The sequence below is a fragment of the Lynx canadensis genome, chromosome B2, assembly GCF_007474595.2.
Source record: "Lynx canadensis isolate LIC74 chromosome B2, mLynCan4.pri.v2, whole genome shotgun sequence".
Classification (NCBI taxonomy): Eukaryota; Metazoa; Chordata; class Mammalia; order Carnivora; family Felidae; genus Lynx; species Lynx canadensis.
In genome coordinates this window covers 105,712,990-105,785,078 of record NC_044307.1, presented here as the reverse complement: position 1 = coordinate 105,785,078, position 72,089 = coordinate 105,712,990, and the positions used below count along the sequence as shown (strand labels likewise).

The 72,089-nt window shown below is 38.8% G+C and overlaps 2 protein-coding genes across 2 annotated transcripts in view; both read right to left on the bottom strand.

Annotated features, from left to right (window-relative positions):
- LOC115514984 (amine sulfotransferase-like) overlaps positions 1–3,215 on the bottom strand; it is a 6,240-nt gene extending 3,025 nt beyond the window's left edge. The window contains exon 1 of the mRNA XM_030317103.1: positions 3,074–3,215. Within this exon, the coding sequence (XP_030172963.1) occupies positions 3,074–3,215 (142 nt within the window). The remainder of the gene's footprint in view (positions 1–3,073) is intronic.
- A 35,331-nt stretch (positions 3,216–38,546) lies between these two features.
- LOC115514330 (amine sulfotransferase-like) lies at positions 38,547–63,073 on the bottom strand. The gene is made up of 7 exons (XM_030316218.1): positions 63,034–63,073; positions 61,110–61,262; positions 49,302–49,510; positions 44,739–44,862; positions 43,669–43,763; positions 40,504–40,687; positions 38,547–38,668 (listed from the first exon to the last, which is right to left on the bottom strand). The coding sequence occupies exons 1-7, from the start codon at positions 63,071–63,073 to the stop codon at positions 38,547–38,549; spliced, it is 927 nt and encodes a 308-aa protein (XP_030172078.1).
- Positions 63,074–72,089: the final 9,016 nt, after the last annotated feature.

The following is a 72,089-nucleotide window of genomic DNA, read 5'->3' as shown; positions in this document are numbered from 1 at the left end:
TTAATGTTAGTATCTCAAATACACTTGGATTTGACTCTTGTATGTGGTCTTAGGTATCCAGTTGTGTATTCTGGATACCTATATAGTGACCCAGATTTACCAACATTAAATATACTATCCTTTCCCCATTAATAAGTAGACTATTTTTAAATTTATATATATTGAGTCCTCTTATACACATAGAGTTGTATTTTGGGTCTTTCCTCCTACCCAGGCCAATTTTTTCCTATGCAAATACAATACTATTTTTCTAACTATCACCTTGTAATAAATAAAGAAATTAAATATGAAAATATGTGGTATGTTTTAAGGTGATAAGTGCCATATTGTGGAGACAAATTAAAGCAGTAAAAAACAAAGAACAAACAAACAAACAAAAAACAAACACACACACAAAAAAACTTTGGAGTTCCCAGTGAAGCTGAACTTTAAAATATAATCACCTAAAATATTATCATTAGAATATAATTTGTAAATAAGAACCTAAAGGAAGGAAGGGAGTAATCCATGTATATATCTGGTGGAAGAATTTTACAGGAAAAAGAATCTGTGAGTACAAATGGCCTGAGGCAGACCATGTCTGTTATATAGAAAAATAAAAGAAAACAAGTGTTACTCTGGTAAAAATTTAAAAATACTTTTTCTAATAAAAAAGAAGAATTAATATCAATCCTTCACAACCTCTTCCAAAAAAAATAGAAAAGGAGAGAAAATTTCCAAACTCATTTTACAAGGCCTCCTTTACCCTGATAAAAATCAGACAAAGACACTATAAGAAAGGGATATTACAGGCCATTATTCTTGATGCACATAGATGTAAAAAAAAAAAAACCCTCAAAGTATCAGCAAACTATTGAATTCAATAATACATTGATAGGATAATATACCATTATCAAGTACTAATTATTACTGGGATACAGGAATTATTCAACACCCACATTTCAGTGTTATATAACACATTAACAAAATGAAGCATAAACACTACATTTATATCTCTATAGATGCAGAAAAAGCATTTGACAAAACTGAACATCCATTCATGATAACAAGTCTCAACAAAATGGGTATGGAAGAAAACTATATCAGCTTAAAAAATGCCATTTATGGCAAGCTCAGAGCTACCAACATACCCAATGGCAAACAACTGAAAGGTTTACATCTAAAATCACAACCAGAATAAAGATGGCCATTCTCACTAGTTTTATTGGAAATCCTAGCCAGAGAAATTAGGCAAGAAAAAGAAATAAAAGGTTTTCAAATTGGAAAGGAAGAATAAATCTGTCTATTTGTAGATGATAATGATATTATATTTAGAAAGCATTAAAGACTCTACCAAAAATACTGTTAGAACTAACAAATAAATTCAGTTAAGTTGTTAAGTTGCAGGATATGAAATCAGTATACAAATATAAGTTGCATTTCTGTACAATAAAAGTAAACTATCAGAAAGAGAAATTAAGAAACATCTAATTTATGACAGCATCAAAAAGTATAAAATATGCAAGAATAAATTTATTTAAGGAGGTAAAAGACTTGTATACTGAAAAGTAGAAGACACTGCTAGAAAACATTGAAGAAACCAAAAACAAATGATAAGACATTCCCTGCTCATGGATTAGAAGAAACAACATTGTTAAAATGCCCATAGTACATAAAGCAATCTACATATTCAATACAATCCCTATCAATGTTACAATGGCATCTGACATAGAAATAAAACAAACAATCCTAAAATTTGTAAGCATAAAAGAGCCCAAATAGCCAAAGTGGTTTTGAGAAAATAAAACAAAGCCTGATGCATCAGACTTCTTGGCTTCAAATAATACTACCAAGTTACACTAATCAAAACAGTATTGTATTGGCACAAAAAAAGACACATTGATCAATGGAACAAAATAGAGAGTCCAAAAGTAACCAACCCATGTATGGTTAATGAACTTATGGCTCCTTTGTCCTATTTTCCCAACATAGGACAGGCACATGCAAAAGAATGAAACTGAACCATTCTATTACAGCAGACATAAAAGCTACCTCAAAACACATTAACACATGAGTGTAAGGCCCAGAAGGATAAAACTGCTGGAAGAAAATTTAGGTAAAAGACTTTTATCTTAGCAATGTGGTTTTTTTGTGTGGTTTTTTTGTTTGTTTTTGTGGGAATGGGTATATGACACTGAAAACGAATACAACACAGCAAAAATGAGCAAGTGGGGGAGTATCAAACTAAAAAGCTTTTGTACAGGAAAGACAACTATCAACAAAATGAAAAGGCAACATACTAAATGGGGAAAGTATTTGTAAATCATTTATTAAACAAGGGGTTAATATTCAAAATATATCAAGAACTCCGACAACAAATAGAAAAATTAACTAAAGTGTAATTGAAACATGGACAAAGGTCTTGAATAGACATTCATGTGTATATATACACGCATATATGTTTTAGTCTGATCTGAGTGCTACAACAAAATATTACCCAGATAATTTAAGGTTTATTAAACATGAAAATTAGTGTAACCTAATTTTCTTCCTTCTCATGTACTTAGTTATTAAATACAGCTTCAACTGTATGTCCAAAGTATCTGCCTAAATGGTAAATATTTCTGCATCCTTTCCCAGCCCACTTCGGCAACTCAGTGTTTAATAGGGTGTCTTCAATTTCTACTTTAGTACTTTCTCCATTTCCTTGTCCAAATCAAAAATAACACAGCAGAGTGCCTGGGTGTATCAGTTGTTCAAGCATCCAACTCTTGATTTCGACTCAGGTGATGATCTCACAAGTGTGAGATTGGGCCCCACGTTGAGGTCCCAGCTGAGCATGGAACCCACTTAAGATTATCTCTCCCTTTCCTCTACCTTTCCCTTGCTTGTATCCTCTCTCTTTCAAAAAACAAAAACAAAACCAAAAACTTACAGCTACATTGTAAGATACCTTATATTATAGGATATTAAATTCAGTTAACTCTATAATATCCAATAGATTAACTGTATATGTCCATGTATAATACTAGTAAAAATACAGAGTTACCATATTATAAAAGTATCACATTAGCTATTGTAATACAGAACTCACCAGATTTGGAGTATGTGATTATGAAGACACCATCTTCCTTAATTTCAAAATCATTTAAATTTTCTATAAAACCAATATCAAGGGTTTCACAACCAAAATAATACCCTTTCAATTTGAATAAAAATGTGTCTATGTCTTCCATATACAAGTCATCTGCAAAAGACAGACAAAATCATTTTAAAGAAATTTAGTAAAATGTGTGGAGTGTTCCCTTATGTATCTTCAGTTGTTGGCCATATACTGAGAAAGGAAATTTATTTCTTGTTTTCTTCACAAACACTAAAAACCAGCTGTCTCTAAAAGCTACCATCTTGGACTCCAGACCTGTGGAGTTTGGCCCAATTCCCAAGCACCAGTTGTTCAGGGACTTAGTTTTATGTGCGTGTGTTCCACTTATGTAGCTACAAGAAAACCAGTTAAAAACGATTTTTGTAATTACAAAAAAAAAGACACCTTTAGTAAGAAATCATACGTATAAATGTGTGTATATATATAAATAAAGTAAAAATAAATGTACAAATTCAAAGTGAATAGGCTTCAGAAACACTTGTCTCCAACCACTCCATCAGTTTGGCTTTTTTTTCCCCCTGTAACTCAAGTACAGTGTCTTAGCTTTTAGCAGGTTTGTAGAAGCTTTCTTTATATAGCTGTGAGGAATTAAGTTGTCCATAATGACAAAATGGATACTGGTAAGCATGAAGAAAAGTCAAGTAAGTAAAGTATGAAATAAAACATTCAAATAATGTGTCATACATAGAAAGTGCAAACCAAACCCGGTGAGTCATCATTTATGTACATATTTTGTCTGTCATTATTATCTGTCACTGGCCATATGGAAATATCTATTTTGACACTCTGAACTCTGAGGTTTAGTTGACTTGGAGGTTGTTCCAGATGACTTTGAAGTGTCCTTTTTTTCTATTTCCCAAAATAGATAGTCACAGGAGTATCTCACAAATAAAAGCTTCAGAATCACAATTGGAAAGCAACTCCAGGAAGTGCAGACAGAGCATCATTATAAGAAAATGGGAAACAAGCAATTTTTAAACATATTTTGATGGTCACACTATTATGACCTCTGTTTTCAAAGGAGATTCATGAATCATAAGGATACCAGCTGGGCTTGAGAAAATCATAGAAGACATTAGAGAATCCCTACTGCAGAGATAAAAGAATAAAAACTAGTAAGGCTGAAATTTAAAAAAATCCTATAATTGAGATGCAAAACTGAATGTTGCAATGACACCGAGGTTGGATGAGGAAGAAGAACAAATCAGTAACACAGAAGAAAAAACTATAGAAAATAATGAAGCTGAGAAAAAGAATAAAAGAAAGGTACTGGATCACAAATGTAGACTGAGAACTCAGTAGCTCCTTAAATAATAATAACATTTGTATCATAGTAGTTGCAGAAGAATAAGAGAAAGGAAAAGGATCAGAAGGTTTATTTAAACAAATTATAGCAGAAAACTTCTCTAATCTGGTGGAGGAAAGAGATATCCAAATCCAAGAGGCACAGAGAATTCCCATCAAAATGAACAAAAGCAGGCCAAAATCAAGATATATCATAGTAAAATTCACAAAATACACAGACAAGGAAAGAATGCTGTAAAGGCAAGGGAAAAAGTCCATAACTTAAAAGGGAAGACAAATCAGGTTCACAGCAGATCTGTCCGCAGAAGCTTGGCAGGCCAGAAGGGAGTGGCATGATATGTTCAACATGCTGAATTAGAAAAATATGGAGTCAAGAATATCCAGCAAGACTGTGATTCAGAATAAAAAGAGAGATAGATGAAAAGTTACCAGACAAACAAAAAGTAAAGGAGATCATGATCACTAAACCAGCCCTGCAAGAAATATTAAAGTGGACACTTTGAGTGGAGAAAGAAAGATCAAAAGCAACAAGGACTAAAAAGGAACAGAGAACATCACCGGAACCACCAACTCTACAAGTACCACAATGGCACTAAATTCATAACTTTCAATATTCACTCTGAATGTAATGGACTAAATGCTTCCATCAAAAGGCATAAGGTATTAGAATGGATAAATAAACAAGACCCACCTATATGCTGCATACAAGAGACTCATTTTAAAGCTAAATACACCTCCATATTGAAAGTGAGGCAATGGAGAACCATCTATCATGCTAATGTACGTCAAAAGAAAGCCGAGTAGCCATACTTATATCAGACAAACTAGATTTTAAACAGAAGACTGTAACAAGACATGAATATATGATAATAAAGGGGGTCTATCCAACAAAAAGATCTAACAATTGTAAATATTTATGCCATGACCTTGGGAGCATCTAAATATATAAATCAATTAATAACAATTATGAAGAAACTCATCGACAACAACCCAATAATAGTAGGGAACTTTAACACCCCATTTACAACAATGGACAGACCATCTAAACAGAAAATCAACAAGGAAGCAATGACTTGGAATTACACACTGGGCCAGATGGACTTAATAGATATATTCAGAACATTTTATCCTAAGGCAGCAGACTATACATTCTTTTTTGAGAACACATGGAACATACTTCAGAATAGATCACAGGGGGTATAGCTCAGGGGGAGAGCATTTGACTACAGAATAGATCGCATACTGGGTCACAAATCAGCCCTCAACAGGTACAAAACATCGATATCATACCATGCATATTTTCAGACCACAATGCTATGTAATTTGAAATCATCCATAAGAAAAAATTTGGAAGTTAGGTCCTGGATGTGTTTTGGTCTCCTTGTTAAGAGAGGCTTGATAGAAAAAAGAGAAAAGAAACAAAAAAATTAAAAATTAAAAATATAAGAGTTAAGGGCACTTGAGTGGCTCAGTTAAGTGGCTCTTGATTTGGGCTCAGGTCATGATCTCACAGTTCGTGGGATCGAGCCCTCATCTGGCTCTGTGCTGAGAGTATGGAGCTTGCTTGGGATTCTCTCTCTACCTCTCCCTATGCCTCTCCCCTTCTCACCCTCTCTCTTTCAAGATAAAATGAATAAACTTAAAAATAAATAATTAAATAATTCAAATTCAAATTCAAAAATAATAAAATACAACAAAACAGGAATAAAAAGAATAAATATTTTGCTCCTTCTGTATGCAAGAAACAAAAGAGAAGCAACAAGAATGAAAACAGAAGCAACAACAACAGAAACAAATGAACAAACCAAAAACCCAAATGAAGCTAGATCTAGTTTCCCCTAGTGCTGAAACTGCAGCAGTCCCTATCGTCAGTAGAGTAGCTCTTGGAAGTGATTTGTGCTGGTCTTCTTGGGGTGTGGCCTGCTGCTCTGATTCTCATGCTGACTTTCTCTAGTGGAGATGTGCCTGGTAGGCACAGGGGGGTGGAGTTTGGGGTAATGGCTTTGTTCTCCGCTCGGGGGTGGTGTTTAGCTCAGTGGGGTCAATCAGTGCAGGTGGGCTATAGGTAAAATTCTCTACTCTCCAGAGAGGGAAGTTCCTGCCCTCACAGAAGAGGGATCAGTTACCTGTCCTGTGTCCTCCCTTTCGCCAGCTCCCCACCTTCCCCAGGTCTGTGTCTGAGCTGTCTGCCTACCAGGCAGCACCTCTCTCCAGAGTTTCATCTCAGGCGCAGCTGTGTTTCAAAATCCCATGCTTCAAAGACCCCCATGGTTCTGACCAGCAGTGGTTTTCTGGGGGAGGGACTCACCTTCCTGTGGCCAGGGCAGACCTGTCCCAGGCCAGCTGCAGCAGCAGCTCAGAATTTATGGTAAATCTCAACACACAGCTGGCACCAGGGTTTGCTACCCTCAGCCAGTGTCTTTATTCCTATACAGGTGAACGTGGCGGCTGGATGGAGCCTACTCAGTCTTTTCCCCCAGGAAAAACTGTAGCACCTCTACTAAATGCACTCCAACCAGGAGAACCGCTTCTCCCCATGTGACGCAGGAGATCTTCAGACGACGCTGCCAGCTCCCGGGGCTCTAGCCTGCTTCCTTGCCACAGCACTGCCAGGCACTGACCTCTGAAACTTCAGACTCTGTGCTCTGCTGGTTATGAAAAACAGGCAGTATGGAAATCCTCCCCTTTTTCCATCAGTGGTTTTGGGGAACAGTGTTTTTGTTCAGTCCTCTGTGTTTGTTTGCACTCTCTCTCTAGCTGTTTTTAAGGGAAGTGCTTTCTTACACAGGCTGGATGCACTAGTCTTTCCCCCTTTCTCTTTCTCCTATCACAAAAATGGTTCTCTACCCTCTGCACTACCAGGCCTCTTCTCTTGCCAAACTCACTTCTCCATACCACATACCTGCTGCAGTCTTTCACTGAAATTTTGCATATTATTTTGTTAATCCTCATACAGATTTCCTAGGTATCCAAAATTCTTTGATGTTGTTTGATCTAGCTGGGTTTGAAGGATGAGAAAAGCCCTGGGTTCCCTTACTTTTCTGCCATCTTATCTCATGAACTATTTTCTCACACTATACACAAAAATACATTTAAAATGAATGAAAGATCTAAATGTGAGACAGGAAATCATCAAAATTCTAGAGGAGAACACACGTAGCAAACTTTTTAATCTCAACCTTAGCAACTTCTTACTAAATACATACCTGGAGGCAAGAGAAACAAGAAAAAATGAACAATTTGGACTTCATCAAGATAAAAGGTTTGGCAGAGCTTTTGGCAGGAAAGAATCAACAAAACTAAAGGCAGTCTACAGAATGGGAGAAGATATTTGCAAATGGCATATCTGATAAGGGGTTAGTATCCAAAATCTATAAAGAATTTATCAAACTCAACACCCAAAGAACAAATAACCCAGTGGAGAAATGGGCAGAAGACATGAGTAGACATTTTTCCAAAGAACACATCCAGATGGGTAACAGACACATAAAAAGATGCTCGACATCACACATAATCAGGGAAATACAAATCATAACTACAATGAGATGTCACCTCACACCTGTCATAATAACTAAAAGTAACACCACAGGAAACAACAGATGTTGGCAAGGATGCAGATAGAGGGACCCGTCTTATACTGTTGATGGAAATGCTTACTTGTGCATTCACTCTGGAAAACAGTATGGAGGTTCCTCAAGATACTATAAATAACTACTTGTTGGCATGCAGTTGTTCACAGTAGTCTCTTATGCTCCTATATATTGATGTAGTGTAAACTGTAATGCCTCCTCTTTTATTTCTAATTTTATTTGAGTCATCTCTCTTTTGTCTTAGCTAGTCAAGTTTTGTCGATTTGGTTGATCTTTTCAAGGAACCAGATCTTAGTTTTATTTCTTTTTATTGTTTTCCTGAACTCCATTTCATTTATTTCTGTTCTGATCTTTGATTTCTATTATTTCCTTCCTTCTGCTAACTTTGCTCTTAACTTGTTCTTCTCTAGTTCCTCAAGCTGTAAAATTCAGTAGTTTATTTGATGCCTTTCTAACCTTTGATATGTGATTATTGTTATTAAATTTCCATTCAGAATGTTTTTTCCTGCACGCCACAAGATTTGATATGTTGTTTTTTTTAAAAAAAAAAAATTGATACGTTGCATTTTCATTGCACTTATTTTGAGATAATATTTTATTTTCCTTTTGATTTATTTCTGACCTATTGGTTATTCAGAGATGCATTATTCAGTTTGCACATATTTGTGGGTCTTGTCACTTTCTATTATCAGTTTCGTACATAGAGAAGATAATCTGAAATTTGCTAAGATTTGTTTTGTGTCACATTATATAATCTACCACGCAGAATAATGAGGTGAATGTGCACCTCACAGATATCAGATGGAATCTTAGATCCATTTCTCCTAAGGTATTTTCCATTGCAATGTTTCCTTGTTGATTTTTGTCTGGGTAATGTATCTATTGCTGATGGTGGGGTAAATTCTTTACTGTTACTGGATTGCTATACACTTCTCCCTTAAGATCTCTTAGTATTTGCTTATTAGATTTCAGCGCTTGAATGTTGGGAGTAAAATACTTTGGGTTTTTATATATTCTCATTGTACTGACCCTTTTATCATTATATAATGACCTTCTTATCTTTTGTTACCATTTTTTGCTTCAAATCTATTTCATTTGCTATAAAATGGCAGGCTGTGTCTACCCTTTTTTGGTTTTCAGTTGCTTAGAAAGTCATCTTCCTATCCCTTCACTTTGAGCTTATGTGTGTCTTTAGAGCTGATATAAGTCTCCTGTAGGAGATGGTCTTGTTTTTTGATCCATCCAGCCACTGTATGCCTTATGATTGGTAAGTTCATCCATTTATAATTAGGGTGATTATTAATAAGTAAGGATTAGTAGTGCTCTTTATCTTTCACTTTCTGGTTATTTACTATCTATATCATTTATTTTTCATACTGTATACCTTTCTAAACTGGTGGTTTTTACCATGATTTGCTCAATCTTCCTTTTTTTAATGTTTTGTGTCTGCTCTAGATCTTTTATAATGGTTACCTTGAGACTTACTAAAACATGCTAGGCCTTTTTCTGTTGCTAGCAGCTCATATTCATTTGTGTCAGATCTAGATTTTTGCTTTATGATTATTTTGAGGCTAACATAAAAATGCTAGTCTTTTTCTGCTGCTACCAAATCATATCCATTTACCTACAATGGTTCCACACTTTTACTTCTCCCCTTTTATGTTTTTGATTTAACAAATTGCCTTTTATTATGCCATGAATTTCTTACCCAATTGTAGCACCTATCGTTATTTTTTTTTTAATGTTTATTTATTTTGAGAGAGAGAGACAGTGTGAGTGGGGCTGGGAGGGCAGAGAGAGAGAAAGAGAGAGACAGAATCTGAGAGAGAGAGACAGAATCCAGGTTCAGTCTGAGCTGTCAGCATGGAGCCCAATATGAGGTTGGAACTCAAGAACCATGGATGATGACCTGAGCCGCAGTTAGACACTTAACTGACTGAGTCACCCCAGCACCCCTATTGTTATTTTTAATGCTCTATTCCTTTAATATTTATTCTATAATTAATTAACAGACTATTCTTAGACAGAGTTAATTTTCTAATTTTGACTATATCACCTTTATCATGTTTTGTGTGATTTTATTTTTTGTATGTCACTAGTGTCTTTTCATTTCATCTTGATAAACTCTTTCTGTATTTCTTTCAAGGCAAGTGTAGGAGTAATAAACTCCCTCATCTTCTGTGTGTCTGGGGAAGTCCTTATTTTCCTTCAGGTGTTCAAATGAACACCTTTGGCGGATACAGTATTCATGTCTGACATTTCTGTCTTTCAATACTTTGAGTATGTCACTCTATTGTCTACTGGCCTGTAGAGTTCCTGCTGAGAAATCTGGTGATATCTTAAGTTGGGGGAAGGTCCTTTGTGGGCTAATTCTTTTTTTCCCCTACCTTAAGAATTCTTTAGCATTGATTGATACTCATTGACACTGATTATAATTTGCCACTGAGAAAGTCTTTTTGCACTGACATAATAAAGCATTCTATTAGCTCTGTGGACTTGTATGTTAAGTTCCTTCCCCATTTGGGAAGATCTCAGCCATTATTTCTTTACATAGAGTCTGCTCCCATTCTTTCTTCTCCTTCTGGTATAATCATTATTCTTATATTGCCTTTTCTAATAGCTGATTACTTACACAGTGTTTCTTCACTTGTTTGAAATCTTAGTTCCCCTCCTATCACTTGAATCATTTCTAAATTCCAGTCCACAAGATAGCTTATTCCTGCTTCCATCTGACCTGCTATATTTCCAATGCTTCTTAATGAATTTTTTTCATCTCATTCACTGAGTACGTAAGCTCCATAAATTTTTTGGTTCTTTTTTTATACGTTCATTCCCTTTAGTAAAGTACTCCTTCTGTTCATTTTTTTTTTAATGCCTGAGTTGACAAAACTGCCTTCTAAATTTTCTTGTGCTCATTGAATTAATTCATAAAAGCTGTTTTGCTATGTATATCAGTAAGATTACAATATTCTTTGTCTTTGAATTTGGATGCTGGAGAATTGTCATTTTTCTGTGTGATACCATATAACTATGATTTTTCACAGTGGATGAAATGTGCCTTTCTCATCTCACTTGAAGGCTTGAATACCCTTCTTATGTAGAAAAGGCTTTGTTTACATTGACTGTAACAGTTAAACAGATTGGCAATCAGAAACTTTATTTTTGTTTCACAGAAGATCTCATGACATAACACAATATTTTCTTTCTCCTAAAGGAGCTGATTCTCCACGAAATTTAGGAGCACACCAAATAGAGCTGACATTAAAAACAAAAACAAAAAAATCTGGTAGCACAGCGGCAAGGGAATTGTGGGCTTAGCCCTTGGGTCTTTGGGTGTGCCCAAGGACTCTAGGGTGGGTGGGAGGAGTCTCAGAAGTCCCAGACCTCTTCCTGAAATACCAAGGCAGACAGCAGAACACTTCTTCCTTCAATTCTCTTTCTCTGCCTTCTTCCCTTTCCGTCCTCTGTCCCAGTCGCAGAGTTCTCTTCCGGGAAACCCAGGTGCTGCTGAAGAGCAACAGGCCCCTCCAGCTGCACCTGAGCCGTCGGGAGGACTTCACTTACCACCTGTGCTTTCCACCTCCTCTGCCTCCTCTGCTGGTCCCAGCACTGCCGCTCCTGCTGCTGCACCTCCCTTGGCCCCATAGCTTCTCTGCTTCTCAATCCACCTGCTTTTGAATGAGGATGCATGGATCACACTGTATCCTTGTATGCTGGGTAGAGACACTTTTATTCAGTCATGGATGTCCAGTTAAACGCAAACTGAAGGGGAGACAAAAATGAACAACTTACACTGCCAAAATGCCGATTTTACCCCTATTACTCTCATTTCCATAGAGTTGAATGACAGATGTTAAATGAGGACTCTTTTCTATCTGGAATTTTACCCAAAGGGGGCCTGAGATGAGGTTTAAATGCAGTACAATTGTTATCTGGAAAGAGCAGGCATAAAGGAAATGGTAAGCAATGAACCTAAGATTGGCCAGGTTCCAAGGAACAGGTGGTTGTTTTTCTCTACAACTGTATTACAAATACTGGAACAGTGAGAACCCTACCAGGGAAGTCGTGACTTCATCTGAGATCCATTGTTTCCAGAGGAGCTTAATACACATCATAGTTTGCCCAAACCCCGTTTAATACCCAGAGATCAAAACTCTATCACTCTAGTTCTTGCTCCAGGATGATGGCATAAACCCCCTTCAGCCCATCTTTCACACATCTATAAATTTGAGACAAATACAAAAAGAACCCACGAGTAGCTGAAGATACCAAAGAGTGCATGGGAGATGAAACCTGAACAAGAGGCTAGTACAGGAAATAAGGTTTACAGTTTATTTCTTTTTACACCTTTTGTTTCTGCAACAGTTTTTTTTTCTTGTGAGAAAAAAACTGGTTCTTCCCATTTGACATATTGTGACAAGGGAAAATACTCCCACATATTTCCAGCGCCCACTCGGACCCAATTCCCTCACACTCCTTGGGGTGTGTGGGCCACCAAGGGCCCTAGTCAACACCCATCCCACGAAACTCTGCCCTCCGCCGGTTCTGGTCTAGTGCTGTTCTGCCACTGGACACCAGGCTGCTTTAATTGAAATCATTTCATAAGGTGTTTTACTTTGGGTCCTCCCAGGACACACACTGAGATTTGCATGAGGACTGGGGAGTGCCCTGAGGAGCAACACCTGTGAGGGAGTGAAGGCAGGTGCTCTGGGCAGAGGGAGAAGTTGGACTGCGATGCACCAGCAACAAAACCCACGTGTGATCACAGGGAGCTGTGCTTCAAATTGTTTTAACTTGAGACAGTTTGGCTGCTACAGATGTCAATGCAGGTAACATTTGTGTAACTGCTGCTGACAGAAGTGCCGCATGCACTGCTAAATGGCTGGTTTTCTCATGGATTCGATTTTTTGCTGAATAATGTCAAAAAAAAAAAAAAGATGGGGGAGTATTTGTCTTAGTCCAGTCAGGCTGTTATCACAGTACAGTATACACTGGATGGCTTGTGAGGACACTTGTTCCTCACAGTTCTGAGGCTGGGAAGTCCAGATGATGACACCAGCAGATTCGTGTCTAGAGAGAATCCCCTTTCTTCGTGGCCTCTTCCCTGTGACCTCACATGGAAGAAGCAGCAATGGAGCTCAAGACCTCTTTTATAAGGGCGCTAATCCCAATCATCACCTCCCCAAATCCCACCTCCTAGAATCATCCCCTACAATTTCACAATATGAATTTCTGGGGGACACAAACATTCAGTCCAAGCAAGGCAGTACACTTCTTCCCTATAATTTCATTGTGTGAGGCAGGGGGAAAAGGTGGAGTGGGAAACATGGGGAGATTTGTAGACAAAGCCCCAAGGATAACTCCAGTGGTAACGCACCAATTTCAGCATGTTTATTAGTTACGCTTTTTAATAAAAACTTTTGTATTCAGGAAGTATTGTGATCCCCCATTTACAGGTGAGGAGGTTGAGGATCAGAGGTTAAGTGAGTGGAAGCTCCCAGTTAGTAGGAGATTCTGTTGTTCCAGTTCTCATGTTTCCACCAGAACCTTCTCATGTGTTTTCAACTACCCAAAACATCCAAGTTCATTGCTGAACTAAAACAGTAAGTACTAAATATTAAATCTTCACTTTTTCACCTTGTGTTCGTGCTCTCAGGTGCTGACTCAACATGTGCTGTTTCATTACCAAAAGAGCAGCAATGTCAGAGAGAAATCCCAAGCTCCTTTCATAAACCACCATAGCATAGGGATACTTTCGATCTCAAAAGAGTTCTGTAAGATTAGTTGATAATAGCAAGGAAACAGATAGACACTAATGCATATCTTTGAGGATGTGCCTAACGCTCTCCTTTAATGTCATTTTCAAGGGCAGAGCTTCAATATTTACTTTTTAAAACAAACATCTGTAGTAACAGATCCTGTTTTCAGGGCCTTTAGATAAATAGAGATGTATCTGCCTGACCTTTGAAAAGTAAATTAAATGTCAGAATACACTTCCAAATTCATTTCAAGAAGTTATTTTAAAAGCTTTATCCACCAAATGTAAGGGTTGAAAATATCCTGGATCCATACTTTCTGAATAGACTGAGTTCCACAAGAATCAATCTATTAAAGATATCACCAAATCTGGAGTATAAATTATTTTATTTTAATGATTATATCATACGTAGATATATCTGAACTGCTATGGTTCCACAAGTAAACCAAATTTTAACATTTTATGCATGTGGCACTAACCCACAAACTAGTAATTTCTAGGCCTTTAATTCCTTTAAGCTTAATTATCTTCTTGGGGAAATAATATGGCTTCATTCTCTTTTTTCCCTGAGCACCTTCATTTACACCAAGAAGCCCCCCTTACCTAAAATTCCACATGGTTCCACCTCCAACTCTTTCTTCCTAATAGTTTTAGAATGGAGGCCAGAGAACCCTGAAAGCCTTTGGGACCTAACAAGGAAAAAGCAAGATGAGTGAGCACTGATCTTGGGTGCAAAAGTTAAGGAGGCACACAATTCAGTTACTAGGGTAAATAATATTTTAATGCAGTAGTAAAAAAAAATCAAATGAGATAAAATCTCTGATAATGAAGTGTCCAAATTTTAAAATATTACCAAATTTTCTTTGACCTCACGTGTCAAGATGTCTCTGCACAGTAATGTTATTTTTTTTATTTTTTAAAATGTTTATTTATTTTTGAGACAGAGACAGAGCATGAATGGGGGAGGGTCAGAGAGAGGGAGACACAGAATCTGAAGCAGTCTCCAGGCTCCGAGCTGTCAGCACAGAGCCCGACGTGGGGCTCGAACTCACGGACTGTGAGATCATGACCTGAGCCGAAGTCGGATGCTTACCCGACTGAGCCACCCAGGCGCCCCCACAGTAATGTTATTTAAAATTTGATTTTAAATCCCTCTACCATCTTCTTGAAACTTTTCCCATTATTTTTTTATTTTCCCATTATAATGGGAAAGCATTTTCCCATTATTTTTTTATTAGAGAAAGCTTTATTTGATGGAGGGCCAGGTATCTGCTTCCCAGCAACGCAGCTTAAGTAAATGCCCAACTCATACAGTCAGCATTACTGTCTCAAAAATCTTTCATTCTGACATATTATCACACATTTTTCATTAGGGAATTGCATACTCACATATGTCCATAAATATTTGGTCTTACTAGATCCAGGTTGACCTGCTTGAGAAGCAGAACGGGGAAAAATCTTATCTCTGTCCTTGGAAAACATACAACTAAATGAAGGGAAAGTTTGGATGTGGCTCTGAGAGACTCTGTTTCCCTGAAAACAAAATCATTTTGTTCTAGTCAATCAATAACTACATGGTAAATGTGAATCTTAGGCTCAGGAAGAGGTTATTGGCCACAACATTTCCTAACACTTTCATAATGTTATCAGGAATTAAAAGGTAACATTTATCAAATATTTACAAGTTGGGTGGGACACAGCACAGTGTAAACATATGAATCTGCCAAACTGCAGTTTTAAAACAGATCCAAAAAAATCTCAAAAATGTTTGCTCTTCAATGATACATTCTCCATTACATAAATTTTTTTAATTTTAATTTTTTTTATAATTTACATCCAAGCTATTTAGCATATAGTGCAACAATGATTTCAGGAGTAAATTCCCTCATGCCCCTTACCCATTTAGCCCATCCCGCACTCCCACAACCCCTCCGGCCACCCTCTGCTTGTTTTCTATATTTAAGAGTCTCTTATGTGTTGTCCCCCTCCCTGTTTTTGTATTATTTTTGCTTCCCTTCCCTTAAGTTCATCTCTTTTGTATCTTAAATTCCTCATATGAGTGAAGTCATATGATATTTGTCTTTCTCTGACTACCCTCTACCCTGAATACACAATACTTTTCTGACTACCCTGAATACCCTCTAGTTCCATCCACATAGTTGCAAATGGCCAGATTTCATTCTTTTTGATTGCCGAGGAATACTCCATTGTGTGTGTGTGTGTGTGTGTGTATATATATATATATATATATATATATATATATACCACATCTTCTTTATCCATTCATCTGTCGGTGGACATTTGGGCTCTTTCCACACTTTGGCTATTGCTAATAGCGCTGCTATAAACATTGGGGTGCGTGTGCCCCTTCGAAACAGCACACCTGTATCGTTTGGATAGATACCTAGTAGTGCAATTGCTGGGTCATAGGGTAGTTCTATTTTTTGTTTTTTGGGGAACCTCCATACTGCTTTCCAGTGTGGCTGCACCAGTTTGCATTCCCATCAGCAGTGCCAAAGAGATCCTCTTTCTCCACATCCTCGCCAACATCTGTTGTTGCTTGAGTTGTTAATGTTAGCCATTCTGACTGGTGTGAGGTGGTATCTCATTGTGGTTTTGATCTGTATTTCCCTGATGATGAGTGAAGTTGAGCATTTTTTCATGTGTCGGTTGGCCATCTGGATGTCTTCTTTGGAGAAATGTCTATTCATGTCTTTCCCATCTCTTCACTGGATTATTTATTTTTTGGGTGCTGAGTTTGGTAAGTTCTTTATAGATCTTGGATACTAACCCTTTATCTGATATGTCGTTTGCAAAGATCTTCTCCCATTCTGTCGGTTGCCTTTTAGTTTTGCTGATTGTTTCCTTCGCTGTGCAGAAGCGTTTTATTTTGATGAGGTCCCAGTAGTTCATTTTGCTTTTGTTTCCCTTGCCTCCAGAGACGTGTTAAGTAAGAAGTTGCTGTGGGCAAGATCAAAGAGGTGTTTGCCTGCTTTCTCCTCGAGGATTTGGATGGCTTCTTGTCTTACATTGAGGTCTTTCATCCATTTTGAGTTTATTTTTGTGTCTGGTGCAAGAAAGTGGTCCAGGTTCATTCTTCTGCATGTCGCTGTCCAGTTTTCCCAGCACCACTTGCTGGAGAGACTGTTTTTATTCCATTGGATATTCTTTCCTGCGTTGTCAAAGATTAGTTGGCCATACGTCTGTGGGTCCATTTCTGGGTTCTCTATTCTGTTCCATTGATCTAAGTGTCTGTTCTTGTGCCAGCACCATACTGCCTTGATGACTACAGCTTTGTAATACAACTTGAAGTCTGGGATTGTGATGCCTCCAGCTTTGGTTTTGTTTTTCAAGATTGCTTTGGCTTTTCGGGGTCTTTTCTGGTTCCATAGAAATTTTAGAATTGCTTGTTCTAGTTATGTGAAGAATGCTGGTGTTATTTTGATAGGGATTGCATTGAATATGTAGATTGCTTGGGGTAGTATTGACATTTTAAGAATATTTGTTCTTCTTATCCAGGAGCGTGGAATCTTTTCCATTTTTTTTTTGTGTCTTCTTCAATTTCTTTCATAAGATTTCAATAGTTTTCAGTGTACAGATTTTTCACCTCTTTGGTTAGATTTATTCCTAAGTGTTTTATGGTTTTTGGTGCAATTGTAAACGGGATCGATTCCTTGATTTCTCTTTGTGTTGCTTCATTATTGGTATAAAGGAATGCAACCAATTTCTGTGCATTGATTTTATATCCTGCGACTTTGCTGAATTCATGGGTCAGTTCTAGCAGTTTTTGGTGGAATCTTTTGGGTTTTCCATATAGAGTATCATGTCATCTGTGAGGAGTGAAAGTTTAACTTCCTCCTAGCCAATTTGGATGCCTTTTATTTCTTTGTGTTGTCTGATTGCTGAAGTTAAGACTTCCAATAGTATGTTGAGTAACAGTAGCGAGAGTTGACATCACTGTCGTGTTCCTGACTTTAGGGGGAAAGCTCTGTTTTTTTCCCATTGAAGATGATATTAGCGGTGGGTCCTTCATATATGGCTTTTATGATCTTGAGGTATGATCCTTCTATCCCTACTTTCTTAAGGGTTTTTATCAAGAAAGGATGCTGTATTTTGTCAAATGTTTTCTCTGCATCTATTGAGAGGATCATGTGATTCTTGTCCTTTCTTTTATTGACGTGATGTATCACATTGATTGTTTTGTGGATATTGAACCAGCCTTGAATGTCAGGTATAAATCACACTTGGTCATGGTGACTAATTCTTTTAATGTATTGTTGGATCCAGTTGGCTAATATCTTGTTGAAGGTTTTTGCATACTTGTTCATTAGGGAAATTGGTCTGTAGTTCTCCTTTTTAGTGGGGTCTTTGGTTTTGGAACCAAGGTAATGCTACCTTCATAGAGTTTGGAATTTTTCTTTCCATTTCTATTTTTTGGAACAGCTTCAAGAGAATAGGTGTTAACTCTTCTTGAAATGTTTGGTAGAATTCCCCTGGAAAGCCATCTGGCCCTGGACTCTTGTTTTCTGGGAGAGTTTTGATTACTAATTCAATTTCTTTACTGGATATGGGTCTGTTTAAATTTTCTATTTCTTCCTGTTTCCGTTTTGGTAGCATATATGTTTCTAGGAATTTGTACATTTCTTACAGATTGCCCATTTTATTAACATATAATTGCTCATAATATTCTCTTATTATTGTTTGTATTTCTATTGTGTTGGTTGTGATCTCTCCTCTTTCCTTCTTGATTTTATTTATTTGGGTCTTTTCCTTTTTCTTTTTGATCAAACTGGCTAGAGGTTTATCAATTATTTTAATTCTTCAAGGAAACAGTTTCTGGTTTCATTGATCCAGTCTACTGTTTTTTGGTTTAGATAGCATTGATTTCTGCTTTAATCTTTATTATTTTCTGTCTTCTGCTGGTTTTGGGTTTTATTTGCTGTTCTTTTTCTAGCTCTTTAAGGTATAAGGTTAGGTTGTGTATCTGAGAACTTACTTCCTTCTTTAGGAAGTTCTGGATTGCTATATACTTCCCTCTTACGACCATCTTTGCTGCATCCCAGAGGTTTGGGCTGTGGTGCTATAATTTTCATTGGATTCCTTGTACCTTCTTATTTCCTCTTTAGCTTTTGGTTATTCCAGTCATTCTCCAGTTGGATGCTCTTTAGTCTCCAAGTATTTGTTATTTTTCCACAATTTTTCTTGTGGTTGATTTCGAGTTTCATAGCATTGTGGTCTGAAAATATGCACAGTATGATCTCGATCTTTCTGTACTTATTGAGGGCTAATTTGTGTCCCAGTATGTGATGTATTCTGGAGAATTTTCCATGTGCACTGGGGAAGAATGTGTATTCCACTGCTTTAGGATGAAATGCTCTAAATGTACCTGTTAAGTTTATCCGGTCCACTGTGTCATTCAAATCCATTGTTTTCTTGTTGATTTTCTGTTTAGGTGATCTATCCATTGCTGTGAGTGTGGTATTGAAGTCCCCTACTAATATGGTATTATATCAATGAGTTTCTTTATGTTTGTGATTAATTGATTTATATATTTGGGTGCTCTCACTTTTGTAGCATAAATGTTTACAATTGTTAGATCCTCCTGGTCAATAGATCCCTTAATTATGATATAATGACCTTCTTGGACTCTTGTTACAGTCTGTTTTTTAAAGTCTAGACTGATAATTATGTCTACTCCAGCTTTCTTTTGGCAGCCATTAGCATTATAGATGGTTCTCCATCCCCTTATTTTCAATCTGAAGGTGTCTTTAGGTCTAAAATGGGTCTCTTGTAAACCGCATATAGATGGATCTTGTTTTCTCATCCATTCTGTTACCCTGTGCCTTTTGATTGGAACATTGAGTCCATTGACGTTTAAAGTGAGTACTGAAAGATATGAATTTATTGTCATTATGTTTCTTGTAGAGTTGGAGTTTCTGGTGGTGTTTCTGGTCCTTTCTAATCTTTGTTGCTTTTGGTATGTATGTATGTATGTATTTATTTATATTTTCATCTTTTCTCCCTTCAGAGATTTCCCCTTAAAATTTCTTGCAGGGCTGGTTTAGTGGTCACAAACTCCTTTAATTTTTGTTTGTCTGGGAAACTTTTTATCTCTTCATCTATTTTGAATGACAGCTTTGCTGGATAAAGAATTCTTGGCTGCATATTTTTCAGATTCAGCACACTGAATGTATCCTGCCACTCCTTTCTGGCCTGCCAAGTTTCTGTGGATAGGTGTGCTGCAAACCTGATCTGTCTTCTCTTGTAGGTTAGGGACTTTTTTTCCCTTGCTGCTTTCATGATTCTCTCCTTGCCTGAGTATTTGGTGAATTTTACTATGATATGCCTTGTTGATGGTCAGTTTTTGTTGAATCTAATGGGGGTCGTCTGTGCTTCCTGGATTTTGATGTCTGTGTCTTTCCCCAGGATAGGAAAGTTTTCTGCTACGATTTGCTCACATAACCCTTCTACCCCTATTTCTCTCTCTTCCTCTTCTGGGACCCCTAGGATTCTGATGTTGTTCCTTTTTAATGAGTCACTTATTTCTTTAATTCTTAAATCGTGCTCTTTTGCCTTAATCTCCCCTTTTGTCTGCTTCATTATTCTCTATAAGTTTGTCCTCTATACCGCTGTTCTGCCTCCTGCATCCTTGCCACGGTGGCATCCATCCGTGATTTCAGCTCAGTTATAGAATTTTTTATTTCATCCTGACTAGTTTTACTTCTTTTAATTCCACAGAAAGGGATTCTAGTCTATTTTCTACTCCAGCTAGTATTCTTATTATCATGATTCTAAATTCTGGTTCAGACATCTTGCTTGTATCTGTGTTGGTTAAATCCCTGGCTGTTGTTTCTACGTGCTCTTTCATTTGGGGTGAATTCCTTCATTTCATCATTTTGAAGGGAGAAAAGTAATTAATGAGGTAGAAAAATTAAAATTAAAAAATATTAAAATGAAAAAAATAAGAATACACCCACACAAAAAATCGAATAAATGAGGCACCTGGGTGGTTCAGTCGGTTGAGCGTCTGGCTTTGGCTCAGTCTGTTGAGCATCTGAATCATGAGCAGCATGATTTCATGGTCTGTGAGTTCAAGCCCCGCGTCAGGCTCGGTGCTGACAGCTCAGAGGCTGGATCCTGCTTCAGATTCTGTGTCTCCTTCTCTCTCTGCCCCTACCCTGCTCATGCTCTGTCTCTCTGTCAAAAATAAATAAACATTAAAAAAAAAATTTTAAAAATTGAATAAATGATGCTAGATCCTAGGTGTGTTTTGGTCTGAGTGTTGAAAATGGTTTGATAGATTAGAGAAAAAAGCGGGGGAAAGAAAAAAGGAAATCATTTGAGAATTTGAAAAAAATTAATACATTGAAGTAGACTAAAATGAAATCATGGAAGTAAAATAGCATATGAAAAAATTTACACAAAAGTAAAGAATAATAGAAAAATAATTAAAGAAAAATATTTTTAATAAAAATTAAAAATAAAGATGAATTTTTCTCTCTCTGTATTCAAGAAAAAGAAAAGAAACGAAAAAGAGAAAAAAAGAAACAAAAAAGGGAATCATTTGAAAATTGGAAAAAGCGAATACACTGTAGTAGACTAAAATAAAATGATGGAAGTAAAATAGAATTTGAAAAACTTTACACAAAAGTAAAAAATATAGTGAAAAATTAAAGAAAAATGTTTTTAATCAAAATTGAATATAAAACTGAGTTTTCTCTTTGTGTATTCAAGAAAAAGAAAAGAAGTGAAAAAAAGAAAAAAAAAGCAAATTGAATAGATGGAACTGCTAACAGATTGAAATATGACTGAAATTACTTCATTTTCCCCTAGAAGTCAGACTATGAAACGCTTTATAGTCCATAAACTAAGCAGGCGGTGAGACGTGTATTATTGAAAAGCGAGATTGACCCAGTTGGACGGGGCTTAGTGTAACGGCTCCGTTCTCCACTAGATGGTGATGCTTAGCTTACTGGGGTGTATTTTTGTGGCGCATGTAGGCGTGCATGTGCATGCGCAGGAGGGGTGAAAATGGCATCACCAGCTACCCAGTCTCTAGTATCAGAACTCTGTGCTCGGGGCGCCTGGGTGGCGCAGTCGGTTAAGCGTCCGACTTCAGCCAGGTCACGATCTCGCGGTCCGTGAGTTCGAGCCCCGCGTCGGGCTCTGGGCTGACGGCTCAGAGCCTGGAGCCTGTTTCCGATTCTGTGTCTCCCTCTCTCTCTGCCCCTCCCCCGTTCATGCTCTGTCTCTCTCTGTCCCAAAAATAAATAAACGTTGAAAAAAAAAATTTAAAAAAAAAAAGAACTCTGTGCTCTCCCTCACCAGCAACGAGCAACCCTCCTTTGTCTCTGGCTTCCATCCAGTCCCTGCTTTCACACTGTCCGTGACCAAGCCATCAGGCTGCCAGGCAGCACCTCCCTTCTGAGTTTTATATCAGATGCAGCTGTGTTTCCCAACCTGAGGGGCTGCAGCTTTGACCCATTTGCCCCTCTGCAGGAGGGTCTCACCAAGCAATGGCCAGGTCCCCGCCCACGCCCAGGAACATTCACAAGACCGTGCTGCTGCTGATCCCCAGAGACTGCCGCTGGGTGCCAGCCCACCCCAGAAAAAGTTCACGGGATTGTGTGGCAGCAGCGTTTCAGGGATTATGGAAAATCACAACACATATCTGGCACCAGGCTTCCCCCTTAACATCCTTGTTCAGTACCAGCAAATGTGGTTGTTCTCCAGGGTCCACTGGGACCTTTGCCTGTGGGGAGGCTGAATAGCCTCTACCAAAGGTCATCCCAGCAAGGGTACCACCTCTCCCCATGTCACCCGAGGACCCCTTGGACCTCACTCTCTGCTCCTGGGGATTCGTGCTTCCCACCAGAGCACTGCCAGGTATCGAGCTGTGGAGCTTTAGACTCTGTGCTCCCCCTGTTTATAGAGTCCTAAGTGAATTTCAACCCTCTCCTTTCTCCTTTCTCCCTTGTTTTTTCAGTCCCTTGTGTACTCTTCCTTTTCTCTCTAGTTGCTTTAGGTGGGGTGCTTTCCAGTACTCTCCCCCTGTCTCTGTCCTCTCTCCAAAAGCAAAAATAGCTCCCTGCCCTCCATGGCTTCTTTCTCCCCCAGTTCACCTCTATGCACCAGGTACCTGCCAAGTTTTGTGGTTCAAGTTGTGCAGATTTTTGTGTTAATCCTCAAATCAGTTGTCTAGGTGTGCAAGATGGTTCATTGTTGATCTGGCTGCATTTCAGGGACAAAAGATGCAAAAAAAAACTTCCATGCTGTTCCGTCATCTTGGCCCCTCTCCTCCACCTTTCATTTTATGGCTCATAGGGTTTGTATCTAAGTTAGAATGTTGCTGTCACAAATGTTTTCACATACTCATAAATCTGATCTATATTGAATCTGAATATTTATCTGATGTTGTAAGACACCTGTCTATTTCTTTTCTAGGAGAAAACAAATTGGCCCAAGATTGTTTACAGAATTCCCATCATTTTCCTACTGGTTAAAATAGACACTATATTCTTCTAAACAATTGTATGTACATCAATTGTCTTATGTAAAATGACATCTTTTCTGTTGGTATATTGTTCTTTTTTATAACCATGCCTTAATTTTTAACATAAATTAATAAACTGTCATGATGAGTTGTGTTGGAACTCTGCTAATTATTGCCTTACCTTGAAATGTCACATAAAAACTGACATCACCACTGAGAGTTCCCACTTAGAGATATTGTATACTCACCTTGTATTTGTGTTTTCTAACCAGTTATTTGGTACAAATACAAGGTGCTTATATTAGCCTCGTGCATTGCCTGTGAAGATTATTTTCAGCAGGCATAGATGGTGTCTGTCACTATTGGGAGGAGGATATTTTTGAGTTACATTTTCTAACTGCTCTCCTTTGCTTACGGATTTTTGCCTGCTCATGCATCATCTGGGTTTCTTGTAGTAAAGCTGGCTGAGTGAAAGCAGTGCAGTTAGTCTGGGCCCATAGGGGTGTAGATGCACCATCCATAATTCTGTAGACCCACTTGTGTATCTCTGTATGTTTGTGCCCAGCTGGGGGCACATGCCTGGTGTCAATGCCTTCATTCAATTTCAATTTTCTCATTGCTGTGTTCGTCTTTTCCAAGAAACACACGTAATTTCTTTCCTAAGCTGCAGCTACTCTCAAATACAACTGTGGGGCAACATTGGTCTGAAGTGAATTAAGTTGTCCTTGTGCAAGACCTTGTTCATAGCACAGGTGTTGTACCAGTGATTCCTGATGCTGGGACATTCTATGGCTTATAAACCAATCCTCTGAACCACTTTCTCCTGGAGTTATCCATTTCTCTTATTAACATAAAAGCTCTTTTGCACATTATGATTGAACCATCATATGTTCTAAGAAGAAAGATGAACATTCCAACCCCAATTCATCAGTGGGAAAACTGAGATTTTCGATAGGTAATCTGCAAACAATTCATTAGACCTCAGTGAATTACTTTAATTATTTCACAATATACTTAGATGTTTCTGTTTACATGAGTAACATCTTTCTACTGCCTTTCACGTAGATCCATCCCATTTAACTTCCCCAAGTGATCATCCCTGAGATGAGGCAAAGGATGTATTTCAAACAAGATATGCATTACCTGTGCAGTGGTTTTTGTACCTTCACTATATAGAAATTTCCTGGTTTGTTTGTGAAATATAGATTTTGTGGCCCCACTCCCTAGAAACTCTGATTTTGCAGGCTTTTAGGAAGGCCCAGAATTGTGTGATTTCTGGGTAATCTATAGTCACACTTTAGGTGATGCTCATCAATGACTTCCATGTATGGTGTAATAATTTGGTGTGTGTGTGTGTGTGTGTGTGTGTGTCACTATGCCTCTACTTTTCTATGAAATCACTCTCACAATTAATTTTAAAAATTTTAACCAATTATCTGCCAACAGCGTCTCAATTGACTACACTATAATTTTCTGAGTGTTAATGCCAGCATCCACTGAGTTTTGTTTGAAGTCCATGTGCTGGGACATGTTCAGGATCTGGCTCTTTCATGTTCTTAAGTGTTAGGGGTTGTTCTGAATAATAGAAATTCACAATAGCTGCATTATTTCATGGAGGAAAACTTTATTAATTATCAGAGAAAGGGAATATAAGGGATTAAACAATTATAATCAACATAAAGAAGGAGAGAGTATGGAGAAGAACAGGGAAGGCTTAATACATCAAATTGGGTAGTCACAACTTCCAACCTTCACTACGGGAAGCCCCGTAGTGAACAGCCAGGTTGGAGACCCTTTGAGGGCCCTGAGCCAAGCATCCTTTCCTTAGGTGAGGTTTCCAACTACCTATTTCCAACAGGGAAATATATATACTAACTGTGTGTGATTTATGGTGGGTCACTAAGTTTGCTTAAGTGGAGTCCCAAGCAAGATGTTTTTCTCTCTCTCTTTATGGTATCCTACAACAGGGTGCCTGGGCATGTGCATATTTCTCTTCCCCTCCCGATCCATTCCAGGGAGCCAGCCTGGTCTGGGTCAAGGAGATGAGGCAAGTTAATCCCTCGTGGTGTCAGGAACAGAAGGGACATTTATGATCTTGAGGCAAGTCATGAAGTTCAAGCCAACTAAGCCCTCCATATATGTGTGGCTCTGGGCAGAAATTCATGACAAGTCATACAAACATTTTCCATGCAGAACAGAGGTTAGGAAAAGACTCAGAGAATGATGTTTTTTTTTTTTTTTTTTTTTTTTTTTTCCCTGGAAGTGGGAACATAGCTTGTTTGATTTATTCAGAGGCAAAATACAGAAGATGAGTAAATGTTGCTTTAGAGAAAAACAGCACAAGATGGAGCCTTTCTAAAATGAAGTCGCTTCTTTCCCTACTACACCTCCCTGCTATGGGATTTTTATCCTCCTCATTCTTATAGGGGGTGTCAGAGAGTGAAGGCCTCATCTTTTGTAACTTCTATAAGCTGAAAATGATTGAGGACCCTGTTTATTAGGAGGCATAAAAATCCCAACCTATCTGATGAAATGAAAGGCTCCTAATTGTACATTGTCAAGAGTAGATGAAGCTTCATTAAATGGATAGGATATTTAAATTTAGAAGCCATGCAGCAAATCTGCAACCACAGAAAAAAAATATTCCTATTGTAATGATTATTACTTGTAAAAAATAACAGTGTGGAGTAGGAGCAGAACCAAAGAAACAATATTTCCAGAAGGCTAATGGTCATGGATTAAGAAACAATATTTAAAATCAGTATATATGTTGAATGTTAACTCTTTACCTAATAGTAGTGCTTAAGTTAGAGCAGTTAGTTCAGCCACTTGTGCCAAAATATGGGGAGGCACTTTTACCTGGAGCACATCCTGCAGACTGACAACAGCATATCAAGCCTTTCTTATTCTTTCATGCATACAACTACTTCTATCTGTAAACCATTCAGCCTCTGGATTAAGCAGATGTTCATCTTTAAATCAGGCCTCCTTGAATATACTTGTTTTATAGTGTCTTTACAAGAGTGAATTGGAAGAGCTTTATTGTCTTTATCACGCAGTAGAGTAACTGGGTTTAAGCCTCAACACACCCTGAGGGTTACATTAGGGGTGTCAAGGAGGAGGGCTTGTTAACTTTCGATTTTTTTTTTGAAAGAGAGAGTGAGAGTGTGAGTGGAGGAGGGCCAGAGAGAGGGAGAGAGAATTCCAGGCAGTCTACATGCTGTAAGTGCCCTATGTGGGGCTCAAACTCACAAACCATGAGATTGTGACCTGAGCCAAGATCAAGAGTTGGATGCTCAACCAACTGAGCTACCCAGGCACACTGAGGGTCTGTTACTTTAATAATCTCCCATCTGTTAGCCATTGATGTCCTTTAGCTTCTAAAACTCCTTGAACCCCATTTGAACCACATCAATGTGGAGTCATAACATCCAGATGCTGTCCCAGACCTTTGAAATGGGAGAAGATATTTGAAAATGACATGTCTGTTAAGGGTTAGTGTCCAAACTATGTAAAGAATTTATAAAACAAAACACCCAAAAAACAAATGATCCAGTTAAAAAATGGGCAATAGACATGAATAGATTTTTTTTCTAAACTCTACAGATGACTAAGGGACACATGATAAGATGCTCAACATCACTCATTATCATGGAAATAGAAATCAAAACTACACCAGTCAGAATGACTAAAATTAGCATCACAGGAAGCAACACATATTGGCAAGGATGTGGAGAAAGGAGAGCACTCTTACACTGTTGGTTGGAATAAAAAGTGGTGTAGCCACCGTGGACAACAGTATGGGGGTTCATGAGAAAGTTAAAAATAGAACTACCATATGATCCAGCTATTGCAATACTAGGTATTTACTCAAAGGAAACAAAAATATTGATTTGAAGGATATATGCATCCCCCTATTTATAGCAACATTACCAACAATAGCCAATCTATGGAAAGATCCCTAATGTCCATTGACTGATGATGGGTAAAGAAGATGTGGTATATACATAAAATGGAATATTATGCAGCCATAAAAAAGAATGAAATCTTTCCATTTGCAAGGATGTAAATGGAGCTCGAGAGCATAATGCTAATTAATTTCAGGCATACAACATAGTCATTCAACATTTCCGTGTATCACCCAGGGCTGAATGAGTTTAGACTCTAGGATGGTATGAAACTGAGAAAAACATATCTGTTCTTGTGTAAGCGTTAATAGAAGGGTAGCAGCTTTTAAGATCAATAACATAAGTATATATAGAGGGAATTTAAACAGACCATAGAATATTTACCCTTTATGGTCATTCTATTTAGATGACAAACTGGATAGAATGTGGATCCCTGAAAGAGAGGACACCAAATAGTATCTGAAGAGCCAACCCCACGACCTATCTCTCTGTGATATAGTGGTATGAAAAACTTGCAAGTAGTGGCCCATATGAGGGGAATAATGACAAGATACGTTGGTTGGTAGTTGAATGTGTATTATATTTGTGTCAAGCATATGATAATTGAATTTGGGAAAGTGTCTAATCCTTCAATGTAAATCTATTCACTACTTACAGATATGGATGTCTTCCCTCCCCTTATCATTGTTCACACCACAACTATTATAAGTTCATTTCATAAGAAACAACACAAATACCTCAAAGACTCCAAAACTAGTGCCAGTGAAGTAGAAGCAACTCTGGCCTTTGTATTAGCGATTTACAGCCTTAAGAGTATCATGAGTGGACAGCAAGCAAAACCATCTTTGTTCTCTGAAGTTATTCAGAAAAAGAGACTTTAAACCATACTCAACAACATTGAGTAACACTGATCTGGTTGAAGCACTTAGCATCCATTTTTTTGTGTGGTAAAATCATCAAGGCTTTTCACCAGTCTGTTAGATGATATACTGGTCAGCATCAGCCTAATCCCTCCCTCTTAATGAGTTATGGATTCTGGCAACTCTGTTAATTGGTGAATCATTAAATCTCTTCATGGGAAACTTAGTCTTGAACTGTGCTTTCTCCATGAGCAACAACACAATTATTCTTCCCACTGACATTGATACCAGAAGTTAACTCTTCATTTTAATGAACTCTTACTGATGAGTAGTTTCAATCTTGATTGGGGGTGAAAGTTTTTTCTATTCTCTTTTTAGGTTCTTTGGCTGATATAATAATTAAATTATATTTTTGTTACCTGCATCTTTTACCCATATCTCTGGATTTTGCATTACTTCATATTTTTGTTCCGTAAGGATGCTTTAGAAAACACATGGATAAACACAATATAAGGCAAACTCAATTAAAGCATTACATGAACATTTCCTAGTTGAGGTATAACCAGGAAAAGTGATCAAAAATATCATTACAGATGCAAGAATAAGTTCATTGATTGTACTGTCACAAACTCCAAAGATCTATGTGCCAAGAAGCAAAGAGATGCATTCTTAGATTCCAGGAGAACAAAGAACATGGGTTTCAATATTCATGTGTTGGCCCATTATTTATGTTACAACAGATAGTGAGTATACTACCTCAGGTAGTTCACAGTATTTGTCCTTCAGAAACATAATATCAGGCAAAGGTAAACATTGTATGATTATATATGAAAATGAATCAATCACACACTTCCAGGACTATAGGGGGTAGTTTTAGAGAGACAACTGAGTTCTAATGTGGTAAGGAAAGTTTTTCACTAATGACACATGACGTAACAGTCTATATAAATATGTAAATGGGAATAACATTAGCTTGGTGCTGCTTTAGGACCTATTTCAGCGTAACAAGATACAGAAAGCTGCCAAAAAGGTATATGTGCCTCAGCCGTAGCAATCTCTTACTCGACACATCCCCAAAGGCAAGGGAATTAAAAGCAAAAGTGAATTACTGGGACCTTATGAAGATAAAAAGCTTCTGCACAGCAAAGGAAACAACCAACAAAACTAAAAGGCAACCAACGGAATGGGAAAAGATATTTGCAAATGACATATCGGACAAAGGGCTAGTATCTAAAATCTATAAAGAGCTCACCAAACTCCACACCCGAAAAACAAATAACCCAGTGAAGAAATGGGCAGAAAACATGAATAGACACTTCTCTAAAGAAGACATCCAGATGGCCAACAGGCACATGAAAAGATGTTCAGCGTCGCTCCTTATCAGGGAAATACAAATCAAAACCACACTCAGGTATCACCTCACGCCAGTCAGAGTGGCCAAAATGAACAAATCAGGAGACTATAGATGCTGGAGAGGATGTGGAGAAACGGGAACCCTCTTGCACTGTTGGTGGGAATGCAAATTGGTGCAGCCGCTCTGGAAAGCAGTGTGGAGGTTCCTCAGAAAATTAAAAATAGACCTACCCTATGACCCAGCAATAGCACTGCTAGGAATTTACCCAAGGGATACAGGAGTACTAATGCATAGGGGCACTTGTACCCCAATGTTCATAGCAGCACGCTCAACAATAGCCAAATTATGGAAAGAGCCTAAATGTCCATCAACTGATGAATGGATAAAGAAATTGTGGTTTATATACACAATGGAATACTATGTGGCAATGAGAAAAAATGAAATATGGCCCTTTGTAGCAACGTGGATGGAACTGGAGAGTGTAATGCTAAGTGAAATAAGCCATACAGAGAAAGACAGATACCATATGGTTTCACTCTTATGTGGATCCTGAGAAACTTAACAGGAACCCATGGGGGAGGGGAAGAAAAAAAAAAAAAAGAGGTTAGAGTGGGAGAGAGCCAAAGCATAAGAGACTGTTAAAAACTGAGAACAAACTGAGGGTTGATGGGGGGTGGGAGGGAGGGGAGGGTGGGTGATGGGTATTGAGGAGGGCACCTTTTGGGATGAGCACTGGGTGATGTATGGAAACCAATTTGTCAATAAATTTCATAAAAAAAAAAGAAAGAAAAAAAAAAGGTATATGTGAAGTTTATAAGCTTTTCTTTCATGTCAACTTTCTGGGCAAAGCAATTAAGAAAAAAAAAAAAGCAAATGAGATGGGTGCATTCCGTATGATTTAGTGCACCCTCCACTAATAAAAAATGGGAGGAGGGAGCCAGGATGGCGGAACAGCATGGGAGTTTTTTGTGTGTCTCGTGTCCATGAAATACAGCCAGACCAACACTAAACCATCCTGCACACCTAGAAAACTGCTTTGAGGATTAACATAACAACCTGCACAACCTCAACCACAGAATTCAGCAGGTACGTGGCACGGAGAGGTAAACTTGGGGAGCAAGAAGCTGTGGCGGGCAGGGAGCTGCTTTTGCGGGTGGAGAAAGGGAGAAAGGAGAAAGGAGAAAGAGGGTTTAAATTCCATTAAGACTGTAAACAAGGGGAGTGCAGAGACTGCAACTCTGCAGCTCAATACCTGGCAGTGCTCTGGTGGGAAGGGCGATTCCCAGGAGCAGAGTGGGGTCCAGGAGGTTCTTGGGCCACACAGGGAAAAGCGGTTCCACTGCTGGAAGGACATTTGGTAGAGACTATTGAGGCCTCCTGCCCCAGCAGACCCCAGAGAATGCCTACATTCACTGGTGCTGGAACAAGGTCGTTAAGGGTGAAGCCCGGTGCCAGATGTGTGTTGTGATTTTCTGTAATCCTTGAAACGCTGCTGCTACACTGTCTCGTGAACTTTTTCTGGGGTGAGCTGGCACCTGGCTGCAGTCTCAGGGCACCCGCAGCAGCAGGGTCCAGCAAGTGTTCCTGGGTGCAGCCAACATTTGGCCATTGCTCAGTGAGACCCTCCCGCAGAGGGGAGAAATGGGTCAAAGCCACAGTCCTTCAGAAGTAACTGCTAGAACTGACCCATGAATTCAGCAAAGTCGCAGGATATAAAATCAATGCACAGAAATTGGTTGCATTCCTTTATACCAATAATGAAGCAACACAAAGAGAAATCAAGGAATCGATCCCGTTTACAATTGCACCAAAAACCATAAAACACTTAGGAATAAATCTAACCAAAGAGGTGAAAAATCTGTACACTGAAAACTATTGAAATCTTATGAAAGAAATTGAAGAAGACACAAAAAAAAAATGGAAAAGATTCCACGCTCCTGGATAAGAAGAACAAATATTCTTAAAATGTCAATACTACCCCAAGCAATCTACATATTCAATGCAATCCCTATCAAAATAACACCAGCATTCTTCACATAACTAGAACAAGCAATTCTAAAATTTCTATGGAACCAGAAAAGACCCCGAAAAGCCAAAGCAATCTTGAAAAACAAAACCAAAGCTGGAAGCATCACAATCCCAGACTTCAAGTTGTATTACAAAGCTGTAGTCATCAAGGCAGTATGGTGCTGGCACAAGAACAGACACTCAGATCAATGGAACAGAATAGAGAACCCAGAAATGGACCCACAGACGTATGGCCAACTAATCTTTGACAACGCAGGAAAGAATATCCAATGGAATAAAAACAGTCTCTCCAGCAAGTGGTGCTGGGAAAACTGGACAGCGACATGCAGAAGAATGAACCTGGACCACTTTCTTGCACCAGACACAAAAATAAACTCAAAATGGATGAAAGACCTCAATGTAAGACAAGAAGCCATCCAAATCCTCGAGGAGAAAGCAGGCAAACACCTCTTTGATCTTGCCCACAGCAACTTCTTACTTAACACGTCTCTGGAGGCAAGGGAAACAAAAGCAAAATGAACTACTGGGACCTCATCAAAATAAAACGCTTCTGCACAGCGAAGGAAACAATCAGCAAAACTAAAAGGCAACCGACAGAATGGGAGAAGATCTTTGCAAACGACATATCAGATAAAGGGTTAGTATCCAAGATCTATAAAGAACTTACCAAACTCAACACCCAAAAAATAAATAATCCAGTGAAGAGATGGGAAAGACATGAATAGACATTTCTCCAAAGAAGACATCCAGATGGCCAACCGACACATGAAAAAATGCTCAACTTCACTCATCATCAGGGAAATACAGATCAAAACCACAATGAGATACCACCTCACACCAGTCAGAATGGCTAACATTAACAACTCAAGCAACAACAGATGTTGGCGAGGATGTGGAGAAAGAGGATCTCTTTGGCACTGCTGGTGGGAATGCAAACTGGTGCAGCCACATTGGAAAGCAGTATGGAGGTTCCCCAAAAAACAAAAAATAGAACTACCCTATGACCCAGCAATTGCACTACTAGGTATCTATCCAAACGATACAGGTGTGCTGTTTCGAAGGGGCACACGCACCCCAATGTTTATAGCAGCGCTATTAGCAATAGCCGAAGTGTGGAAAGAGCCCAAATGTCCACCGACAGATGAATGGATAAAGAAGATGTGGTATATATATATATATATATATATATATACACACACACAATGGAGTATTCCTCGGCAATCAAAAAGAATGAAATCTGGCCATTTGCAACTATGTGGATGGAACTAGAGGTTATTACGTTAGGTGAAGTTAGAGAAAGACAAATATCATATGACTTCACTCATAAGAGGAATTTAAGATACAAAAGAGATGAACTTAAGGCAAGGGAAGCAAAAATAATATAAAAACAGGGAGGGGGACAAAACATAAGAGACTCTTAAATATAGAAAACAAGCAGAGGGTGGCTGGAGGGGTTGTGGGAGTGGGGGATGGGCTAAACGGGTAAGGGGTATGAGGGAATTTACTCCTGAAATCATTGTTGCACTATATGCTAACTAACTTGGATGTAAATTAAAAAATTAATAATTACATGTGTAATTTAAAAAATGAAAGTTTGACTCATTTGATTACCTAATAATTAAAATCTTAAATGTGAAGAAAAAATTCATGTAGTTTTTATAATTACCGGGCTTCTAATTTTTTTAATGTTCATTTATATTTGAGAGAGAGATGTCTGTCCCTCTAGAGAAGGGACAGACATTCCAAAGCAGGCTCTGTGCTGACAGCAGCAGCCTCACGCAGGGTTCAAACACACTATCATGACCTGAACCAAAGTCGGACACTTCACCAACTGAGCCACAAGTTTCTATTTTAAGATGCAAAATCAATCACATCTTAAGACCTCCTTGTTTGCTCAAGACTTTCGAATTTCTGAAGGTAAAATAAAAACTATTCCCTAATTATATTGCAAAACAAAAAAGGAATCCTCTTTTGCCAAGAAAATGAGGAATTCCAGCAAATGGAAAACAGGCGACATGGCAAATGATGTAAAGGAGGCATATTAATATTTATTAATCACTGAGGTTTTGCAATAATGAGCTAATGACAATGAAAGATGAAAGTATACAATTCAGCATATTTTCTTCAGAAAGTGCTTTCATAAAATAGCTTGCGTTGCTGAGAATTCTATTCTTCATTCATATCCCAGATGAACTTCAAGGGAAAATCTTTCATCTGCCTTTTGGAAAATCTTGTCAAAGCTTTCATTCTGTTCAGCAGTCATCTGATTTTTTTTTCAGTCTCCAGTGGTACCTGGGAGGAACAGCAGAGAAATTGCTTCACTGAATATTCAAGAAAGTGGGGGCGTAAAGCTCTAGTGTTGGGAGAAGCACCGGTTTTTGGACTTTTATTTTCCTCCCCTCGAAGACCTGGTTGCTCCTGCACATGACCATGAACCTTAACTCTCCCACTTTATGGCAAGGGGGAAAAACAAACTTATCATAGCAATTATGATGTAATTTAAGTAATCAGCCCTACAACTCAGCTGTCAGCCACCTGGAAAAGAAGAAACCTCCTGCAACTTGTGGACTGTCCTGTTGTAGGCTAGCATGGGCCATGGTAGTTCACGGAAGTCCTTTAAAAATTCCCCAAGTCAGATATCGTTGGGCAAATATTTGCTGATGAGGACATGGCCGCTCAGAGAGATTTTTTTAAATATAGCATGTTTTCATACAGTTTGGAATGGCATGCCTGTAATTATTCAACCTTTAGCCTCTTTAGGTTTACAAGTCTTATTTTAAAATTATAGATGCAGAGTTGGGATGACAAATAGATATTGGTGGAAGGAAAAGCAAAGAACCCTGATTGTAAAATCACTCTGGGGTATAAAAAAATAACTAAACCAAACTGAAATACTAATGAAACTGAAAGCGCAAACACAAACTGCAGGAATGGTAAAGCCAGTGTAAATTATTTTCCACTTCATAACATCTCTAAGAAAAAAGTGTGTTTATGTGCAGAAGAAACATATGGGAACGTGCTTCACTTTCACAAGGAAATTTGACCACTCCTCTGTGTCTCCTTAGCCATTTCATGTCTCATTTTCAGCTGTGTAAAAAAATGCATAAACACATAAAATTTCCTTTGTTCAAAGAAAAACCACTCTCAATAAATGAGGAAAAACTGGGCAGAACACAAGGATGGCAATAGCGACTAATTGGCCAGTTACTGCAATATCCTCAGCTCTGATCTTGTCAGTAGGTAAGAATTGAATCTTTTGTTCATTTCTTTTTTCCCAGTGTGTAAGAACAACCGGGGCACCGGGGCATTCTCTGGATCTTAGTTAACCCAATGTGATGTTTAGTTCCCCACCAGAATGTCTCGAATCCAAGTACATACAGCTTGTCTCACTCAGGAACTCATGAAAGCGAACAGTGGAGAATGGACTTGCTCCGTTCCCTGAAAGGCAGGCAGAAAACCCTGGTGCAGAAATGCCACAGACCCTGGCAGCAGAGATGGACAGAGAGTTTCAGGATTTTACTGCTGAACCTCCAGTAGATGAGAAAAATCCACCTTTGTCGCTCTACATGTTCTCTCTTGCCTTTAAAATTAATTTGATTATTTTCAAGTGAAATAAATTATCCACGTTCATGAACAATATATGTGCATCACAATTAATCTATAAGGCAGTTGCCCTTGCAACCATTCATATTTAACAACAATAATTTTTGGCATTCTGGATTTTCAATGTTGATTTATTTCACCTAGAGAATCCCACTGGTTTCTTTTAAAACTGTATATATTTAGCTACTGTTCAGATACTAAGATGCACATTATATTTAAACACAAATTTTTTATGGCCAGAAATCTAATCAGATTCTGGAAATCAGTATAAATATACAGAACACATATGCCATAGAAACAACCCACTGTTAAATTAAACCTAGTAACAGTCTTCCATTATTGGAGCTATCAAAAACGATTTCAGATTATCCAAGATAAAAAGATCAGAAAATTCCAGTGAAGTTAATTTGAAAAGCTGTTGACAGATCATTGGTTAAGTTTTAATCGTAGTAACGATTTAATAGAAAGATAGAGACAAGCGACACACACAGACACACGTACACACAAACGCACACCACATTAGTACCAGGATCAATACACGGAAGCCATCACTGGACATCACTTAAAGTTTGGTTGCAGACCACCTACAGATCTCAGACTTCTGGACCTTCCTGAAAATCCGCAAAATCTGAATTTCAATGGGGTGAGGACTTGAAATTTTTATTTTCACACACAAACCAGAATATGTCTATCTACTGATGGTCGGAAACCACTGTCACAGAGAGTGTGTGTTCTTTTTCAAGTAAATCCTTTGCCTTACCTCATTTGGGAAAGGTAAAATGAGACGGGTCTATGTAAAAAGCAGTATAAATGTGTTATTCGCGTAGGCAGAAGCATGTATGTATATTGTGAAATTATTAACCCTCTTAATGATCATTGTTTGCAGATTACCTATCAGAAATCTAAGTTTTCCCACTGATGAATTGAGGTTGGTACGTTCATCCTCTCCCTAGTACATGAGAGTTCAATGACAAAATGTGTAAAGAGGTTTTACGTTAATAAGAGAATTGAACATGCTCAGGAGAACTGGTTCAGAGGAACGGTTTATAAGCCATAGTACATCCCGGCATCAGGAATCACTGGTATAAAACCTGTGCCATGAATGAGGACTTAGAGTAGGATAACTCAATTTACTCCAGACCCTTGTGTCCTCTTAGATGCATTGGAGGGTAGAGTACAAACAGTGAAATTCCTACCACTAAGGGTCAATTGACTTTTCTGCTAACACTGAAAGACTAGAAAACCTGAACTCATCATAATTGTCAGGAGGTCAGCAGAACTGGTCAAATCATTGTGAATTCTTCTCCTAAGAATTCTCCTGAGTAGGCAGAAGGGAGTAGGTTAGGAGAGGCCAATGCACAATGGCTAAAATTAGTTAAAAAACACAACTAAAATACATAAGTTTTATTGTTAAAGACCATAGATCTCTGGAAACAGAAAGAACTAGCTCAACTAAACTTCCAGAGTGGGAAGAGCCTTTTTTTAGGTATCCTCGTGTCCTTTCCTCAGAGCATTTGCCAAGTATGGGCTCAGGTCACATTTTGAAACTAGAACAGGAGAATAAAGAACTAAAATCCACACCACTGAAGAGAAGAGCTAAAGAGAAGAGGTAAATACTCTCATTTCTAAGGGCTAAGGAGAAACACACCCCCTGGTCTCTCAGTGGAAGGGGGATGAATCAGACAGATTTGAATCTTGTTACATTGAAAACTCATTTCACCCAACTCAATCCATAATTGGACACTGAATGCTAAAAGAAGAATATTAAGGGTTTTTTATTTCTAGAGTAAGACAGAGCAAGTTTGAATGAGAGTACTAACACTGTATATTTTCTCAAGGTAAATTTCATTTCCTCTCTTCACCTCTTGTTTTCTGTTACGAAACACCACCTACCTCATAGGCATTTTTTTAAATAAAGGAAATAATGCATATGTAATTCTAAAGTCGGTATCTTGTTCACAGAAGGTGCCTATATACAAAAATATTTTTTTAAACACTATTTCCTTTCTGCTACCACACATAACCCTTTTTTGAGAAGATAAAAGAAGGGAGCAGAAAAGATATGTTTCTCTAAAGGCGAACATCACCTAAGCCACAGCTGTGGAATTTACGAACTCTTGGAAGAAAGGAGTTCAGAAAAGCAGGAGACAATGTAGCAGTAGTGGGCTCCTGGGGATGTGAAATCCTTTCCTAATAGAAGGATCAGGGACCTTTATAACTTTTCTTAAAAGTGCAGCATAGGAAAGAAATTATGTATGTTACTTAAGAAAGATGAACAGAGCAATGAGCAAATGGAAATAAAGGCACTGATGCAGCCAGCAACCCCGAGTTGGGCACAGACACACAAAGATACAAGTGGGTCTACAGAATCTGATGGACGGCAGCATCCACACCCCTACAGGCAGGCCTAGACTGACCGTACTATTTGCAATGAGCCAGCCTGACCACAAGAAACCCAGTGTATGCCTGAGCAGGCAAAAGTCCATGAGAAAAGGAGAGCAGTTAGAACACTTGACTCAAAAATATTCTCCTCCCAAAATCTACAGATACCTTCTATGCTGGCATAGGATAATCTTCACAGGAAATGAGCAAGGTTAACGTAAGGACCAGGTGTCCTTACAAAATGACTGGAAAGAAAACACAAATTAAGTGTGAGTATAAATACCTCTGAATGGGAACACTCAACTAGTGGTGATGTCAACTTTTATGTGACATTTTAGGAGTAAAGCAACACTTAGCAGAATTCCAACACAATGCATCATGATTTATTGGTTTATTAATCTGTGTTAGAAATTAGGGCATAGTTACAAAAAAGAAAATTATATCGACAGAAAATATGTCATTTTACATAAGAAAATTTACGTACATACAATATTGTAGAACAAGATAATGTCTGTTTTAATCAGTAGGAAAATGATGTGAATTCAATAAATGAGTTTGGGCCATTTGGCTATCTGTTAGGAAAAAAAATTGACAGGTATCTAACAACAAAAGATAGATATTAAGATTAAATAAAGAAATGATTTATGGATACATGGAAATACTTGTGATGGCAACACTCCTAGTCGGACACAAATCCTAGAAGCCTTAAAATGAAAGGCTGACTCATTTGATTACCTAAGAACTAAAATCTTAAATATGAAAAAAGACCATAAGTAGTTTTTTATAAATGACAAGGCTTCTATTTTAAGATGTCAAATCAATCACATGTTATGGTCTCCTTGGTGGTTCAAGACTTTGGAATTTCTGAACTTAAGGTAAAAACTATTCCATAATTATACTGCAACACAAAGAGAGGAAACCTCTTCTGATCAGAAAGTGAGGAATCCTAGCAAATTGAAACAGGCCACAGATGGCAAATGATGTAGTGTGGGCATGTTAATATTGATACATCAATGAGTTTTTTCAATAATAAGCCAATGACAATCAAAGATGAAAGTGTACAATTCAATATATTTCCTTCTGAAAGAAGTTTCGTAAAAATATTTGTGCATTGTTAAGAAATCTATTCTTCATTCATATCCCAGATGAACTTCAAGGGAAAATCTTTCATCTTCGTTTGGAAAATCATGTCAAACTTTTCATTCTGCTCAGCAGTCATGTGATTTTTCCAGTCTCCAATCGTACCTGGGAGGAACAGCAAAGAACTTGCTTCAAGGCAGATTCTGGGAGGAGGAGGCATGATGCCTTAGTGCTGGGAGAAACACCATTTTTTGGACATTAATTTTCCTCCCTAGTAAGGCCCCTGTTGCTCCTGCACATGGCAATGGCCCTTTTCTCTCCCACTTTATGGCAAGGGGAAAAGAAAACTCATCATCACAATTAGGTAATTTAAGGTAATTACCTCAAGCCCTGAGCTGTCAGCTACCTGACAAACGAGAAAACTCTTGCAACTTGTTGACTATTTTGTTTCAGGCTAACATGGGCTATTGTAGTTTACAGAAGTCCTTAAAAATTCCAAAAATCAGATATCATTAGACAAGTATTTACTGATGAGGACATGGATGCTCAGAGAGATTTTTAAAATATAGCCCAAGCTCATACAGTTTGGAATGGCCCACCTGTAATTATTCCATCTGTACCCAGTGTAGGTTTACAACAATCTTACTTTAAACTTACAGACACAGAGTTGGGATGGCACGTAGAGGTTGATAGAAGGAGAGGCAAGAAACACTGAATGTAAAATCACGCTAAAGTGTAAACAAATAAATAAACCAGCTTCAATGCTAATGAAACTGAAAACACAAACACAATTTGTGCAGGAGTGGTAAAGCCAGTATAAATGACATTACACTTCATAACATCTAAGAGAAAAGTATGTGCAGAAGAAACAAGGGAATGTGCATCATTTCCGTAAGGAAATTTGGCTTCTCCTATTTGTTGTCTTGGCCATTTCAGTCTCTCGTTTTTCAGGTGTGTTAAAGATGTGTAACCACAGAAAATTTTCTTTTTTCAAAGAAAAAAAATGCAAGTGCCATGATGATGGCATTGGAGAAGGATTGTAGTATCTACAACATGACAGGATGTGCTGAGGGTAAAGGGAAGGGCATGTCCCCACTTCAGGTTGGCTCCAGGTTACCAGTGTTTCATATTTTTTAGTTGAATGGGTGAAGATGTACAAAGTAGTTAAGTGAAGGAAATATTAATGTATTTAAGCCACTATTTATTGCGATTGGTGTAGAGGCATAAAACATTCTGATTAAGTGTAAAATTTATGTCAATAATTCTGTATTATCGATTTTCCAGGTACTAAGAAGATCATACATTTTAACTTAGAATAATTTATAAAATAATAAAAATATTCTAACATGTTCACATTTATCATTTATATGAAGGAATCATTCATTTAAAAATGCACTCACCAGAGGTATATTGAGATAAAGGAGATATTCCTATACATTTTTATGATGGAAGATTCTTTTGTTACTGGGTAGGACTATTATGTATACTATACTATTATATGTGTGTGTGTGTGTGTGTGTGTGTGTGTATACTATTATATGTATACATAATAGTCCTCCCCAGTAACAAAAGAATTGTGAATATGTGTTGTTAATTCAGTCCTGGACGAGGTTCAGACTAAATCACAGAGATGGAAGAACAGCCAGTGATGGCCAACTGTGCCACCATTAATTCATCATCATGTGCCTAGCCCATTGTACTGGGGGAAAATAGTCTAACACTAAATGAACATCCCTTTTGTGGTAGACATGGTGATAGGCATTGGTAGATTTCCAGGGGCCAAGGAGAAGGCCTTGCAACTTTAGGCTATTCATCCAGACACATTCTGGGACCAAATAATATAGTCTCTTGAAGAGCACCAAGAAGAAATCATGGAAAATCAACTGTGTAGGGAAGGGAACAGGGCCATAGCAGCTCCACATCAGGAAAGCTTAGAAGCTACACTTCGGTACGTTTGTATCACAGTGCAAGATAGCCAAGCATTTATTGTTCAACATCACCTTTGCGAAAGAAATGACCTTTTTTTTGTATCCCAAAAAAGGTCTTGAGTTTATTGTCATAATTGGCTCGTGGGTCATTCTTCATGTTTTCAAATGTGGCCTGTCTCACAACAGCATCCACGTCCTCTTCACTCAATTCTTTCCCCAAAAATTTGCATACTTTTAACACAGAGCCTCTGAGGTCCTGAAATAAATCATAATATGATAAATGATGCACATTATAAGAAAGAAGACACACACAAAAGTCACAGCTAAATATCATTATGGGAGTGAAAAATGTAGGTGCTTAGGATACTTAGAAAAGTGGAGCAGGACCATGAGAAGGTTCTTGCTTATTCCTTCTTGATAAATTAATTCCTCCCTTGTCGACTGTTTTAGAGTGCATATTAGGAACACTCATATTTCATTTTATTTGTGTTGAGTGGGCAAGTGTTTGGTGAATAGCTACTATATGTCAGATACTGCCCTAAATGATGGTGCAAGTGAACAGAGGCACAACAGGGAATCAGTTCTGGGAATTCAGTACAAGTACTTACTGGCAAAGAGTAATTATGTAACAGAATTCAGAGAAAGTTCCTCAAAGATGAGAAATTTGTTCTGGGAATTAAACCAAAACCAGGACTTTTTTGATAGACAAACTGAAGATACAGTGTTTAAATCAAAAAAAGAATATCTGCAAAATTGTGGTTGCATGGGAGGTGTGGGATCTCAGGTCACAGGAGTATGAGAATTTGAGTTTCTCTGGGGCTATATGGGAACAGGTCTGGGATGAGAAAGATGGGAGATGAGCCTGTAAGCAATAGAAGGACAATCAACAAAACTAAAAGGCAACCGACAGAATGGGAAAAGATATTTGCAAATGACATATCAGACAAAGGGCTAGTATCCAAAATCTATAAAGAATTCACCAAACTCCACACCCGAAAAACAATCCAGTGAAGAAATGGGCAGAAGACATGAATAGACACTTCTCTAAAGATATCCATGGGGCGCCTGGGTGGCGCAGTTGGTTAAGCGTCCGACTTCAGCCAGGTCACGATCTCGCGGTAAGTTCGAGCCCCGTGTCAGGCTCTGGGCTGATGGCTCAGAGCCTGGAGCCTGTTTCTGATTCTGTGTCTCCCTCTCTCTCTGCCCCTCCCCTGTTCATGCTCTGTCTCTCTCCCAAAAATAAATAAACGTTGAAAAAAAAATTTAAAAAAAAGACATCCAGATGGCCAACAGGCACATGAAAAGATGCTCAATACTACTCCTCATCAGGGAAATACAAATCAAAACCACACTCAGATATCATCTCATGCCAGTCAGTCTGGCTAAAATGAACAAATCAGGAGACTATAGATGCTAGAGAGGATGTGGAGAAACAGAAACCCTCTTGCACTGTTGGTCTTGCACTGTTGGTGGGAATGAAAACTGGTGCAGCCGCTCTGGAAAACAGTGTGGAGGCTCCACAAAAGACTAAAAATAGATCTACCCTATGACCCAACAATAGCACTGCTAGGAATTTACCCAAGGGATACAGGAGTGCTGATACATAGGGGCACATGTACCCCAATGTTTATAGCAGCAGTTTCAACAATAGCCAAATTATGGAAAGAGCCTAAGTGTCCATCAACTGACTAATGGATAAAGAAGATGTGATTTATATATACAATGGAATACTACTTGGCAATGAGAAAGAATGAAATCTGGCCTTTTGTAGCAACGTGGATGGAACTGGCGAGTGTTACGCTAAGTGAAATAAGTCATACAGAGAAAGCCAGATACCATAAGTTTTCACTCTTATGTGGATCCTGAGAAACTTAACAGAAGACCATGGGAGAGGGGAAGGGGGGAAAAATTACAGAGAGGGAAGGAGGCAAACCATAAGAGACTCTTAAAAACTGAGAATAAACTGAGGGTTGATGGGGGGTGGGAGGGAGGGGAAAGTGGGTGATGGGCATTGAAGAGGGCACCTGTTGGGATGAGCACTGGGTGTTGTACGGAAACCAATTTGCCCATAAATTTCATATAAAAAGAAAAAAAGAAGGGCCATATTGTGAAGAAGATTACAAGGCCAGCCAGACACTTGAATCTCTATTTCGTAGGTGATATGCACTCAGCCAGAGAGTCTAGATTTGGTATATGCCCTATGGCAGTGGTAACAGAAGCTAGTGACACTCAGCAGGTGGCAGCCTTTAGGGTCGCCGGCCTTTCAGCTCTTTCTCTTCTTTCCTGCTAAGAGATCCTGGTGGTGTCCTGGCAGCAGTGCCCAGCCACATTCCATAATGATCATTATTAATCCAAATTCCTCGTGGCAATCCCACTGTCTGCTACAAGAGATTAGTTTAGGATGGTCACATGGCCCAATTTGGGTATGGGTCTGAAAGAGGAAGTCAAACAGAAGTTTCTGAGAGTGAGTTTCCTCATGGAGCAAAGGTGGGAACAAAGCAAGGCAAGAATGCCACTTTTGTCCCCGTTAACACTCTGTCTGCCATGTAAGCTATCATGTGAGGACATGACTTTGGAGCTACAACTGTCCTGCTACCATGAGGGAAACATCGTCATCACACCAAATATGGTACAAAAGAAACACAGAAAACCCTGGGATATTCTTGACATGCATGAGCCAAACACCCAGCATCAGGGTAGCCTGGCTCTGGGTTTTAGTCAGTAAGCAATAGAAGTTTTCTTTTCAGGCACATATAGTTGACTGTACTGGGAGCTGAATTCTTTCCAATCATACACAGGTATTTTCATTTAATTTTCCCTGCATGATTTAATCATACACAATACAGACAAGATTAAAGTTCCCAAGAAATGTACCTGCAAGTGAGGAACACACATCTACAACATTAGTATAATTAAAAATTGAAGGAAATAGATATAACAATTCACAAAAGAGAAACCAATAATCTGACTCAAAATAATCAAATCATTCACACCAACATACATTAACAGACATCTATTGACACACAGGTAAATTTTGAAAAGAAACCTCCAGTGGTAGGTCTAAATGGAAACCTGGTAAAGAAAGCATAGAAGTGATACAGGAAAAATGTCTCCTGGTACACAATCTGGGTTCTCAAATTTGATATCATCCTTTGGGTGTTCTGGGCATAAACAATCAATTCATTCAGCCAGGCTGGCTTACAGCGTCAGTGAAGTCAGTAATGTCACATTTCTCACCTTCTTCATCTCCTCATACATCAAGAACTGAATGTTGAACAGGCTTTTGTGCTCATACCAACCTTTGATGTGGTCAAACCAAAGACTTCCTACCACTGTGGGAAGAACAGATACATCATTAAGTAAATATGTTGAACACATTGAGAAGAATCTACAGTCCTAGGAGATGCAGGAACCTTTAGTAACAAAGGAGGAAAAGGAAGTGTGCTGCTAGATTCCAGATTTCCCCTAGCATCTGGTTGTGGGAGAACCATCCAACTTCCACCAGGAAACAAACATACAGTCAAGGAGAAATTAGTCTCTTAAAAATGCATTTCATATAAATAGAAAATAATCTTGCCATGGGGTTAGAAAAACTGAAAAGGGAAAGGAGGAATGAATCCTCTCCTTACTTCTCCCACTATCCCCAAAGGCACATGGAGGTATTTCCACTCTGCAAGGAGCACGAGAGGTCTCTGAAGAGTCACTTCAGCTCTGCCACAATGCATTGGAGACAATCGTAAGTCTGTTCCAGATCGTCACGTTTACTTCTGCAAGCTTTGTTCCTGGTCAAATAGCTGCACTGGCTCCTCAGATAAGAATGTGGTGAGCACCTGTTTTGCTCAATGGATAGAACATGCAACTCTTGACCTCAGAGTTGTGAGCCCCATTCTGGGTGTAGAAATTACTTAAACAATGAATAAAAATTTACTAAAATATTTTTTAAAGGACTCTTGGGAGGAGCCCCTTGAAATATGAAGTGCAAAGCTCCAAACGTACGCTCTCACTGAGCTACTTCTCACTAAGCTAGGACAGAAATCTGTGTGCTAGTGAAATAATCTCTCCATGGTTAGATGTAATTATTCTCTGTTGGTATGACTGTAATCTTGACATTCTGTTGAGAAGGAGAGAGAGTTAGCAATATTTGTACAATGGCTGGACATGGTCACCTAAGACAACACTACCAACTGGCTTGATACGTTGATTACTGATCCCCATTCTACTCTATTTAAGCAAACTCTTTCTCTCTGCTAGAGCTTAAAAACTCACCACAGGACACCAAACTTAGTATTTTATGAAATTTTAGTTACCTTCTCCTTCTAGAAATAGTTTCATGAATTCCACAAAGTTATCTGTAGCGGATGCTGTCAGTTTCTTTAAAAAGTGAAAAAATGAGCACATAACATCCTTAGGGTTTCTGTATATGTAAATAACCTGGAAAGAAAGGAAGTATTCATTATATCTGATGCTTTCGTAATGTCATATTTGTACCCTAATGCCCTCCAACTGAATGGAGCCTGTTAGCTTAACTTTACAGTTTCTAATCATGTCTTGTATATATTCAGCCCTCTTTGTATTTTGCATTTCTCCTCTGCAATGGCTCTCCCTTAATGATTGGGAGACTTAATTATTGGTGACTATCAATTACCTCACATGGTACCTCTTCTTACTCCCCTAGACAGAAACCAACAATATTCTCCTGTCCCTACCTCAACAAGCTAACATATGTGAAAATATCTCATAGCTATACAATTATGGCAATAGGAAAAACTTACTCAGATATTTTCAAATCATCTGTGAAAGTTTAGATTGTATTTCTCTCATCCTTCAGTGCATGGTTCACATAATTCTTATATATCTTCACAGTATAAAGCACAAGTACTTGACCCGTAGTAGTTACTTCTTCAATATTTTTTGCATTGAAGGACTATGAGATTTAACTTTAAAAATGTATATTGTAACCAATCAGAAGCCATAATTTCATAAAGCAGTGAAGCAACCCAAAGACATTAAAAATACAAAGTATTGGGGTGCCTGGGTGGCTCAGTGGGTTAAGCGTCCAACTTCAGCTTAGGTATGATCTCATGGTCCAGGGGTTTGAGCCCTGCATCAGGCTCTGTGCTGACAGCTTAAAGCCTGGAGTCTGCTTTGGATTCTGTGACTCCCTCTCGCTCTGCCCCTCCCCTGACCATGCTCTCTCTATACATAATAAATAGAACAAAATATATAAGGAAACTGGGAAAAGGAGTGGTTTGAAGATAAAATCAAAACTCCTTTTGGTATTGGAGCCCATATTTGGATAATACCTATATAGAAATATATTTGACATCTCTATAGATATAGAGTTATTAAATACTTTACATCAATCTAGAATTAAAGGGAGAAATCAACTATACATACATTGTATTTAACTTACGTGATTAGATAATCTAACTGAGGGATTAACTATAGAGGGAGAATAGGAGAAGGCCAGGCCGAAAATCTGGGAATCATCAGCTCTCAGAGGTTGGACAGAGAAGGAGAAGCCAGTAAAGAGGAAGGAGCAGCGTCTCAAAATGTAATTGTATAAGTTAGAAAAGATCTCGCATAACATTTCCTAAATAGTAAAAGCATCAACTTTTCTCACAAAAAGCCAAAGCCCAAGACGAGAGTGCAACAGGTTAGGTTAACTCAGCATCTCGATGAGGTCATGGACTGAGTCTCCTACTTTTCCACTATGACATGCTAACCCTTCTTTATGTCCCACACAGCTGCCACTTTTCATCCCCATGGTCAATTAAAATAATGAAGAAACCTTCTTTCAGAGGACACGAAAGAAACTTCTTCTTTGCTTGTGTTGTTGTTCATAAGCTTGTCACTTACCTGTGCCTTAAAAATTAATGGCAAGATGCCTGGTACCAAGCCCTGCTTTTGCACCAACCAAATTTTACCACTCTAACCATCAGACCAGAAGCATATACAGGATACAAGTCCAAACAAAATGAGAGCTCTGCTGAAATGAAATATGAAGAGAGGGAAAGGTTTTTGGGTAGAATCTCCTCTAAGTGTCCACTGAGATAATATGATACCACGAATGTGGTGTCTGGAACAGCGGGAAAAGAAAATGTTTAAAGACGTAGAAAGCGATCAACTATGTCAGATGCCAGTGATAGGCCAAGTAAAGTGATCAAGAAATGATCCCCCCTTTTCTTTTTTTTTTTTTTTTTTTTTTTATTTTTTTTTTAACGTTTATTTATTTTTGGGACAGAGAGAGACAGAGCACGAACGGGGGAGGGGCAGAGAGAGAGGGAGACACAGAATCGGAAACAGGCTCCAGGCTCCGAGCCATCAGCCCGGAGCCCGACGCGGGGCTCGAACTCACGGACCACGAGATCGTGACCTGGCTGAAGTCGGACGCTCAACCGACTGCGCCACCCAGGCGCCCCCCCCCTTTTCAAAACTATAATAATAAGGGACGTTGGCATTCGGGATTCAGTGAAAGCGCGGAGAAGGAGGCTAAACGCTTTTAAGAAGTTTATCTCAAACAGAAAATGAAAGGCAGAAAATGAAAATTGAAATGGAGCAAGACAAGTTTTATTTTACTGTTAAAAAACGCCACATGAAAACTTCATTATGGGCCAAACAGAATGATCCAATCAGCATAAGGAAATTGGTAATGAATGAAAAAAAGGAAATTATATTGTTTAAGGAAAGTCTTTGAGAGTAGAACAAGTTTCTCAACAGTGGCACCATGGACATTTCCCCCAGATAACGGTCTGTGGTTGGGACTACCGTAAGCATCACGGGACACTTAACAGCATCCCAGGCCTCAACCCACTATAACTAGCAGCACCACCACCATAACCAAAAATGCCTCAAATATGCTAAATATCCTGTGGGGAATACGCAGAGCTGAGAGCTGATGATTCCCAGATGTTGGCCTGGCCCGACTCCCATTTGCGAAACAGTGGAACAGACAAAAGGGATCCAAAAAGGGATCCGGACCACGAATGGAGGGGCAGATATATAATAAGAACAAAACTGTGTACACATCCCACCTTTTCCTCTTAAGGAGGGACAGCAGTGAGGGGAGGTTTTGCATGTGGAGGGCATCTACCGTTAATGGTTTACTTGGAGTCTTTTACTGGGATAGGTGGAGCAGAATGCTGCTGAGGTTTGAGAAGATAAAGAAAGTATGAAAAGTCAGTATGGGAAGGGGGGAAAGCAAAACATTTTTAAAGAGTAAAGTGTGAGAATTGTGGCCATAAATGTAAAGAAAGACACAATTTTTAACGGTTTTGACTTTTTCTGACCACACTACCAGATTCATGAATATAGGTACCAATATAAAACAATTGTGTTTCAGCGGAATTAAGGGTTGGCAACAAATCATAACAGTTGAATTAGCAAAAGAATTTAGACAAAAAGGATTTGAATTTATTTTTTTTTTAATTTTTTTTTTCAACGTTTATTTCTTTTTGGGACAGAGAGAGACAGAGCATGAACGGGGGAGGGGCAGAGAGAGAGGGAGACACAGGATCGGAAACAGGCTCCAGGCTCCGAGCCATCAGCCCAGAGCCCGACGCGGGGCTCGAACTCACGGACCGCGAGATCGTGACCTGGCTGAAGTCGGACGTTTAACCGACTGCGCCACCCAGGCGCCCCAAGGATTTGAATTTAAAATGTAGAGTCACTGGTGGGCAAGGAGCAATGGAGGACACGCATATATATGAGAGTGAGTGTGGGGAATAGGAATGGGGAGGGGGCTGGAGAAATGAATGTGCTGACACATCACTGCACGGAACACCTGAAAAGAGCAGGAGGAAAAGGAGACAGCACTCAGATAATAAGGTGCTTGAAGTAAAGATCCGCATTAGGGCAATTACTGGTGATCCCTTTTGTCATTCATTCAACTCTAATGCCTTCTGGACAGGGTTCTACGCACTGCAAACTCCATCTGTCTCAAGGGTTTTACACTGTGGCCAGAGACATAGACAATAAATAAACAGGTAAGTATGTATTACATCAGAAAGCAAAAACAGTCATAGACAGAGGCAGGTGCATAACACGTGGGTTGCAGAAGAGGGTTACTGAGGTTGGTGGAGGAAAAGTGGCTGGAGTTTAAATCAACCGGAGAGGCCTGGCAGGGCTAGGGTCTGGGAGGCCAGTGCAGAGCCTGACGGGTCAACCTGAAGGAGGCAATCCCACACTTGTGTGGCCCTGACAGGAAGTGCCTCCTTCATGTTGATCCTTTGAGTGCAGTTGGCCTCACTCCTATCTGGCCAGCCAGAGACAATGTACATCAACTTTGAAATAATCCCGAGTCAGAGGAGTGGAGGTAGAGAGGGAGAAAATGAGTCAAGAGTTGAAATTATCAGTGGGTGGAGGTGACTGATACTGGGAGAGACAGAAAAATCACTCAGTAGATACAAATGATTCTCTCTGAGCTTCCCTCAGATTTCCAATGAACTCGGTACATTTACAGAGAAAGCGGGCAAAACAGGTTGGAAGCGTCAGAAGGAAGTGAGGAGAGCATATAGAAAAAAGAAAAAGGAATTGTTGGCAGTTTATATACACATGGTAATATAGCTAACAAATGAGAGGGTATATAATATATAATGTACATGATATTATAATATACTCTACGAAGTAAATTAAATACACTCCTATATAGTCTCATTTTCCAATGGTTGTGTTCCATATGTGATCAGAAAACAAAGGGTGAAAGATAAAATCAGATACTGGAAGATAAGAACACAAAAGTCTGTTGAAAATTAATGCATGACAAATACCACATTTGCTAACACCTGGACGAGTGCAGCATCAATGTAATGAATAGAAATGAAATAATGAAAAAGCAGTCGTCTTTCAGCAGCCATAGTCTATTTTCCTACTTTGGCTTTTTTGTTCTTTAGCCCCCTGGGAACCAAGTAGTATGGGATGTGGGTAACGAAGAGACGAGGAGATGGCTTTTCAGCAAAATCCACTTTTTGAGGGGAGTACTCAATAAACGGGATGCGTTCAACTGTTTCCAGATCCCCAATGCCTTTGCGATGTTCTTCAAAATAAATCAAGCATAACATCTGCTGAAACCAGACAGTACCTGTAAAAGAAATAATTTTGTTTTAATGATGCGAAAATTTATCCAAAAAGTATATAGATGTGTCATCAGTTTTTTAATCAGAGGTTGTTATTATAATACGTACAAAGGTAATTTTGTCTCAATGGAATTTTTAATATATAAAGGGTGCAGTGTGGGTAAAGACAAACATACGTTGCCTTTGCTTTTCCTTATAAGGAGATTCTACATGTGAAACTCCATGGGCATTTGTCCCACAAATTTTTCTTGAGTCTTCTGTACTTTCTTCTGCTTCATATATGGGAATTTTAAATTATCTTCTATGCCTGCCTCAAGATGTCCTTCCCCAACCCCACTCCTAGGACGTTAGCTAATATAGAGAAAAAAATTTGGCATTTTACTGATAGAGTCACTTTCCATCTTTCCCCCGTTCCCTATGTCTCTTACTGTGCCCATGATGTCACTTCGGGAAATAGTGTTCATTATAAATCCCTAAAGGAGGCCCTGTGATCCACATGGAGACAGGAAGAAAAAGATTAGACCTTTTGCTGTAAGTGGGATGTGACAAATTCTAAGGATGACTATTTCTCCCAATTCCAATTAGAGTGGACATATGTCACAGAATACACGGGTGTACTGCCTACTCTAGATTCCTTCCCTTCATTTTGCATGCTTCATATATGGGAATATTAAGAGTTAAAACACACCTTCTGTAAGGTCATGCTTCTCATATATACAGGCAATGCTTCAAAAACCTACCCCAACAAGAAGTCACATGTCCCAGAAAGGTTCAAATCAACATCTTAAATGAGAAAGTACATTGGCCCCTCATCAATTCCCATCCTATAATTCCTTTCTGAGACCACCCTATCACCCTGCCTGTGAAGCAGCAGCACCTGGTCAGCAAGATCATTGTTAAGAATACATGCCTTGCTGTCAGGTGGTATGCACCTTTTCTGGAGCATGATGGGTATAAATCCTCCAGTGTTGCCCAGGGAAGACCAAGATCATGTGTGCTTACATGTTACCACAGCTGATGTTCAAACACAATGAAAATTCATTGTTATGAAGCTCTAAAAGGGTTTCTTACATTCTCCAACCTTTCCCAGATAAGAAGTACTGCTTCTGCATCAGGTATCACAGCTTCAGGGGTGCCGAGGAATTACCAAACGTGACCTTAATGGGTCACAAGTCTGCAGAAATTTAAGACTATGAGGACTGGAAGAACGTGTTCCCCAGGCAAAATAGGCTGTATTTTTCCTGTCTTTGTCCTCTCTCCTGCTTCTGCTTCCATATCCACTCCCGTATCACAGCCTATCTTTCTCGTTTTCTCTTTTCTTTCTTTCCTCCTTCGTTCCTTCCTTCCCTCCTTTCTTTCTTTCTTCTTTCTTTCTTTCTTTCTTCCATTCTTTCTTCTTCTTTCTTTCTTTCTCCTTCTTGCCTTTTTGGATGTCAGAGGTTAATGTAAATTGATATTTATCATTTTCTGCAGTCATGCTATACTAACATCACTGATTCACTGCAGGCACTCCAAGATCTATTAATTCCTTATATTCACATTTCCTGCTTCCATTCCTACCCCTACTTCCACCACAGACAAGAAGACTTTAGGGTTTAAAGTATATTCTTTCTTGGAAGATGTTCTTTTGAAACATGTATTGTTGTATGTGCTTGATTTTTAATCCATGCACGTCATTTCTTACGGTTTGTCACTGTGAGCTGTGGTTTAACATTCCTTTACATGCTACTGCTGATCCGTTGCACCTAACAGATGCTGTCTGTGTTTCAGGGTGTGCATTCATGCACTGACCTGTCTAATTTCCCCCAATGGACAGCACACCCCAAACAACAAACACTGCCACATACACCCTCACTCATTTTGCCTATGAACCCATATGAGATATTCTTGGAGACATATACTCAGGAGCAAAATTGCCTGGTATGTCTGTATTTCAGTTGATCAGATAGTGCCAGACTGCTCCCCAGAGAATGGCTGCTTCAGTCTGCTCTCCCAGCAGTATCATGCTAAAGCATGCAGATGTGTGTGTACTCCTTGTCAGCATTCAGGGTTTCTGACCTTTCTAATTGCTGTCAGTGTACTAGATATAAAGGAAGTGACTACTGTGTACCTGCTTTGTGTTTTTTGTTGGTATTGGTGGAGAGTGGTTTCCTTCGGTAAATTTTCAGCTCATCTCTTTGGCTCTTTTTATAAGTAGATCACTGTTCTCTTCCAGTTGATCTGTATATATACCTAATATATTCTAGGTATTATTATTTTTAATTATAGTCATTGCCAGTAGTTCCTCTCTTTCAGACCCTGTTAACTTTGCCTAGGGAACTCACTGTTAAGCAAAGCCCAAAAATCTTAATTTTGATGTAACTGAATTTATCAAACTTTTACCTGTATATTTTTCTTTGGACATTTGTGTAGAACCTCTTGACCACTCCTTAGTTACAATGATTTTTCTACAATATTTTTAATAGAAATAGTTGTATAATTTTACCTTTAATATTAGTGTCTTGAATACACTTAGAGTTTACTCTTTTATGTGCTGTTCGATTCCAGGTGAACTTCCTGCATATAGTGACACAGATTTCCTGGGACCAAATATACTATCTTTTCCCCATTAATAAATGCACCTTACTTAAATTTATATTGAGTTCTGTTATACACATGGAATTGTTTTTTTAGGTCTTTCCTGTTCTTCTGGGTTATTTGTTCTTGTCTAAATGCTATGATGTGCTTCCTAAGGATGGCTTTGTAAAGAATGAACAAATTAAGTATGTAGATATATGGTATAGTATAAGGTGATATGTGTTATATTATGGAGGGAAAATAAAGCAGCAAAGAAGAGCGTGAGAATTTTGAGTGAGGTTGCATTTTTAAATATGACCATCCAGAATGCCTTAATGATAATATAAGTTTAAAATAAGGACCCAAAGGAAGGGAGTAAACCATGCACATATCAGATAGAAGAGCATCAAGGGAAAAAGATTCTGTGAGTGCAAAGAGCCAGAGATAGGAACATGTCTGTTAAATTGAGGTAGAGCAAGAGAATCACTGTTTTCTGGGGAAAAAAAATATTAAAAACATTTTTTTCTAACAAATATTTTAAGAATTAGTAACAATCCTTCACAGACTCTTCCAAAAATAAAAAAAGTGGGGACACTTCCCAATTCATTTTACAAGGCTAACATTACCCAGATAAGTACCAGAAAAGACACTAGAAGAAAGGAATGTCACAAGCCATCAGTCTTGATGAATATAGATGCAAAAAATCCCCAATAAAATATTAGCAAATTGAATTCAACAACACATTAAAAGGATCATACACCATGATCAAATACAATTCATTCCAGGGATGCAAGGATGGTTCAACATCCACAAATAGAATAGTTTGATAATGCATTAAAAAATGAAGCATAGGGTTAGGAGGGAAGATGGCGGCGTAGGAGGACGCTGGGCTCACCGTGCGTCCTGCTGATCACTTAGATTCCACCTACACCTGCCTAAATAACCCAGAAAACAGCCAGAGGATTAGCAGAACGGAGTCGCCAGACCCAAGCGCAGACGAGAGGCCCACGGAAGAGGGTAGGAAGGGCGGCGAGGCGGTGTGCGCTCCACGGACTGGCGGGAGGGAGCCGGGGTGGAGGGGCGGCTCGCCGGCCAAGCAGAGCGCCCGAGTCTGGCTGGCAAAAGCGGAGGGGCCTGACGGACTGTGTTCCGACAGCAAGCGCGACTTAGCGTCTGGAAGGTCATAAGTTAACAGCTCTGCTCAGAAAGCGGGAAGGTTGGAGGACAAAGGGAGGGAGAGCTGCTGAGCCCCCGGACGACAGAGCTCAGTTTGGTGGGGAACAAAGGCGCTCGCCAGCGCCATCTCCCCCGCCCATCCCCCAGCCAAAATCCCAAAGGGAACCGGTTCCTGCCAGGGAAATTGCTCGCTCAGCGCGAACACCCAACTCTGTGCTTCTGCAGAGCCAAACCTCCGGCAGCAGATCTGACTCCCTCCCGCTGCCACAGGGCCCCTCCTGAAGTGGATCACCTAAGGAGAAGCGAGCTAAGCCTGCCCCCCTGCCTCTGTGCACCTTGCCTACCCACCCCAGCTAATACGCCAGATCCCCAGCATCACAAGCCTGGCAGTGTGCAAGTAGCCCAGACGGGCCACACCACCCCACAGTGAATCCCGCCCCTAGGAGAGGGGAAGAGAAGGCACACACCAGTCTGACTGTGGCCCCAGCGGTGGGCTGGGGGCAGACATCAGGTCGGACTGCGGCCCCGCCCACCAACTCCAGTTATACACCACAGCACAGGGGAAGTGCCCTGCAGGCCCTCACCACACCAGGGACTATCCAAAATGACCAAGCGGAAGAATTCCCCTCAGAAGAATCTCCAGGAAATAACAACAGCTAATGAGCTGATCAAAAAGGATTTAAATAATATAACAGAAAGTGAATTTAGAATAATAGTCATAAAATTAATCGCTGGGCTTGAAAACAGTATACAGGACAGCAGAGAATCTCTTGCTACAGAGATCAAGGGACTAAGGAACAGTCACGAGGAGCTGAAAAACGCTTTAAATGAAATGCAAAACAAAATGGAAACCACCACAGCTCGGATGGAAGAGGCAGAGGAGAGAATAGGTGAACTAGAAGATAAAGTTATGGAAAAAGAGGAAGCTGAGAAAAAGAGAGATAAAACAATCCAGGAGTATGAGGGGAAAATTAGAGAACTAAGTGATACACTAAAAAGAAATAATATACGCATAATTGGTATCCCAGAGGAGGAAGAGAGAGGGAAAGGTGCTGAAGGTGTACTTGAAGAAATAATAGCTGAGAACTTCCCTGAACTGGGGAAGGAAAAAGGCATTGAAATCCAAGAGGCACAGAGAACTCCCTTCAGACGTAACTTGAATCGATCTTCTGCACGACATATCATAGTGAAACTGGCAAAATACAAGGATAAAGAGAAAATTCTGAAAGCAGCAAGGGGTAAACGTGCCCTCACATATAAAGGGAGACCTATAAGACTCGTGACTGATCTCTCTTTTGAAACTTGGCAGGCCAGAAAGAATTGGCACGAGATTTTCAGTGTGCTAGACAGAAAAAATATGCAGCCGAGAATCCTTTATCCAGCAAGTCTGTCATTTAGAATAGAAGGAGAGATAAAGGTCTTCCCAAACAAACAAAAACTGAAGGAATTTGTCACCACTAAACCAGCCCTACAAGAGATCCTAAGGGGGACCCTGTGAGACAAAGTACCAGAGACATCACTACAAGCATAAAACATACAGACATCACAATGACTCTAAACCCGTATCTTTCTATAATAACACTGAATGTAAATGGATTAAATGCGCCAACCAAAAGACATAGGGTATCAGAATGGATAAAAAAGCAAGACCCATCTATTTGCTGTCTACAAGAGACTCATTTTAGACCTGAGGACACCTTTAGATTCAGAGTGAGGGGATGGAGAACTATTTATCATGCTACTGGAAGCCAAAAGAAAGCTGGAGTAGCCATACTTATATCAGACAAACTAGACTTTAAATTAAAGGCTGTAACAAGAGATGAAGAAGGACATTATATAATAGTTACAGGGTCTATCCATCAGGAAGAGCTAACAATTATAAATGTCTATGCGCCGAATACCGGAGCCCCCAAATATATAAAACAATTACTCATAAACAGAAGCAACCTTATTGATAAGAATGTGGTAATTGCAGGGGACTTTAACACCCCACTTACAGAAATGGATAGATCATCTAGACACACGGTCAATAAAGAAACAAGGGCCCTGAATGAGACATTGGATCAGATGGACTTGACAGATATATTTAGAACTCTGCATCCCAAAACAACAGAATATACTTTCTTCTCGAGTGCACATGGAACATTCTCCAAGATAGATCATATACTGGGTCACAAAACAGCCCTTCATAAGTTTACAAGAATTGAAATTATACCATGCATACTTTCAGACCACAATGCTATGAAGCTTGAAATCAACCACAGGAAAAAGTCTGGAAAACCTCCAAAAGCGTGGAGGTTAAAGAACACCCTACTAACGAATGAGTGAGTCAACCAGGCAATTAGAGAAGAAATTAAAAAATATATGGAAACAAACGAAAATGAAAATACAACAATCCAAACGCTTTGGGACGCAGCGAAGGCAGTCCTGAGAGGAAAATACATTGCAATCCAGGCCTATCTCAAGAAACGAGAAAAATCCCAAATACAAAATCTAACAGCACACCTAAAGGAAATAGAAGCAGAACAGCAAAGGCAGCCTAAACCCAGCAGAAGAAGAGAAATAATAAAGATCAGAGCAGAAATAAACAATATAGAATCTAAAAGAACTGTAGAGCAGATCAATGAAACCAAGAGTTGGTTTTTTGAAAAAATAAACAAAATTGACAAACCTCTAGCCAGGCTTCTCAAAAAGAAAAGGGAGATGACCCAAATAGATAAAATCATGAATGAAAATGGAATTATTACAACCAATCCCTCAGAGATACAAACAATTATCAGGGAATACTACGAAAAATTATATGCCAACAAATTGGACAACCTGGAAGAAATGGACACATTCCTGAACACCCACACTCTTCCAAAACTCAATCAGGAGGAAATAGAAAGCTTGAACAGACCCATAACCAGCGAAGAAATTGAATCGGTTATCAAAAATCTCCCAACAAATAAGAGTCCAGGACCAGATGGTTTCCCTGGGGAGCTCTACCAGACATTTAAAGCAGAGATAATACCTATCCTTCTCAAGCTATTCCAAGAAATAGAAAGGGAAGGAAAACTTCCAGACTCATTCTATGAAGCCAGTATTACTTTGATTCCTAAACCAGACAGAGACCCAGTAAAAAAAGAGAACTACAGGCCAATATCCCTGATGAATATGGATGCAAAAATTCTCAATAAGATACTAGCAAATCGAATTCAACAGCATATAAAAAGAATTCTTCACCATGATCAAGTGGGATTCATCCCTGGGATGCAGGGCTGGTTCAACATTCGCAAATCAATCAACGTGATACATCACATTAACAAAAAAAAAGAGAAGAACCATATGATCCTGTCAATCGATGCAGAAAAGGCCTTTGACAAAATCCAGCACCCTTTCTTAATAAAAACCCTTGAGAAAGTCGGGATAGAAGGAACATACTTAAAGATCATAAAAGCCATTTATGAAAAGCCCACAGGTAACATCATCCTCAACGGGGAAAAACTGAGAGCTTTTTCCCTGAGATCAGGAACACGACAGGGATGCCCACTCTCACCGCTGTTGTTTAACATAGTGCTGGAAGTTCTAGCATCAGCAATCAGACAACAAAAGGAAATCAAAGGCATCAAAATTGGCAAAGATGAAGTCAAGCTTTCGCTTTTTGCAGATGACATGATATTATACATGGAAAATCCGATAGACTCCACCAAAAGTCTGCTAGAACTGATACATGAATTCAGCAAAGTTGCAGGATACAAAATCAATGTACAGAAATCAGTTGCATTCTTATACACTAACAACGAAGCAACAGAAAGACAAATAAAGAAACTGATCCCATTCACAATTGCACCAAGAAGCATAAAATACCTAGGAATAAATCTAACCAAAGATGTAAAGGATCTGTATGCTGAAAACTATAGAAAGCTTATGAAGGTAATTGAAGAAGATTTAAAGAAATGGAAAGACATTCCCTGCTCATGGATTGGAAAAATAAATATTGTCAAAATGTCAATACTACCCAAAGCTATCTACACATTCAATGCAATCCCAATCAAAATTGCACCAGCATTCTTCTCAAAACTAGAACAAGCAATCCTAAAATTCATATGGAATCACAAAAGGCCCCGAATAGCCAAAGGAATTTTGAAGAAGAAGACCAAAGCAGGAGGCATCACAATCCCAGACTTTAGCCTCTACTACAAAGCTGTAATCATCAAGACAGCATGGTATTGGCACAAAAACAGACACACAGACCAATGGAATAGAATAGAAACCCCAGAACTAGACCCACAAACGTATGGCCAGCTCATCTTTGACAAAGCAGGAAAGAACATCCAATGGAAAAAAGACAGCCTCTTTAACAAATGGTGCTGGGAGAACTGGACAGCAACATGCAGAAGGTTGAAACTAGACCACTTTCTCACACCATTTACAAAAATAAACTCAAAATGGATAAAGGACCTAAATGTGAGACAGGAAACCATCAAAACCTTAGAGGAGAAAGCAGGAAAAGACCTCTCTGACCTTAGCCGTAGCAATCTCTTACTCGACACATCCCCAAAGGCAAGGGAATTAAAAGCAAAAGTGAATTACTGGGACCTTATGAAGATAAAAAGCTTCTGCACAGCAAAGGAAACAACCAACAAAACTAAAAGGCAACCAACGGAATGGGAAAAGATATTTGCAAATGACATATCGGACAAAGGGCTAGTATCTAAAATCTATAAAGAGCTCACCAAACTCCACACCCGAAAAACAAATAACCCAGTGAAGAAATGGGCAGAAAACATGAATAGACACTTCTCTAAAGAAGACATCCGGATGGCCAACAGGCACATGAAAAGATGTTCAGCGTCGCTCCTTATCAGGGAAATACAAATCAAAACCACACTCAGGTATCACCTCACGCCAGTCAGAGTGGCCAAAATGAACAAATCAGGAGACTATAGATGCTGGAGAGGATGTGGAGAAACGGGAACCCTCTTGCACTGTTGGTGGGAATGCAAATTGGTGCAGCCGCTCTGGAAAGCAGTGTGGAGGTTCCTCAGAAAATTAAAAATAGACCTACCCTATGACCCAGCAATAGCACTGCCAGGAATTTACCCAAGGGATACAGGAGTACTGATGCATAGGGGCACTTGTACCCCAATGTTCATAGCAGCACTCTCAACAATAGCCAAATTATGGAAAGAGCCTAAATGTCCATCAACTGATGAATGGATAAAGAAATTGTGGTTTATATACACAATGGAATACTACGTGGCAATGAGAAAAAATGAAATATGGCCTTTTGTAGCAACGTGGATGGAACTGGAGAGTGTAATGCTAAGTGAAATAAGCCATACAGAGAAAGACAGATACCATATGGTTTCACTCTTATGTGGATCCTGAGAAACTCAACAGGAACCCATGGGGGAGGGGAAGGAAAAAAAAAAAAAAGAGGTTAGAGTGGGAGAGAGCCAAAGCATAAGAGACTGTTAAAAACTGAGAACAAACTGAGGGTTGATGGGGGGTGGGAGGGAGGGGAGGGTGGGTGATGGGTATTGAGGAGGGCACCTTTTGGGATGAGCACTGGGTGTTGTATGGAAACCAATTTGTCAATAAATTTCATATATATAAAAAAATAAATAAATAAAATAAAACAAAAAAAATATTAAAAAAATAAAAACATTTTTTCCCAAAAAAAAAGAAGCATAAAAACCATAGTATCATCTCCATAAATACAGAAAAAATTCAACAGAATTGAATATTGTTCATCATAAAAATTCTCAACAAAATGTAGAAGGAACATAACTCAATATATTAAATGCCATTTATGACAAGATCATAACTAACATCTTTCTCAGTAGTAAGAATTTCAGTTTTCCATCTAAGATCATAACCAGGGCATCTAAAGTAATGACCAAGATCAGACACTTCTCACTAGTTTTACTGGAAATCCTAGCCAGAGCACTTAGACAAGAAAGAGAAACAAAAGGCATCTAAGTTGCGGAGGAAGAAGTAAAAGTGTCTTTATTTGTAGATGATATTATATATCAAAAACCCTAAACATGTCACCAAAAATTCTGTTAGAACTAATCATTTGAATTCAGTGAACTTGCAAGATATGAATCAGCATACAAATATAACTTGTATTTCTATAAGCTAACAATAAACTATCAGAAAGAGAAATTAAGAAAACAATCCCATTTATGATAGCATCAAAAAGGAGAAAATATATAGGAATAAATTTACCTATGGAGGTAGAAGACTTACACATTGGATATTGTAAAGTACTGATAGAAGGAACTGAAAAAAAAATACAAATATATAGAAAGACATTCCTGTTCATGGGTTGGAAGAACTAATATTGTTAAAATCCCATACTACACAAAGCAGTCAGCAGATTCAATGCAACCTTCATCAAAATTATCATGACATTTTTCACAGAAATAAAACAAATAACCATAAAATTTTTTTGCACCCTATAAGACCCTGTGTAGCCAAAGCAATCTTTATAAAATACAACTGAGCTAAAGGCATCACATTTATTAGTTTCAAATAATATTAAAAATTTATAGTAATCAAAACATTATGGTATTGGCATAAAAACAGATGCATAGATCAGCAGAGCAAGAGAGTGAGCCCCAAATTAAACATGTATAATCAACTAATTTCTGACAAAGGAGCAAAAAATATAGGGTGGACTCTTCAATAAATGATATTGGGAAAACTGGACTGGCATAGGCAAAAGAAGAATATGAACCACTCCCTCAAACCATACACAAAGTTAACTCAAAATGGATTAAACCCTGAATGTAAGACCTGAAACAACAAAACTCCTATAAGAAAACAAGGGCAGTAGTGCCCCAAAATTCATGCTGGCAATGATATTTTGGGACATGACACCAAAAGCAAATGCAGCAAAAACAAAATAAGTAAGTGGGAGTATATCAGACTGAAAAGTTTCTGTACAGCAAAGAGCCCAAACAAAATGAAAAGGCATATTGAATGGAATAAAATATTTGGAAATCATATTTCTCATAATAGGTAATATCAAACCATATAGAGAACTCATACAACACAGCAGCAAAAAACATTCCCCCCAATCCCATTAAAACACAGGTAGAGAATACCCCACATCATGGTACTAGGCACCTTCAACCCATGGTCTTTGAAGGTGAGAATGAAAGGGTCCAGGCAAGATGTAGAGAAACTTATTAATCCAGTGATTTCCCTCTTCATTCTCAGCAGTATATCTTCTATCTATACCTGGCTATGGAAGGGACCCCCCTACTGCGGGATCAATGGGATATACCTGTGGCTCGGCCTCCCTAATGTCATTCACATTTAATGGGGATGAGGCCGGACAGTGGCTCATAGAGCTGAGTATGAGCCCTAGCTGTGGGCTAGAAATGTCCTTAATAAACATCCTTATTTTTCAAAAAATAAAAATAAAAAAATAAAACACAGGTAGAGAATGTAAATAGATGTATGTGTAGGCCCACACACACAAAATGTATGTATATATTCTACACATATATATGAGTGGTATCAAAAATAAGACCCAAAGTATTTGGGGAATGATCATAATTAGTATAAGTTCAATTTCCTCTTTCTCAGGTACTTGGTCATTAAATACAGCTTCAAGTATGTCCCAAGAAGCTGCCTAAATGGCAAATATTCCTGTGTCCTTTCCCAGCCCACTTCAGCAACTCAGTGTTTGATAGGGTTTCGTCAATCTCTCTCCTTCTTCATTATGCCCATTTCCCTTGCCCACATGAGAAATTACTTATATCCAGTAGATTGACTATATATGCAAATAGAATATGCTCCTAAAAAAAACAGTGCTCCCATATTACAGAAATATCATTTTATTAATTATATTAGCTGTTGGAATACAGGACTCACCAGATTTGGGGTATGTGATTATGAAGACATCATCATCTCTGATTTCAAAATCATCTAAATTTTCTAAAATTTCAAGATTAAGTTGAGTATTTGCAAAATAACATCCTTTAAATTTGATTAAAAAATTGTTTGTATGTTCCATATTTCCGTTGCCTGCAGAATACAGATAAATTATTTGAGAGAAATTTAGTAGAATGTTATAGTCTTCCCTTCTGTATCTTTCCTTTTTAACAAACACAAACACTGAAAACCTGTTGGCTCTGAAAGCTATTTGCCTGGATTCTGGATGTGTGGAATTTGGGGAATGCCCAAGAGACTTCTATTTATGGGCTAGCTCTTGGTTTTATTTGTGCATGCTCCATTCATGTAGGTATGGGGAAAGTAGCTTAAGAGTAATTATTGTAATATTTCTAAAAACTGATGCTCTTAATCAGAAATCTTATGTATATTTGAACAGAAAATGTATATACAAATAGGATTTAAGTGGGCTTCAAAAACACTTGGCTATCAGACCAACCACATAGTCCTTTATCAGCTGGCCTTTTTCCCCCCCTGTAAATGAACTACATTCACTTGCTTAGGTCTTAGTAGGTTCATAAAAGATTTCTTTTATATAATTTCTCGGTAGGCATTATCTGTTTATAGTAATCTTGGTACCTTTGAATTTAACTTTCTTTTTTTTTCTTTTTTTTAACTTGTGACATCTTTAAAGTTATTGGGGTAGTACCAGCATGAATGGTCACAGACATGAGTCTATTCCGGGAAGCCTGAGACATTGCGTGTGAGCAATTAAATTGTCCATAATGATAATATGGACAATGGCACAAAGGAAAAGCATGAAAGAAAACATTTAAATAATGGATCACATGTAGAAAGTACAAACCAAGACTTGTGAGTCGTCATTTAGGTACATATTTTGCCTTTCATTATTATCTGTCACTAACTATATGGAAAAACGCATTTTGATATGAGAACTCTGGGTTTCAGTTTTCTTGGAGGTACTTCCAGATGACTCTGAAGTGTCCTATTCCTAGTTCTCAAAATAGTTGATCATAGCAGTAGCTGACAAAATAAGAGCTTAGAATTGCATAATTTGAAAACAATTCCAGAAAGCCAGAGCCAAGGGTCATTATAGAAAAATGGAAATAAGCATGTTTTTTATTTTGTTAATGTTTATTTATTTTGGAGAGAGAGAGACTCTTGAATACAGAGAACAAACTGAGGGTTGATGGGGGTGAGGGAGAGGGGAAACTGGGTGATGGACATTGAGGAGGGCACTTGTTGGGATGAGCACTGGGTGTTGTATGGAAGCCAATTTGACAATAAATTATGTTTTAAAAAACATTAAACCAGCATAGAATCACAAAGATAAAAAAGAAAATACAGGGGCGCCTGGGTGGCTCAGTCGGTTGGGCGTCCGACTTCGGCTCAGGTCATGATCTCACAGTCCGTAAGTGTGAGCCCCGCATCGGGCTCTGTGCTGACAGCTCAGAGCCTGGAGCCTGTTTCAGATTCTGTGTCTCCCTCTCTCTCTGACCCTCCCCCATTCATGCTCTGTCTCTCTCTGTCTCAAAAATAAATACACGTAAATAACTTTGTACATCATAAAGACTCAATCACATGGTTGAGGTTGAGTAAACACAAAGAATATGTGCTCTTCACATGTTCCTGTCAATCGTCTTTGTCTTCTTTGAATTCCCAATGCTTTCAGCCCCTTCCCTTTAGCTCAGGATAATATATAAACCTCAGTTGTGGGACTGTATTTGACTCTTCCTGTTATATGGGGCTGCCATATGTAGGTAATTACATTTGTTTTTTTCTCCTGTTAATCTGTCTTATTTCAACTTAATTACTATATCAGCCAAAGAACATAGAAAGAAAATGGAAAAGGTTTTCACCCTCGATCAAAAATGCAACTACTCACCAATAAGAGCTTGTTGAAATGAAGACTGAACTTCTGACATCAATGCCAATGGGAAGAATAATCGTGCTGCCACTGGTTGAAAAAGACTTAGCTCAAGACTATATTTTCTATGAGGAGATTTAATGATTCACCAATTAGCAGATCTCCCAGAATCAACAGCTTAATCATGAGGTGGGATTAGGCTGATAGTGATGGTAATCATTTAACAGACTGGTGAACAGCCTTGATAACTTTACCACACAAAAAAGTAAATGTCAAATATTTCAGCTAGCTCACTGGCACTCAGTGCTCCTGGGCAGGGTTCAAAGTATGCTTTGGAGTAACATTAAAAAACAAGGATGCATTTGTTTGTTGTCCCACTCCACGATACTCTTAAGGCTGTAGGTTACTAATACCATGGTTTCAGTTGCTTCTATTTCCCTAGTACTACTCTTAGTGTCTTTAAATCTTTGTGTTGTTTCTTATGAAATGGTATTGAGAATAGGTGTAGTGTGAACAATTAAGAAGTGGAGGGAAGAAATCCACATCTGTAAGTAGCGAATACTTTGAAGGATAAAGTGCCTTCCCAAATCCGACTATCATATGCTTGACACAAATCTAATACACGTCCAACTACCAATCAACATCTCCTGTCATTATTCCCTTCAAAGGGCCACCATTTGCAAACTTTTCCATGCTAGTGATACCACAGAAGGAGAGATAAGTTATGGGATTGGCTCTTCGGATAATGTTTTATGTCTTCTTTTTCACACTCTATTCAATCGGTTTGTGGTCCAAATAGAATGGCCATAAAGGATTCTAAGGCCTATTCAAAATCCCTCTATACATACTTGGGTTATGGACCTTAAATGCTGTTACTCTCTACTGATAATGCTTCCTCAATAACAGACATGGTTGTTCCAAGTTCCACAAAATCATAGAGTCTACACTGTCATTCAGCACTGGGACATGTATGGAAGTGTTGAATCACTGAATTGTAAACTGGAAACTTGAATTACAATAAAAACTTAAAAATGTAAACATAACTAAACATTGAAAAAATTAAAAAAATCAACTGTCATTAGAGTTCCAGTTTCAGTATGGTGGTATTAACCACCTTTCGCCATCTTTGAAGCATCTATAAACAACACTGGATGAAAAAAAAGAAAAGCCTCAAAACTAGCTGAGGATACTAGAGAGTAAGCAAAGGCAAGCATTTTGTGGAGGAGAGACAAAATTTGAAGAAGTGGCCAGGCAGAGTGGGGATAAATTTTTCTGGGTTTTGTTTGTTGTTTTTGCCCCCTTTGTCCCTGGAAATGGCCACAATTGCAGAACAGTACAGGTGGCTCAAAATGAAGTGGATTCTTTCATCCCCAGATGGTACTGGTAAACACAGCATTTTCAGCATAATTTACTCCATTTGGCTGGAAGATGGCCATGGTGTCCTTTCATGATCAAAAGACGTATTTAAATTTAACAAAATTTACATATTCACCAGAACAGGCAGTCTGAGGAATATACCATGTGCTTAACAAAGGGGACTCCATTATAAACAAAAAATTCGCATGAAATGGTAATAATATATTTGCATCATATGGTAATTCAGAATGAAATTCACATCAATCTCACTCCTCCTTTTCACAACCCTTTCAGATAAGCCTCGGCATGTGCTTCTTTTCCCCTATTTGTCATCATAAAAAATATGGAACAATTTTAAAAAAAAGAAATTCCTCTTGAAGTGGTGAGGAAGCTGAAGGGACTCGTTTAGAAAGACTCCATCATGAGCAAAGAACCATCCCCATTTGGGGCATGGTAGGCTATCACTGCATCTGGATCCCTGGGTTTAGCCTCACATCCAGACCTCTTTCTGGAGCCATTCAGAGGAACAATTTGGGTGGATTGGAATGAGGTAACTGTTACCACCAGGATGTTAAAGAACTAAAAGAAAAATTAAATAATCCCCCTGCCCTAGAAATTCCCTTTCCCCTTTCTCCACCTTCTCCTCGTGTTCTTTCCGAATTTTAGCCATTCTAAAGGGTGTGAGGTGATATCTCATCGTAGTTTTGATTTGTAGTCCCCGATGATGAGTGATGTTGAACATCTTTTCATGTGTCCTATAGTCATTTGTAGGATCAGAAAGAAAGTCTACTCATGCTTTCTGCCCATTTTTTAACAGATTATTTGGTTTTGGGATGTTTTGCTTCATAAATTCTTTAGTTATTTTGGATATAACCCTTTACCCCATATGTCATTTCTAAATATTTTCTCCCATTCTAAAGGTTACCTTTAAATTCTGTTGATTGTTTCCTTGGATGTTCAGAAGTTTTATCTTGATGAAGTCCTGAAACGCCCAGAGTCTAAGAGACCCCCCAAAACGAACCACCAGAGTCCAGAGTCAAAGATAAGCAGCAAGGGTCATTTATTGCAGGTTCGAACCTGGACCTCTGCGCCCCCGTTGCCGGTGACGCCAAGAGGCCCTGAGAGAGGTTTTTACACCCCTTTTATAGACAGGTACAAACAAGTCATGGGGAAATCAGGAATTTTCCACAGTTACAGAGCTGCGATTGGTTGGTGTTTAAAGTTGGACACTTAACAGTATTCGATTGGTTCCTGCCTTTAGGTCAGACCACAACCGGGGGTACGGGTATCACAATGATTGATCAGGAATACACGGATGTGCCAAGTAACAATGGTTGATCAAGAATATACGGATGTGCCAGGCAATAATGATTGATCAGGAATACATGGGCACGCCAAGCAATTGTACAGAAGCGGAACAAGGTAGTTAAGCTTGGTTAGGTTTCAGTTTCCCGTAACTTAAGCTTTTAAGTTTCAATTTTCTCAGGCCTCTCAGTCCCAATAGTTTATTTTTGCTTTTCTTTCCCTTGCCTCAGACAACATATCTAATAAGAAGTTGCTACAGTCAATGTCATTTACAAGAGCCTTTTATCCTATACGTAGGGGAAAGAAGAGGAATCACTTTGGGTGTCCTAACCCAAAAACTGTGGCTTGTTCTCACACAGGCAATCTCCCTCTCCAAACAGATAGACCCACTAGCAGAGGATGGCCAGGATGTTTTCGAGTAGTAGTTGCAACTGCCTTGCTAGTTGAAGAAGCTAATAAACTTACTCTGGGACAGCATCTGGATGTTATGACCCCACATCAAGTTCAAGGAGTTTTAGAGGCCTAAGGACATCAGTGGCTAAGTGGAAGGAGATTAATAAAATAACAAGCCCTTCTTCTTGGCACCCCTGATATAACCCTCAAGGTGTGTCAAGACTTCAACCCAGATACTCTATTGCCTGGCAAAGACAATAAAGAACTTCTAATCCACTCTTGTAAGAACAGTATACAAGTATAGTCAAGTAGGCCTGTCTTAAAGAATAAATCTCTGTCTAATCCAGAGGCTGAATGGTTTATAGATAGAAGCAGTTGTATGCATACAGGAATAAGGAAAGCTTGATATAAAATTTATCATTGTGCAGGATGTAATCAAGGGCAAACCACCTCCTCATATTTTATCACAAGAGGCTAAACTGCTTTAATGTAAGCACTACAATTAGGCAGTTAACATTCAATATATATACTGATTCTAAATATGGTTTCTTGGGGGTGCCTGGGTGGCTCAGTCTGTTGAGCCTCTGAGTTTGGTTCAGATCACGATCTCGCAGTTTGTGGGTTCAACCCCCGCATGGGCTCTGTGCTGACAGCTTAGACCTTGGAGCCTGCTTTGGATTCTGTGTCTCCCTCTCTCTCTGCCCCTCCCCCGCTCATGCTCGCTCCCTCTCTCTCTCTCTCTGACAAAAATAAATAAACATTAAAAAAATTTTTTAAATATGGTTTCTTAAAACTCCATGCCCTTACAGCCTTCTGTAAATATTGTTCCCTTTGTTCTGTTCCCACTTCAGACTGGTATTTTTTACAAATAATAATAATTACAACAGGAATCTTCCTTTGCTGTGGATGCTATTGTTGCTGCGTGGCTTCCAAATCTAAATATCCTGTTCATGTGAGAAGGCCTCATATATTCTTCCAAGGAAGACAACTTATAATGGGGAGCCCTTCATTTAATCAGATGGGTCGGGATTTTTATGCCTCCCAATAGACAGAGTCTACAACCCCTTTCAGCTTGAAGAAGTTACAGAAGATGAGGCCTTCACCTCCAACCCCCTCTATAAGAATGAGGAGGATAAAAATCCCATAGCAGGGAGATGATGTAGGGAAACTGAAGACACTTCATTTTAGAAAGGCTCCATCTCTGCTGTTTTTCTGTTAGGTCTCGCTTACTCATGTTCTATATTTTTCCTCTGGATAAGCCAGACAAGCTGTGTTCCCACTTCCAAGGGGAAACAAAGTTTATCATTCTCTGAGTTTTGTCCTAGGCCCCTAACACCTAGTAACCTCCGAGAAGAGCCAGATCCTGAACACATCCAGCACATCAACTTCAAACTTCAGCTGACACTGGCATCAACACCCCCTGCCTTTGGTACTTCATGGAACAATACCTACGGTTCACCTGACATTCGCCTTTGATCGGACCCTACACTGGATTCCTGAAGGAACACGGACCCTACACCCTTTTCCAATATAAACTCCAGTGTCGGGGGGGGGAGGGGTTGGCGCACAGAGCAGGACCCTTTAAGACATTGGGGTTTAAATCCCAGTCAAGCACCAGGGAGGCACGGGAGTTGGCAGAATGGAACACACCATCTCATGAGTGCCTGCAGCACCGTGAGGATGGCCTGAACAGAGTGGTTTGGGACACCCAGTCCGTAGAGGAGAGACTAGGGTGTCGCCATTTCTCTCCCCATCACCAACAAGGTGGGGCTTCAGGGAATGGATAGTGAGTCCACAAAGGAGGCAGGACCAGCCTACAGCAAACAACGCCTCTCCACGCCTGGTAACTGCATATCTACTAGAGTGGGATTGACAGCGACCAGACAACCCTCTGCCAGATGAGTGCTGCCATCGGTTCCAAGGCACCCAGTGGTTTTGTATTTCCTGATTTAATTCTTGGACAATTTTTATTATATATTTTTTTTTCTTCCTTTTCTCCTTCTTATTTCTTCCCTCCTCCAGTCTAGTTATTCTGGTTGTTGGCTTGTTAAACAGACATATTTAATCTATCCCCTTTACGCCTGTTCTATAACTCCTTCTTTATTATCCTCTCTCTTTCTGAATTAAGCTGTACAGTTTCTCTGCCTGGTCAATTTTATTTTATTTTATTTTCCCCAATCCTGTCATTTATCTCTTTCTATGGGATGAAGCCTCTTCCATCAACACCAACTCCACTCCACCCCATTGTTTTGTTGTAGCTGGTGTTCTGGGTTTTTTTTTTTTTTATTTGTGTCTTTGGTTTTTTGTTTTTGTTTGTATGTTTTTGTTTTTTTGCATTTTGCTTGTTTGCTTGCTTTCCCAGTGCTACTTCAACAAACAAATCAAAGCACACCTGGTGGAGGGTCCAAAACATCACTACAAGTAGGGAGATAAAGCAAACAAAGTCACAACAACAGAGAGCAGGAAACACACTCCAATAAAGATCTCCTGAAGGGCAAGGTTCTGGAAAGTGTATGAGCCTTCTTTAAGATAGTAGTGCTCACAGGTGCAAGACCCATAACAAGTTTTGAAACACATAACAGACAGAAAACCAGCCAAAATGATGAAACAGAAGAATTCTCCTCAAAAAAAATTTCAGGAAGAAATTACAGCTAAAGAATTCCTCAAAACATATATAAACAATATAATTGAACAAGAACTTAGGATAATAGTCATAAGATTAATCACTGGGCTTGAAAACGCTTAGAAGACAGCAAAGAATCTACTGCTACAGAGACCAAGGAACTAAAAAATAGTCATGATGAATTACAAAATGCTGTAAATGAGGTGAAAAATAAACTAGAGGCAGTGACAGTGAGGATTGAAGAGGCAGAAGGTAGAATAAGTGAAATAGAAGATAAAATTATGGAAAAAGATAGAGCTGAGAAAAAGAGAGATAAAAAATTCTCAACCATGAAGGGAGAATTAGAGAATTAAGGTTCAAAGTGATTCAAAGAAACATAATATTATCCGTATCATAAGAGTTCCAGAAGAAGAGAGAGAGAAAGGGGCAAAAGGTGTACTTGAACAAATAATAGCTGAGAACTTCCCCAATCTGGGGAAGGAAATGGACATTGATATCCAGGAAGCACAGAGAACTCCCTTCAGACTTAACAGGAATTGATCTTCTGCATGACATATCATAGTGGAACTGGCAATATACAAAGATTAAGAGAGAATTCTGAGAGCAGCTAGGGATAAACAGGCTTAACCTACAAGGGTAGACACATGAGGATAGTAGCAAACCAATCTACTGAAACTTGGCATGCCAGAAAAGAATTGCAAGAAATATTCAATGTGCTGAAGAGTAAAAATATGCAACAAAGAACCCTGTATCCAGCAAACCTGTCATTCAGAATAGGAGAGATAAAGGTTCTCCCAGACAAACAAAAACTGAAGGAGTTCATCATCACTAAACCAGCCCAACAAGAGATCCTAAGGGAGACTCTGAGTGAAATGTTGCAAAGACCACAAAGGACCGGAGACATCACTACAAGCATGAAACGTACAGATAACACAATGACTCTAAATCCATATCTTTCAATACTAACACTGAATGTAAATGGACTAAAGGCTCAAATCAAAAGACATAGTGTATCAGAAAGGATTAAAAAAAAAAAAAAACAAGACCCATCTATTTGCTGTCTATGAGAGACCCATTTTAGACCTGAGGACATCTTCAGATTGAAAGTGAGGGGATGGAGAACCATCTATCATGCTACTGGAAGTCAAAAGAAAGCTGGAGTGTCCATACTTATTACAGGCAATATAGATTTTAAATTAAAGGCTGTAACAAGAGATGAAGAAGGGCATTATATCATAATTATGAGGTCTATCCATCAAGAAGAGCTATCAATTATAAACATTTATTCACCCAAATTGGGAGCACCAAATGTATAAAACAATCACAAACATACTTAATCTTATTGGTAAGAATGTGGTAATTGCAGGGGAGTTTAATAATCCACTTACACCAATGAACAGATCATATAGGCAGAAAATCAGTAAAGAAGCAATAGCCCTGAATGACACACTGGGCCAGATGGACTTGACAGATATATACAGAGCTTTTCAGCCTAAAGCAGCAGAATACACATTCTTCACAAGTGCACAGGGAACATTCTCCAAGATAGATCACATACTGGGTCACAAAACATCCCTCAATAAATACAAAATAATTGAGATTATACCATGCACACTTTCAGATCACAATGCTATGAAACATGAAGTCAACCACAGGAAAAAGTCTGGAACACCTCCAAAAGCATGGAAGTTAAAGAACATCCTAAAGAACATGAATGGGTCAACCAGGCAATTAGAGAAGAAATTTAAAAATATATGGGAACAAATGAAAATGAAAACAAAACAATCCAAACCTTTTGGGATGCAGCAAAGGCAGTCCTAAAAGGAAAATACATTGCAGTCCAGACCTATCTCAAGAAACAAGAAAAATTCCAAATACAAAATCTAACAGCACACCTAAAGGAACTAGAAACAGAACAGAAAAGAAATCCAGAGGCCAGCAGAAGAAGAGAAATAATAAAGACCAGAGCAAAAATAAACAATATAGAATGCAAAAAAATTTTTTTATTTTAAAAAAAATTGTAAAAAGCATGAGACCAATGAAACTAAGAGCTGCGTGGTTTTTTTTTTTTTTGAGAAAATAAGCAAAATTCATAAACCCCTAACCAGACTTCTCAAAAAGAAAAGAGAGAGGACCCAAATATATAAAATCATGAATGAAAATGGACTTATCACATCCAATCCCTCAGAAATACAAACAATTATCAGGGAATGTCATGAAAACTTATATGCCAACAACTTGACCACCTGGAAGAAATGGAAAAATTCATAGACACCCACACACTACCAAAACTCAAACAGGAAGAAATAGAAAATTTGAACAGACCCATAACTAGTGAAGAAATTGAATTAGTTATTAAAAATCTCCCAACAAATAGGAGTCCTGGGCCAGATGGCTTCCCAAGGAAATTCTAAGACATTTAAAGCAGAGTTAATACCTATCCTTCTCAAGATGTTCCAAAAAATACAAATAGAAGGAGAGCTTCCAGACTCACTCTATGAGGCCAGCATTACCTTGATTCCCAAAACAGACGGAGACCCCACAACAAAGGAGAATTGCAGACCAATATCCCTGATGAACATGTATGCAAAAATTCTCAAAAAGATTCTAGCAAATTTAATTCAACAGCATATCAAAAGAATTATTCACCATGACCAAGTGGGATTCATTCCTGGGCAGCAGGGCTGGTTCAATAGTTGCAAATCAAACCATATGATACATCACATTAATAGAAGAAAGGATAAGAATCATATGATCCTGCCAACAGACGCAGAAAAAACATTTGACAAAATACAGCATCCTGTCTTAATAAAAACTCTCAAGAAAGTCGGGATACAAACAACATACTTTAACATCATAAAACCCCCATATGAAAAGCCCACAGCTAATATCATCTGCAATGGGGAAAAACTGAGAGCTTTCCCCCTGAGATCAGGAACACAGCAGGGATGTCCACTCTCACCACTGTTGTTTAACATAGTGTTGGAAGTCCTAGCCTCAGCAATCAGACAACAAAACAAAATAAAAGGCATCAAAATTGGCAAAGAAGAATTCAAACTTTCAAGTTTCACAGATGACATGATCCTCTACATAGAAAACCCAAAAGACTCCACCAAAGGTGTGAGAACTAATACATGAATTCAGCAAAGTCGCAGGGTATAAAATCAACGTACAGAAATCGGTAGCATTTCTATACACCAATAATGAAGCAACAGAAAGAGAAATCAAGAAATTAATCACATTTACAATTGCACCAAGAGCCATAAAATAGCTAAGAATAAACCGAACCAAAGATGTAAAAGATCTGTATGCTTAAAATTATAGAAAACTTATGAAGAAAATTGAAGAAGACACAAAGAAATGGTAAAACATTCCATGCTTGTGTATGGAATCACAA

Coding starts and splice junctions, on each gene's coding strand:
- LOC115514330 (XM_030316218.1), bottom strand. CDS start 63,073: ATGTCAGAAGTTCAGTCTTCATTTCAACAAGCTCTTATTG. Junction 40,688..43,668: donor TGTATGAGGAGATGAAGAAG/GTGAGAAATGTG, acceptor GATTTATTTCAG/GACCTCAGAGGCTCTGTGTT. Junction 38,669..40,503: donor AGGTCATTTCTTTCGCAAAG/GTGATGTTGAAC, acceptor TGTTCCTCCCAG/GTACGATTGGAGACTGGAAA.